Here is a 72089-nt window from a genome sequence, read left to right as displayed (position 1 = left end):
GGTGGACTGTAGCTCCTGTCCACCCCCCATGGCCAAGGCGCCTGTCCCCTCGAAACCCTAAATGTATATTGGTGTCTATGTTGCAATTAAAATTTAGTGGGGCAGGTGGTCGCCGGGGTCGATCGGAAAATACCCCTTAGGGTTCCCGGGACCACCGACTTCACCCACCCCACCGTGCCCTATATGCTGTATGTATGATGTCGGGTGGCAGAAGAGGAGGGGGGCATGGGGAGGGGCACAACCAGGGAAGGACTTCTCGCCTGGGCGACCAACTCCTCAGCTGGCCGCAGTAGGTGCCCCCACCTCACCGGGACAGCCCCAGGGCAGAAGGGCAAGTTCCGGCCCGCCAAGTGGAGCAGGAGGTAGCACCCCGGTTATCCCCCCATCCCCGGCGACCCAGCGCCAGCACTCCAGGGGCCGGAGAGTCCCCGGCTCCCACCCAGACATCCATCCAGGTCCGGGGCCCGGTGCCACCAGCAACGCCAAGACTGCCGCCGACGGGAGGAGACAGAGCCAGAGGGAGGATCCCCTCCGCCATGGACCCTATTCCTACCCCACCCATTCCCAACCATCCCCCTCCCTCCCATGCCCCCCCCTCCTCTGCTGCCACCCCCCCTCCCACGCTGCCCTCCTCCCCCCACCTCCTTCGCGCCCCCCATGTCCCCCCCCACCCCCTCCCTCTACCAGCCCGCACCAAACCCCGTCCCTCTACGGACACATCACAATCCCCAGGGAACCCGCCAGGTACCATAGCAGCGCGACCCCGAGGGCATGCCCCAGGCAACCAAGGCCCCCCAGGTCCAGGCCAGGCCCCCCATCCCGGAGGGAGGCAGCCCTGAAACCCGGGGGCCCCGGCCCCCCACGCAGCCTGCACAACAGCAACCCGGCCACCCAGCCCAGGCCAGCCCCCGACCGCCCCGAACTCCCGGCCACCCCCCGGCCCGCCCCCAAGCGACCCCAGCCTCCGGGCCACCAGAGCCCCAAGCCGGCCAGGCGAGCAGCGCCCAAAGCAATGACCTGCCCAGACCCCCGGCCCGAGAGCCGCCCTGCCCCAAGGACCCCAAGCCCCCCCAATCCACCCCCCAGGGCCGCCAAGGTCCCAGCCCCAAGTCCTACTAAGTGATGTGATTAATTAGCAGGATCCAGGGAGAGCGAGCATTGGCCGATTCATTTTTGATGGAAGCAGATGTGATCTCGAGACTTATGTGTTCCAACAGGAGATTTTTGTAGTGATTAACACTTAGACTTCTTTTGGACTTCCAGTTTAATAGGATCGTTTTTTTTTGCTATACATAGGGCCACAAGGATAGTGTGTGTGTTGTTGGGGTCCATGTTGATGTCACTAAGGTCTCCCAGTAAGCAAAGCTTGGGGCATGCAGGAATGCTGCATCTGAGCCATGTTGATAATTCCCCACAAACCATTTTGAACAGGTGGACAGAGCCATAGAGCATGTTAATAATTATCAACTGCGTTACATGTGCACTGTGTGCAGATCTCTGAGTGATTTAGACCCATCTTGAACATTCTTTGTCCTGTGTAATGTGTTCTATGAAGAATTTTGTATTGGATGAGTTGTAGATTTGAACTGTCTGTCATATTAAAAGCATTTAGACATATTTGCAGCCAAGAAGGTTGACTGAGACTGATAGATAGGTCTGCCTCCCATTTGGAAGTTGGCAAGGAATTTGAATCATCTATTTTTGACATCGACCTGTATATTTTTGAAAGTAACTTTGGGCTACAAAGTTCCATAAATTCTGCTACTGTGGGAGGAAGTTCCAAGTCTATTTGATGAAGGGGGAATTTCGTAAGTATAATGGATTTGAGTTGCTGATATTCTAGAAATCTGCTACTATTAATTCCATATTGTGATGATAGAGTGTCAAAAGATAAAATTCTTCTGTTATGGATAATATGCTCTAAATAATTAATTCCTTTATTAATCCATTGTTTAAAGTTGATCATATTTTTGTTTAAAAGAATGTCAGGGTTGTTCCAGATAGGTGTGAGTTTACATGGGATTATTGATGAATTGTTTTTTTTAAGAAATTCCCACCAAGCTGTCAGAGAGGTGCTAATGTTGACGCTTTTGAAGCACTTTAACTTTTTTACACTGAAGCTGAAGAATGGAAGATTAGAGATTTCCACATTGTCACAGAATGTTTGTTCTAAGTCTATCCATGGTTCATCTAATGGACTCGGTTTAAGCCATTTTAAGATATATTGCAGCCTATTTGCTAAGAAATAATGTTGAAAGTTAGGCAAGTCTAAGCCTCCCTGATCTTTAGGTTTTTGTAACGTTTTTAAACTAATCCGGGGTGGTTTATTCTTCCAGAGAAATTGGGAAGTGTATGATTCTAGTGATTTGAACCAGGTGGAGGGAGGTTTCATAGGAATCATGGAGAACAGGTAGTTGATTTTGGGTAGAACCATCATTTTTATCGTAGCAACTCTCCCCAAAAGTGAAATGGGGAGTGACTTCCAGCGAGTGAGATCATCTTCTATTGTCTTAAGAAGGTTAGTGTAATTACATTTTATCAGTTCTGAGAGCCTGGGGGGAATATTTATGCCTAAGTATCTAATGTTACCTGATTGTAAATTAATGTTGGATGGATTTCGAAACCTACAGTTAATTGGTAGGACTGTGCTCTTAGACCAATTAATAGAGTAGTCAGATAGTGATGAGAATTTATTAATTAGTGAGATTGTTTCAGATAATGATGTTTGTGAGTTTTGGAGGAATAGTAAAATATCATCGGCATAAAGGCTTATTTTATTAATGATATTTTTGGACTGGATGCCCTTTATAATTTGATTCTGTCGAATTGCAGCAGCTAGTGGTTCAATAAATACAGCAAAAAGTGAGGGAGAGAGTGGACTGGTGCCCCTTTGAAGATTAAAACTTGGAGAGGTTTGATCATTCGTCCTGACTCTCGCATTAGGGGAGCTGTATAAGATTTTGATCCAGTCAAGAAAGGAAGGTCCAAAGCCAAATCTGTTTAAAGTAGCTAGTAAGAATTTCCAATTCACTCTATCAAAAGCCTTCTCTGCATCCAGAGAAACTAAAGTTGTTTCCAGGTTATTGATGGTAGAGTAATCTATTATATTGATTAGCCTGTGCATGTTAACAGAGGAATATCTGCCTTTTATAAAGCCTGTTTGATCAGGGTGTATAATAAGTGGAGTTACTTTCTCTAACCTTGCAGCTAAAGCTTTGCAGATTATTTTAAGGTCTGCATTTATCAGCGATATGGGTCTGTAGCTAGATGGAAGTGTGGAGTCTTTGCCTGGTTTTAACAGTACAATGATGCTGGCAGGCTTCATGTTTCGGGGTAAGTAGCCATTTTCCTTTATTTGTGTCACCATTTTGAAAAACGTAGGGGCCAGTGTTGTCCAGAATACTTAATAGAACTCTGCTGGGAAGCCATCCGGTCCTGGGGCTTTTTTACATGGCATATGTTTGAGGGCTTCATGTAGCTCTTCTGCTGTAAGGGGGGAATCTAAGGCTGTTAACGTGTTCCTGCTGTAGTCCTGGGAGGTCTATATTATTAAGAAACTGATTTATGTCATTATCTGATGGATCTAATCGGGATGTATACAGATTTTTATAGAAGTCTCTAAAAATGCTATTTATTGTGTCAGGGTCATGAAAGATATTACCTGCTGGATCTTTAACAGATGAAATAGTTGCTCTTTCTTTGTTTGTTTTTAGTTGACTGGCTAAAAATTTTCTAGATTTGTTGCTGTGTTCAAACCTCTCCAAGCATAACCTTTGCACCAGAAACTCCGTTCTTTCATTGATTATTTTGTTTAATTCAAGTTTTGCCTTCCTTATTTGATTCAACGTTTGTTCATTCGGTAAAGCACTGTAGGCATCCTCTAAAGATTTAATTCTTAATTCTAGTTCTGATATTTTTGAGTTATCCTTCTTTTTCTTATATGATGCAAAAGAGATCATTTTTCCTCTCATTACCGCCTTACCTGCTTCCCACAGAACACATGCTGAAACTCCTGGTTTATCATTATTTTCCATCAGTTTCTTTATTAAGCATTTTAAACATTATAAACACAAATAAAACAAACAAAACAAACACCATCATACACAAACTGAGGACAAAAATATACAAGATATATAAACACCAAAGGGCTATCACAAAAAAAATAACAGAATAAAAAAAAAAAAAAAAAAAAATCGAAATTAAAATAAAAAAGGAAAAATACAAGCTGCTGGTGAAGCGGTAATAAATAATGTTATAATTAGCTTTGTTAATACAAAACTCAGTCCGAGTTTAGAGGGGAGTCCAGCTTCCGAGCATATTCAAAAAAAGGGTTCCATATATTAAAAAATTGCTGTTGTGAAGATCTTGGCATATATCGAATTTTTTCCAAATTAGCAAAGTACAGTACATCCCTAATCCAATGAGCATGAGATGGCGGAGAGGCTGATTTCCATTTTAAAAGAATCAATCGTCTAGCTAACAAACTCACAAAAGCAATAAAAGATCTTTTTCCTGAAGACATTGGCAAGACATTTAAAGTCGCACCAAACAAAGCAATAATAGGGTTTGGCACAATAACTTCTCCAGTAACCTCACTCAAAGTGTCGAAAATTTTGGACCAAAAAGTAAGTAATGTTGGGCATGTCCAGAACATATGAATAAGAGATGCATCTGCCTGATGACACCGATCGCAGGTGGGATCTACATTTGGATACATTTTTGAAATCCTGACCTTCGTCAAATGGGTTCGATGTAAAATTTTGCACTGTATAAGGCCATGTTTGGCACAAATTGAAGAGCGGTGGACTTTATCCAGAACTTCCTTCCACATATCCTCACCCAACTCAACCTCCAAATCATTTTCCCAAAGAGCCTTAATAGAGGTCAAAGATGCCATTCTTAGTGAGTGAATCTGAGCATATAAATATGAAATCATGCCTTTCAGTGCAGGGGCTGGTTCAAAGAATATATCTAGAGGCGAGTCAGGAGGAGGAGCAGGAAAGGAGGGAAATTTTTCAACTACAAAACTACGTAATTGTAAATACCTGTAAAAGTTAGATTTAGGAATTGAGAACTTCTCTAACAATTGTGCAAAAGAGGCAAATGTATTGTCGATATAAAGGTCCTTAAATGTCTTAATGCCCTTAGACCACCAGATATTAAAAGCCCTATCCATTAAAGATGGAGCAAAGACATGGTTTGATAGTATTGGGGCTAAAGTTGAATATGTTATAAGACCAAAACTGCGGCGAAACTGGTTCCAAATTTTCAGGCCTGTTTTTACAATAATATTATTAGTATATTCTTTAACGGAAAGTTTGACATGAGCATGAACGAGAGCAGAAAGAGAAGTAGCTCTACAAGAGGCACCTTCCATCTTTAACCAAACAGGAGTAGACAGTTGTGAATGCGAGTGTAACCAAAACTGTATGATTTTAATAGTAGCGGCCCAGTAATAAAATCGGAAATTTGGCAGAGCCATCCCACCCAATTTCTTTGGGTTCTGTAAGAATTGTTTACGCAATCTTGGAGTTTTCTTGTTCCAAATAAAGTCTAAAATAATAGAATCGAGTTTTTGAAAGAATGATTGTGGAAGAAAAACTGGGAGTGAGTGAAAAAGATATAGAAATCTGGGAAGTATGTTCATTTTAATGCTATTAATACGGGCAGCTAATGATAAAGTCAACACTGACCAACGATCTAAGTCTTTTTGGGTCTGAGCCAAGAGAGGAGTAAAATTTGCGCTAAAAAGCTCCTCATGCTTTTTGGTTACCTGTACTCCAAGATATTTAAATTGACTGGAAACAATCTTAAAAGACAAAGTGTGTGTCGGGTATTCACAAGCGGCCTTATTAAGAGGAAGTAATTCACTTTTATTTAAATTTAGTTTGTAACCAGATATAGCTCCAAATGAGTCAAGAAGCGAGAGCACAGCAGGAATTGACCCAGAGAAGTCTGTGACATAAAGAAGAAGGTCATCTGCATACAGTGACACTTTTTGCTCCTGACCACAACTGACAATGCCTTTGATCAAAGGATTACTACGGAGAGCAACAGACAGAGGTTCGATAGCTAAAGCGAATAACAGGGGACTGAGAGGACAGCCTTGACGTGTTGAACGATGCAAAGGGAAGTATAAAGACTGATTATTATGGGTTCTAACTGAAGCCGAAGGGGACGAATATAAAAGTTTCACCCAAGAAATAAAATTTACCCCAAACCCAAATTTTTGTAAAGTGTAAAATAAATATCCCCACTCTACCCGGTCAAAGGCCTTTTCGGCATCCATGGATATGACCGCCTGGGGAAGAGTAGATGTTGGAAGATTGTAAATAGTATTGAACAGACGCCTCTGGTTAAAAAAGGAGTGTCTATTTTTTATAAACCCTGTTTGATCAGGAGAAATTATATGAGGTAGTACTGATTCTAATCGAACTGCAAGCATCTTTGACAACAATTTAACTAATTGGCCGATAAGAAGAACAATTTAAAGGATCCTTGTCTTTTTTCAAAAGTAAAGAAATTGAGGCCTGATTAAGTGTAGGAGGTAATTTTGAAACGACGAATGATTCGTTATACATGTCTATTAGAAGTGGAGCTAGTTTCCCCAAAAAACATTTATAAAATTCCACTGGAAATCCGTCCGGGCCTGGACATTTACCAGTAGGCATTAACTTAACAGCTCTAGATAATTCTGCATTAGTAATTGGTTTCTCTAATTCTTCTGACGTATCCGAAGCCACCTGAGGGATTTCCAAAGCAGAAAAAAAGTTTTCATATTCTAAGCCATCAACATTGGTTTCTGAGGTGTATAAAGTTTCATAATAGTTTTTAAATTCCTCATTAATTTTTAGTGGGTCTACTGTGGCACCTGAGGAAGTATTAAGTTTAGCTATTTGATGTGAGGAAATGTTTTGACGTAAACGGTGAGCCAAAAGCCTACCTGCTTTGTCGCCCTGTTCAAAAAATACACTACCAGTTTTATGTAGTAATTTAACGGCATGATCTGCGACTAACGTATTAAATTCAGACTGTGCTATAAGTCGCTGTTTGTAAATATCAGAAGAGGGAGTGTTTGCATAAGTAGCATCCAATTGAGCAATTTGTTCAGTAAGACTAGCAATTTTTTCTTTCTTTTTCCTCCTCTCATGGCTCAAGTAAGAAATCACCTGCCCCCTAATATATGCTTTAAGTGTCTCCCATAAGACAGAAGCTGAAGTATCAGGTGTTTTATTAAAACTTAAGAACAGATCAATTTGTTCAGAAATGTAACTGTTAAAATTGTCATCTGACAGCAAGCTAGTATTAAAACGCCAAGGAGACCGCAATTGAGTATTGCCACTAAACCTAATACTGACGGTAACAGGAGAATGGTCAGAGATAACAATAGGTTCATATGAGCACGAGTCAGGGTCAACATTAGAGAGAAGCCGACTATCTAATAAGAAGTAATCTATCCGAGTAAACGTATGATGAACAGAGGAAAAAAACAAATATGCTTTACCGGTAGGATTAAAGAAACGCCAAGGGTCTGAAACAGAAAATTCACCCATAAAGGTTTTGATTACTTGAGCAGAGTTAGAAATTCCTGCAGATTTAGTTGAGGAACGGTCAAGATGTGGGCTTAACCAACAATTAAAGTCCCCTCCCATTATAAGAAAGTGAAAGGACATGTCAGGAATGTTTGAGAAAACATGTTTAAAAAATTGTGCATCATCCCAGTTGGGAGCATACACATTAACCAAAAGCAACTGGGTGCCATATAAAGTGCCAGACACAATTAAATATCGACCGTTTGGATCAGATACCACTGAGGAACAAGCAAACGGAATGGATTTGTTTATTAAGATCGCAACCCCTCTAGATTTTTTGTGAAATGAAGAATAAAACGTTTGGCCAATCCATCTACATCTTATTTGTGGGTGTGTTGTGGGTTTAAAGTGAGTTTCTTGCAAAAAAATTACCTGAGCCTCCAAATGACGAAGATGATTCAAGACTTTAGTGCGCTTCACTGGAGAATTAAGGCCTTTACAATTCCAGGAAACAAACTTGAGCTCACCACCACCAGGACTGAAGTTTTTTCTGGGTTGAGTAATTTATAAATGGAATAATAAGTCATATTAACATATAATGAATGGACCGACAGCACTGCAGCAGAAAGGAAACACTGAATTAAAAGAATATACAAAAAACAAAAATCACACACATTCAACAAGTACAATAAACAACAACCCACCCACCCCGGTGTCAGCATCCGCCCAAAATGGATGCACACAAACCCAAGAGAAACACAAAGAATGCTAGAACGCTCCAAAATAGCTCCAACCAAAACTGTGATGGGCTACCTGAGAAAAATCTGAACAAAGTAAGCAAATGTACTCAAAACCTTGAAATCGGTGCCTGTGGCAAAACAATTAGGAGGCAGAAATGAGGATTCATCCTCCTCCTCGCTATACAAGTATATATATAAAAATAATAATAAAAAAAAAAAAAAGTATGGTGAAAAAATATTTAAAAAAGTAAAATAAATCAAATAATAAGAGAATATATATATTTATATAAATACTTAAATAATAATGTTAATGAAAGTAATGAATGTGACCTTAATAGAAATAACAATTATAGAAGAATTATTGAAATAATTACTTACACTCCAGCTTGGAAAAGTTCAAAAAACTTACAGAAGATGTTGCAAGAACAGATATTCAGCCATCTGACAGGCTCACCACGACCTGAGCTACTTAAAGTTCTGTTCAACAAAGTTTGCAGCTGAAGACGGGTCATCAAACTGCCGCGAAGTTCCATCTGGTAGTGTTATCTTGAGAGTCGCCGGGTAGAAAAGTCCGTACTTCACATCTTTAATGGCACGTAATGACCGCTTAACAGGTCCAAAGGCTGCCCTCTTCTTTGCAATGGAGGTGGTAAAATCCGGGAAAATGGAGATCCTCTTGCCTTTGTAAAGGAGTGGTGAAGTTTCACCCGCGCGCTGTAGAATCATTTTGCGAATATGAAAGAAGTGCACACGGGCTACTATGGGTCGAGCAGGGGCCCCAGGCTTGGGCTTTTCCTTTAAACTACGGTGAGCACGATCAAGTAGTGGTTTCTCATTCAGGCCCAATAAATCCTGCAACATCCCAGCAACAAAGTCAGTAACCAGAGGCCCCTCGCTGTTCTTTGGGACTCCCACCAGACGGATGTTATTCAGTCGGGATCTGCCTTCTAAGTCCTCACATTTTGCATTCAGAGAAATCACCTGGGAGGCTAGGGTGCTAACTTTAGCCTCGAGCTCACCTATACGGCTGTCATGGTCGTTGGCACTTAGCTCAAGATCCTTTATGGTAGCCTCGTGAGAGTCAACCAGGCGCTGGAGCGGTTCAATCGAGGCTTTCAGTTCGTCATTTGCAGAGGAGATTTCCGAGTGCAAGTTAGCGGCCACGAAATCCATTTTGGCGAATATTTCTTCTTTCAAAGAGTTCATCATACTTTGTAGCATCTTAGCATCCAGGATGCTATCAGCGGTCGTAGCATCGTTAGCTTCATCCTCAGTTGCCGCTGACGGCGTAGGGGAGTCAGTAGAGCACGGGGATTTACGGCCCACCTTGCCCGCTTCTTTGTTACGTGTAAGCATCGTTCAATATCAGGACAAAAACAAAAAAAGCAGCACAAAGAGTTTACGGAGGATATTCTATGTTGTCACGAAAAGTTGTTTCCAAAAGTACATTAAGTTTAAAGAGAAAATGTCAGATTTCCTCGGAGCTGTCGGAGGACACGTCTACTCTCTACCACACGCCATTGCGCCCCCTGGTTTATCATTATTTTCTAGGTAAACAGCCAATTCTTTTGTGAAATAGCTGATAAAGTCAGGGTCTTTAAGCAGTGCTGTATTGAATCTCCAGCTTTTAGCAGGTGGTGTGATTCTCATATTTCTTACAGTGAAGGAAACTGGTGCATGATCGCTGACTGTAATGGGGTGGATCTGGGTTTCTGAAATCATACACACCAACGAGCTGCTAACCAGGAAATAATCTAGCCTAGAATATGAGTGGTGAACTGAGGAAAAAAAAGTGTATTCCTTGATATTAGGATGAAAAGACCGCCATATATCACAAAGACCAAGTTCTTCCATATATTGTTTAACAGTGTCTGCAGACTGCCAGTTTCTATTGTTTTCTGAATTATTCATCCTGTCTACGGGACCCATTACCAAATTAAAATCTCCTCCTATGATAAGTGTGCTGTCTAAGTGTTCTGAGACAGTTTTAAAAAAGGAATGAAAGAAGGAGGAATCATCCACATTTGGCCCATATATGTTAGCTAAACATAACCTCATATTATGGATAGTTAATGTCACTATAATATATCTTCCCTCTGGATCTGTGGTTCTGTTGATTTCTGTGAATGTCACTTGTCTATTTATCAAAATGGCAACCCCTCTCTGTCTGGAGTTATAGCAGGCGGAGTAAACATGAGGAAATTGTGATGTATAGAGAGCATCAACTGAAGTATTTGTCATATGAATCTCCTGTAAGAACACAATGTCTGCCTGTAGATCATTTAGCCTGTTAAAGATTTTTAGTCTCTTCTCTCTGGTCCCAGTTCTGTGAATATTCCACGTGATAAACCTAAGTACTGTCATGCTTGTGATGACAGGGTAGGTGTTAGATGCTTCCACTTGATGTGAATAAGTGTGTGCGCAGGTGTAAGTATGTATGCCTTGTGTTGTGTGACTGTATTGAATGTTACTAAATATGTTTGAAATAATAACAGTGAGTGTTGGGTTATGTATGTAAGTGTTATCAAATGAACTGTGTAGTTTTGCATTGGTGTTATTTAGTTCTGTGAGGTGGCAGCTAGAAAAGAAAGAAAGAAAAGAGTATGGAAGACGAGAGAAACAGATGAGCCAGAATTTGACCAAAAGAAAACTGGCAGTGTTGTTAACTATTGTGAGCCAACATTAAACTCTGATTAAATCCCAGTGAGACTTATTAGCCTTAATATCACCAGTGCAAAGCGTGTAGAGTGTGGATACATATCTGAGGTTAGTAGAGCCAGGGAGTGGTGTTATGGTCACGATGTAGCTGGCCATTGACATAGAGCTTGTCCACAGAGATGACCGCGCGGGCTCCTCCCTCCAGGAATTTCCTCCTGATGGGGAACAAGATCTTACGACGCTCCAGGATCTCTCTGGGGAACTGATCGCTCATGCTGATATGAGTCCCACGGAGCTGTCTCCCACAGCGCTTCACCTCTTCTTTTTCTTTGTGTAGCACGAATTTAGCAACTATTGGTCTTGGTCTGCCCTCCGATGTTTTTCTTCCCATGCGATGAACACGGTGAAAGGAGATGGCTTTTACCTTTTCCTCTGGAAGCTTAAGGTGGGATCGGATGAATTCTTTCATGGTTACCTCTGGGTCTTCCTCTGGCTGCTCAGGGAGCCCTGAAATAACTAAGTTATCTCTCATGCTACGGGCCTGGATATGTAAGACTAATTCTTTTATTTTTTATTTTCCTCCGTTAGTCGGCATACTCCATCCGTGAGAGTCTTAACAGAGTCTCCAAGCGCGTTGTTCTCCGTAGCTAAAGCTTCTACCTGCTGCTGGCTGTATTCTAGACTGTGCTTTAACGACTGGAACTCCCGGTGTAGAACTTCCAGCAGGGAAAGCCTGGCGTCTAGGCTGGATAACTTCCCGTTGATGGAGATTAGGATATCCGTTGTAACACTACCTGTTGGAGAACCTGGCGAGGTTACTTCAGGGGAATCCGCTGAGCGAACTCTTTTGGAGGTGGAACCGGTTTTGGACGCCTTCGCCGCGGTGTTGCTGGTTTTCCCCTTTATGATTCGCTGGAAGCTTTCTTCAATTACCTCTATCGGGCTGGTGAGATCTTCTTCGTTGTTATCCAGAGTGACCGGGTTGGTGTGATTGGAGTTTTTGACTGTTTTAAATTGTTCGTTTAATTTCTTACCGTTAGCCTGGTAGAAAAGGTTTTGTTTACTTCAGTAGCGCGCCATGTTGATCCTGCCAAATCTCGCCGAGTCTCGCGTTAGCCTATTCTCTCTCGCGTCTCAGCGCCTCACGTCCGTCCCAAAATCATGCGTCCGTCCCAAAATCCCGTCTCCGTCCCAAAATCCCGTCCTGTCTTAAACATGTTAATAGTGTGTGTTGCTTTTTTTTTATCCTTTTCCCTCCTCTGATTCAACCACGTCAGTTCCACATTATGTAAAATGCTTCACTTTTTCACGTCTGGTGTGTATCCCTGTTTTTTAGGCTAAAAGGCAAAAGCATGCGGTGTAGTTATTGTTATTTGTCTTAATTGGAGGAGTTGGGCAGTTGGGTTATCAATGAACGATGCGCAGGAACAAGTGTACAGAGATTCATATAGCTGAATATTTTTGGTCAAAGGGACTTTTCAAATTTCGGTTGTACGGCATCTTTCAGTATGAAATTCAGGCAAGTCTTTGTACACAAGGTCTCAGGACTGTAGTTATAATGTCATAGATTTATGTAAAAGTGTATAATTTGCGTGAAATGGTTTATTTTAAAAGCGTAAAACATAAAATATATTTATGTTTTTATTTCTGAATGAGGAAACTGTGCATACAGCATCAGGGTGAGATATGGATTCTGCAGTAACACTTTGGATGATGCAGTGATAATGTTGGACACTTCAGACATGTTGGTCATTTGATGCTTCTGTTGTTTATATAAACGGTGACACAAGACATTAAACGTGATAACATTTAAACTGACATAAGCTGCATTTCCATTACATTTTTCTGAAAAATAAAAGCGATATTTGTAAGTTTAAAACAAAACATTGTGATTTGCAGGTGTTTCCATTGAACAGTGTTCTCGTAAAATCTTGTCCGTCTTGCGAGATTTTATGAAAGTTGTGGTTGATGCAAGGTAGCCACGTAGCGTTATTTTGGGGTTTTCTGTTTGCTGCGAAGAATTTGCTACAGCTTTTCAAAGCTTTTCTCCCTTATTTTATGATGTAAAACTTTGAATTTCACTGTTGTTTGTTCCACACCACGCCATATTTACTGGAAATTAACTGGTCACGACCCTCCACATCACATCACGATGGGACGTGTAAATGTAAAAAGTGTTTCCATTATACTTATGTGATTTATTTTTATTTTAAAACATCTGAAAAACCATCCTTATGAGCAAAAAAACTTTTTAATAATATTTGAGACTTTTTCAAAATGTATGTTTCCATTAGCGATTTATTAGTACAATATTTAGTTTTTGCGCAGTTCTAGGTGTAATGGAAAGACACCTGCAGGCTACCAGCAGGTAAAACATAGTCAATGGTTGTGTAAACCATTATGACACAACAGCAGTTGGTATACAACTGTTCTGACAGAGGCTGCAACCACTCCAGATAGTTGCAACCACAGTCAGAGTGGTTACAACCACAGACACAAAAAGAGCTGGCAAGTTCACACAGAGAAAGCTGTTTGGTTTACACCAAATTCACAGCTGACGGATCATCTTTTAGGTCACAGTTAGAAAAACTTACCTTTTTAGCATACACTGGAGGGACTAATGTGGTGAAGAAAAGTGAAAATGTGGGGAAAAATTTAATGCATTAGGAAAGTGGAAAGGTAAAAATAAATGCATAAATAAATACAGGTGAAATTAAACTTAACATGAAATTTTTAAAAAATTAAAAAAAGAAAAATGTTAATGTAATAAATTACTGTGAAATCAAATATAAATTTAAAAAAATAATCTATTTGAAAATATTAAAAATTGTAAAATAAAATTATTTGTTAGAAGCACAGAAATCGGAAAAATAAACCACAAGGGTTCATCACCTATCTAAATCCAAATCAGGACCACGGAAATCAGAGCAGTGGTAAGCGGTGGAGATCTGGTTGCATCAAGCGTACCCATAATTACTGCATATTTCCCGCCACCAGCCAGACAGTAGTTGACAAGTGTTTATTAACAACATGATGTAATTTTTATTTCTGTCATTTCAAAATACTGTCATTATTTCTCTGTAGCCTGCATTGTAACGCTTTTTCAATGCAAAGTGTAGACTGCGTGTGTCAGTGTCCGCTCTTATTATATTTAATCACACTATCATTGCTAAATGTAGCATGCTAACGACAGCTGGCACTCGAAGCTAGCACATAGTAGCAGCGTAGCTTGCTACAATTTGGCTTCCTGGAGCTTTAGCCACAATTATTTTGAGTCAAAAGCCCTAGGTAGCCAGAATAACTGTGCCCTGTACTGTACGTTCACCGTTAAATTTAATGGCCACCTTTTCCTCTGGTTGCTCTGTTTCAGAGAGCGGGGGTCATCCCGGTGTTGCCCGATCACGGTGTTATAAATATAGCCTTCATTCATCAAATAAATTAGGGATTTTTAATTAGGGCTGTAAAAACTTCATGTTTTAATGCAGATTAAATCTTTAGGATTAATGCATAATTCTGTTTAATTAATAAATAAAGTAACATTCATCTGACTAAACAGTTCGGATCATCAACATCACCTTTGTGACGAAGGACTCTTCAAAACTTATCAGATTCAGTAAGGTTTATTCACACTCCAAATGATAAGTGGTGATCTCAAAAAGAGGCTAAATTGGTTGCTAAAAGGGAATATCCAGGAGACAGGCAGAGATCAGAACCAGGAAGACAGGCCAAGGAGTCCAAGAGCCAAACAAGGATATCCAGAGACAGATACGGATTAAAACCGGAGAAGGAATCCAAGAATAATGTTCAGGGCAGGTACAGGAGTCGGGGCCAGGGTACGAGGAGTGAGCGAAAGCTGCTGTTAATAAAGCTGGAGGGTGGATTGATAACAGGTGTGAATGATTAGAAATCTGGAGATTGGCTGAAGTGGGCGTGTCGGTGGCAGAGCCAAGGTGTTAATTTTGGTGGTCATTGCTGAAAAAGTGTGGGATCCACAGAGGGATGTTTTTATCATACCGCAGGTGAATACAGCGCACAACTTGACTCGCTTCCAATTGCATTATTCTGGACTGAGCTAACAGCAGGAGAGGGTTCCTTCACCGGTTGCAACCCCACTTTTCAGGTATGTATTTTTTTTATTTTAGCTCTTAAGACATTGTGTGTATTGTGAAAACATTTTAAATGCATTTTCAGTGTTTCCTAAACTTTATTTTGTGATTTAAATGTTTAATTTCTATTAGCAGCTATCTTAACTTTATCCTCCCATCTAGCAGAAGATCTTTAGAAGAGAGAAACATTTCAGGACAGAACAGGCATGTCCTCCAATTTTATTTTCACGACATATTAAATAGAGGAGGTAATACATGACAGTAATATTTATGTGTAGGATCAGTCTCTAATATGACAAATGCAAGATTCAGATCTTTTGTAGGCCTATTTTAAACACATGTAGGCCTTTTCTATATGATTTATGTCTGTATATAATTTTGAAGAACAGCTTCCTGGTCACTTGTAAAGTTGTATTTTTGCCATTAATGGAAAAAAAAATAGGAGTAATGCTGATGTATTTTTAAGATGCATTCCTGTAATACTGACCTGTTTGTTTTAAAGGTTCCAGTTAGAACTGGTCATATTTGTTAAAACAATATGACCAGTTGAATCGTAAAGGTTTCAGCTATGCTCCGTACCAAGGCAGGGACAATGGCAGGAGGAGAGGAGCATATTGTTCTGTTTTTAGAATAATCAGCTGCCCAGCAAAACAGCATTGGCAGAAGATGAGTCTGGAAAAACAGAACAACAGCAGAGAGGAAGACCCCAGGAACAACAGCAGCCTGAGAAGAGAAAAAACCACTGTGGAGATGTGCCTTTAAAAGCAAGACGACCACCACATGGCCATTTATTACCATAGAAAGCCTCAGTACACATTACTGGTGATCTGTATGTCGTGTAGAAAATGCATGTTTCTGTCAGGGAGTTACAAATGTTGTGCAACACATTAAGAGTAAAAGCCACCAGGGAAAACAGCCAACCCTACAACCCACTGCTACATTAGAAAGTTTTTCTGTATCCACTCCTTCTGTCGGATTGATTGCAGGATAAGAGCATAGGTATGCTGTGTATGTCTTTGTCACGGGTTTCTGTGCTGTTCCCAATGATGATGGCGCAGTCGTGGCTTCGTTGAGGTGATTTATTTATAACTCCTCCCAAGTGCAGCAATATATACAGTGTTCCCGTGCAATATGTGCAATATTTACAATATCTACAAGGGTTTCTCACCATTACTTCTCCGAATGCCAGATTTACAATCCACAATCCAACCTTTTCTCCACACCTTCTGGCTCAGAACGAGAATCTTATAAACATCAAGCTCCTCCCCTCACAGAAAGCTTACCAATTAGCACAGAGAATGCAGTTTTTCTTAAGTTCTATTTGTTCTCCATAACAAATATACATACAGTAATATCTGTGTGCCATTGGTCTGCAATAACCATGACACAGTCTCCCACAATGTGTTCATGGTCATAGTTTAAATAGTTTTGTGTTATGAACTATACTGACATGGTTGATAGTGAAGTTAAAATTAATGTCTCCACTTGGTTTTGTATTTGTGTTGTACTCCCCAGTCTAGTTTTCTTAGTCCTGTGTATTACGTGCTCATTTTGCTAAAATGCCCTGTTCTGGTGGTGTTTTTACTTTTTTACAGACAAGGAGGGCTAAGGTAAAAATGGCACCAACATTGGTCCACCACAATGTGCCAGTAGCTGCTGTTGTCCACTTTGGGCTTCTGCTGAAAGAGTGTTTCAAGGATTCCAAGAGAGTCCAGGAGAACAAGTGTGCCAGGACCAAGACTTCATGTATAGTCAATGAAGCACTGGCACCACACTTTATGAAAGAGTTGGTGGAAATGAAACAGTCAAGCAAACTAACATTCACTCGACTCAGTCATCATCTCATCAATAATAATTTTCCAAACGTGAAAAATATTAACATATACAAGAAAACCGTAGTTTAGTTTTATCTTTTGTAGCAAGAGCGCCGTCATCTTGCAGTACCGTAAACGGTGACATCACAGGGTTGGTTGGTTTCATGGTCCTGATGAGAGTCCCATTGTGCGCATCAAATTAAGAGAGACAACAGAGTAAACAATGGAGACTTCTGAACCAAAAGAGAAGAGGAGGCAGAAGGGGGGGGGGGGGGGGCACTACTGCATTGCTCCGGGATATAAAAATGAGTTTTACGGAGTTCGGGCTGAGGGCAAAACAGTTCATTTTCACAGACTTCCACTAAAAAGAAGAACTGTGCTTTTGCGCTGGTTGGCAGCACTGAAGAGGAAGAACCCTCCGATTGGCCCGGAGTCTTGTTTGTATTTGTTCAACAAGCTAATATAAATTTAACTTAAAGGGTTTTTTAATCTTTCAACTTTTTTGTAATTACAAAAGTACAGTTTTTATACACTAAAAATGTCTTGACTGCAGGAAACAACTTCACACATTAGACGAGCTCCTAACGTTATTGTTAGCTAACGCTAATGTTTATCTAGTAATTAGCTAGCAGCGTTAGCCAGGAGCAAAATAAATCTAGACGTTTTATTAGCTAATTGCAAATGTAAATATTGTTTGCATCTTTTCCATCATATTACTGTTTCACTGCACAGTTTTTTTTTTTTTATTTGAGATTAAACCAGCAGTGATTACTAACATTAGCTAGCTTTTCTAACAGTGTTAACTGGACGCTCCAGTGTCTCCGCTCGGACATCCTTCAGGGACAGCATGGCCACCTCCAAAACGTCCACCTCCCGGCACAGTAGATCAAACGTGCAGACTTCAGTTATGCACGATTTACCGCACGAGACGTGGTCTAAATCAGCCTCTTGGCAGCAGATTGACTCCACTATTGTGGGCATCACAGAACAGCAGCCACACCTACACAGGTGGTAGTGCCGACCCGCTCCGCCCATTAGAGAAGCACCGACTCCTCATCTTCCTCCTCCCTCCTCATCACTGCTTGACTCATCCGGCCTATTGGCTTGAAAGTGTAGGCAATGGGATTATTATATTCACTCAGTCTTTCAGTTTTGTCCTCCATTGTACCATTCTTATTGTGTTACTGCTTTAGGTAGAATGGATTCATTCAGCTTGCAGCTAAAGAACCAACCAACCCTGTGACATCACCGTTTATGGTACTGCAAGATGGCGGCGCTCTTGCTACAAAAGATAAAACTAAACTACGGTTGTCTTGTAAATGTTAATATTTGTCTCGTTTGAAATATTATTGATGAGATTATGACTGGGTCTAGTAAACAATGTTAGTTTGCTTGACTGTTTCATTTCCACTTTAAGCAAGATTGGTGCCACTTTGGAAGAATAGTGACTCCATTGCCCCCAGATCCCTGAGTGAACATTTCAGTATTATGTTCATGGTTGGCCATATTGTGTAGTCTACAACACTGCTATGTGGGCTGTGGCATGTATTTTGGATGTGACCAAACAGCTAATTATGCTAATGTGACTTAAAGTTTTGATAGTTTTTACTAGCCGTAGCTCAATGATTAAAGTCTGATTCACATGTTTTAAGTGATTTAAACTGTGATATTAACACTGATATGAACATAGGTTTTACATAATAATTTAAAAAAAATCTAAACTACTACACCACGATTTCCTTTTGGAATTGATAAACTAGTTTAATTTAACTTTTCACTTTATACTTTACGTCAGCTCTGAGAATAACAATTAACCTGTATCATGGTTTATTACTATCCTTAGTAAAAAAAAAACCCAAAAACAAACAGCAACATATAAGCCAAATTAACCACAAAAATTATTGATATAACCCATAACAATCCAGCATGACAAATATGATACATATAGTTTCTGAGACATTTGGCATCACTTTATGGTACAAACTTTGCTGAAAATCCTGTGGAACACAATATGATTCTTGTCTTTTGCCCCTTAAAGATGCATTGCGTTGCTTTTTTACCATAAAACTCAGCGTTCTGGTCTTGTTCGATGACATCTATCATGTGCATTTCTAGAGCCACTGCTACCCAGCAGTGTCCCGAGACTGAGTAGCCACATTATACAACTTTTACATCCGGGACGCAACGTGACGTTTTGCTTCACGGTATAATAAGGAACTGGCTCTCTTGAAAAGGTCGCTGGTTTAGCTAAGAAACGCAAGATTAAAACAGAGAAAAGGGTCAAAGCAAGAGTCACCGTAATATCATCTTTTGCTGTCTGGAGAGAGCCAACAGGTCAGGTAGGATGCAAGATGGATGCTGGATTAGCCGTCAATACAGGGCGCGTGATGGGGAAATGTAATGTACTGTGTCTTCAAAGGACACCAGAAAGCACAAGATTACACTGTAAAAAAAATTAACTATCACGTGGTGATAAATGGCAAGTGTCCCTAAAAAAAAATACTGGTACTTTTTTTTTTTGGACATTTTGTTAAAAGGACAAAAAAGAACTTAAATTTAAAAAATGTGACTTAAATTATTATTATTATTATTATTATTATTATTATTATCAAATATAATTTTATTTGAGCTGGGTCTTTATGGGTTAAAATGGGAAGTTCTTCATAATTGGTTTACCAGAAATATTGAATTGAAGTGCTGAAGTTAAGCAATGCAAACTAAGTATAAAACGCAGACATGTAATAATAATACTAGTATCAGTAACTCAAACAGTTTGCACACAATGTCTTTTCATGATTCAAGATGTTTCCTCTGCAAAAAGGAAAAAGTTACTTGTAGCGTCTGCAGTCTTTTTCTGTGTTTTTGTTTTATTATTAACTCAAGTATTATACTTCTGTTTATCAAAGCTGGTTAAAGTACTCAGGAAAAGTTTACTTTGTTTATTCAAAAAACGTGTTTCCAAATTTTTACCAATACTCAAATTATATTTTACGTTGCAGCTAGAGAAGTTGTGTGACCTGGACTTGAAGCTCTTACAGATGATAGCTCACCAATCGAACCAAAATTATGATGCCAGTTCAGGCCCATTTCAGCTCTTCAGCTAAGAGGTGACTACAAGACTGAAGTTAATGTATTAGCTTGCAGGAGCGGTGCGATGCCTCAACCATGCCTCTAATCACCTGGCAAGCCTTCTTATACTCTTAACTTCCTCCACTGCTTGTCTTGTCTTTTCAACTTTGACGTTTCCTATCTCCATTCCCGTCATCTTCCATCCTGCTTTCCCTATCACTCCCATTGCTGTCCCTCACCCTGTTCATCTTCCTTTCTTTCTCTCTTTCTTTTTCTCTCTGTTTCTTCCTGTCCTCTGCTGTCTCCGTACCATTTCCACTCCTCTCATTTTCCTTCTTTCTCATTAAATCACTTAAAGCTTTACACCATAGTGGTCCTTGCTTGTGAATATTGATGCAGTCTAATAGAATTATTGATTGAAGGCGAGGTTGCATTTTTTCTCTGTCCAGATCATAGACTTATATAAAAAGCTGGACGGAGTCTCCGTGATGTCACCCATTGGTTTCTGAAGAGTTGAATTGAAGCTCGGTGGGCGGTTCATACCATCGCCAGGGGCATGCATGTCGTCTCTCCCAGAAAATAAAAATATGGGCAAAGAGGTGAAGCTTAGAGGCAGGCTGTGAGCATCATGGTGGATGATTGACATCGAGCAAACTCCGAGCTCTCTATAGCTAAGAGCTAACCAAGCTAACCCAGAGATAACAGGAGCTAACCAGCTAACAGAGGTAAGCGGGCTAAAGCTAAGTCACGTTGTTAACCGGCTAAAAACCGCGGTTGTTCTACGTTCTTCTGACTTGAAGCAGGAGATCGGGTACCTGTCAATCAAAAGGACACACCCCTAAAGATGTTGAACTTTGAGATTAAATTACTTTTAAATGGGCGAGTTAGAAAAAAATTCACTCCCCCCACAGTTTTCCATGAAGGTAAACCTGACCTATTAAACCAAAAATGGATTTTTCTACCAGGCTGTAAATATGTTTATTTGTGCTGTGAAGTTGGTCTTTTTAACATGGGAGTCTATGGGGATTTGCTCTGTTTTGGAGCCTGTAGTGGATGAAGGGGGAACTGCAGTGTTATGCACTTCCGCATCGGCTTCACATTTAACTACCGGAGGTTGCCGCTTGGTCCAGATAGAACATATACATACAATTTTGTTGGCTAGTCATATTATCTTATGTTCTTTGTTAGGTCTACATGCACAGACATTAATTTTGCCACCTTCCTTAGTTTGGGAGATAAATACTTAATCATGGACATGTATGACATTTGGTTTTTAAAATATTTAATTTGAAAACTTAATAAGAATACAGCAAATAAAATAGTAATGAGTGCCAGTGCTGAAAGGATTACACACACTTATTACTATCACTTTTTCATGAATTTTGGCATCAAATTTCTCCCACCGCTTTGACTTCATCCCGACTAAAGTCGGATCAAAACGTCTGTGCTGATCAGAATACACATTATGATCTATTTACAAATAAGCTTTACCTGCCGCCATTACTGACTATACTGCTGATTTTACCACTGAAAAGACTGATTAGAATAGAAAAATAAACCATTTCTTAATGGAAAAAAGATCAAACGGGGGACAGATGTTAAAGCGGGAACGTTTACTTTTCTAAAATGCAACTGTAACTGTAAACCTCTTTGTGACCAGGTTAAGTTTGTGCATACTAAACAGTTTATTTGTATGGTTAATGATTGAGATTTCTTTACCAATATGGCAATAAAATATTTTATGATCTCTTATGATTTTATGATGAATGTTTTATGACCCTGTGGTGACTGGCAAACTGTGTACCCACATCTTATCGATTGCTGAAATAGACTCCAGCTTCTCCACAATCCTGAATTGGACTAAGCGGTGTGGAACATAAATTAGTCAATGTTTGAAGAAATGCAACTCTAATTAGTTCCTATAGAGTTCCACTTCTTTAAACCTCCTGAATCCTAGCTTCCTCATTTCAGGACATCACACATTTGGTCACCTGCGCCATTATACAGACGATCCTTGGTTTACGAGCGAGTTCTGTTCCTGCCGCTGCAACGTAACCCGAAATTCAGCATAAGTCGGATTCTTATCCCCATATTGCCTCCTTTAGCAAGGGACACTAAATAAATATCAAAATACATCTATTATACATCATATTAATAGAAAAAAGGTAAAGGCAATTAAAATACGCACTAAAGCGTTGTCTTAGCCTCTGTGTCACGTGTCATAAGAGCTTATATGGTTCTTCGTAACTTCCAAACTTGCTCTATTTTTTTTTATTTTATTTTCATTCTTTTAATGAGTGTTGTAAAGTCAAAACGGCGCAAGTCGAGAACCGCATAACCCGAAGGCCGCCTGTACACCTTTTTATGTGACTGGAACCTACTGAACATTTACACCTTGCTGGTGTCAGAAGAATTGTTCTTCAGATGAAAACTAAATTTATATCTACATGTATAGTAAAGTCATAATATTTATAATCATAAAACTTTTATTTATTGGCTCTTTCTATCACCTAATGGCTAAAAGACATGTCTAACACAGGTCAAACTTAAGCTCAGGTCTCAGGAAGTTTATTGCAGCCTAAAAAGTAGAGTTGGACAATAAAATTGTATTTTATCTGAAGAATAAGCAGTGGAGAAACTAAATGTAGCTTTTCTTCAGACTGCTTATTAATTTTGTGAGACAAACGTACAGTGTAGATTGTACTTCTTTCCATGGTGTTGTTCAAGGGGTCAACAAATAATTTTAAAAATTACATAGCTATACATTTATGAAATGTGGGATTATTTTTTGCCAGGGTCAAAATTAAACCATAAACCAGAGATAAATCTGAGAGGGGGAAAAAAAACGATAAAAAGTGTCAATTACTGAATGAATAAAATGGCAGATGAAAATAAAGTATAGAAATAAATTACTTTGGCAATAAGAAAATAAAAAAGGGTATTTAAAAGTACCAAATACAGTAAATAAAATTACACGGAAAGCTGATTAAATGTCAATGTCGGAGAGTACACAGAAGGAGGATGCATGTGCGAGTCGTGACAGTTTATTCACAAAACAGAAAACTTCGCTGGCAGTAAGATAAAGCTAACAAGTCACTGCTGGAGGAGAGATGAGGGCCGGTACAGCTGGCTGGTGAGCAGTGAAGACTGCGACCTGAGCAGCGAAACCACACTGAACGAAGGATGACTGGGACTTGTACAGGGCCGTGAACAGGTGAGGGTGATGAGCTGATGCACAGGTGTTTGTCATCAGGTTGCAGACCAGTGAGCAGTAAGCCGGCGCCGCTGGGAAGGAGGAGAGGTGCGTTACAATAAATAGAAGTTTTACTACAAAGTTCAATTAAAACAGTTGAAAAAAAATAAATACATTTGTCACATTTTATAGGTTAATGATTTTTCATTGTTTCTTTATAATTTATTTGTATATCAGTTTATCGAATTATTTTTACGTTTCCATATTCATTTTTTATTTTGGCAGTTTCAGGCTGCCATAGTTCGCTGTGTGTGTGTGTGTGTGTGTGTGTGTGTGTGTGTGTGTGTGTTACAGCTTAAATTGCTCCGTGAAACTCTGAAGCTTTTATCATAACAGCTGCGAGCCACAGACGTACATTTGGAAGCAGGAGCTATTCAAACTGACCATAATGGTTTCTCCACGCTGATAGGATTCGCGGCTTCATTCACCAGGATAACAATCTATTGTTGTTGCTGACAAAGGTTGTATTGATTCTCCATTATTGATTCTTAATCAACAGCTGCATTGGAGGCTCTTTATTATTCCATAGCATTAAAAGTGAAGTCTACTTTTTATATTTATATATATATACTTACATCCTTATTCATTTGTAACGTCAACTCAAATAGAATCCTATAAGTTATGTGAATTTGCTTCATAGCCTCCATCATCTTAAAGGAAAATATTATATTCGCCCTAATCAATATCTGCTGCTACCATGTAAAAACAAACAGAAACCTTGAATGTTTATTTTTTGTATTATTTCTGACTCATGAGTCACAAACAGTTTTGGCTTTTCTAACGTGTGTGGGCCCATCCAGCCAAGCTGCATCTCTATGTTAGGTTGTGTTTACTGTATTCCCAGTGACACACTGAGCCCTCACAGTAACTGGCTGGACTTCAGCTCACTACAGTGTGTTTGTGCACCACTGGATTCCAGTCTGGAAAAGAAATAAAAAGCAACAAACATTTCCCCAAAGAAAGAAAGAAAGTTATTGTTGTGAAACTATAAAACTCCACATAAGAATATCAAGGACATGACCCATAGGGAGAGAGGTCTTTAGTGGTAAAAGAGAGAAGACATTACTCCCAGCTGAAAGGAAGGAACCGCTTAAACATCAAGAATTAGACCGAGTTAATGGCTTTAATGCATGACATAAATCCATCAACGCCCTCTGTCTACTGATGGAATCAAATTACATAGCAATTTGAATGAATCATATACTCACTCAAACACCAGGATAGACACAGAAGCAGTGTTAAGGTCCATTTCTGTCCAAATGAGGATATCAGAACCAGAAAGGCTTTATTTCCAAGTACTGTAACATTTACTGTACCAGGAACTTTTAGTGGTACAGTAAATGTTTTCCACAAAATCATTTTCCTTCATAAGCTTTCTTTATGAACTAAGTTTTTCCAAACATCTTCATTTAGTGGATGTGAATTTGAATTATGTGTCTTTAAAATAAAGTAAAACGTTAGTTTTCCAATTGCTTTGACTCAGGTGTCTCAGTGGTTTGGTGGTTCCATCTGTCTACACTGTGTGGTGGAAAATACTCTGGTCTTGAGAAGTTGTAATACATCTAAGAGTCAACTGTCTTCTTACAATGAACATTTTATTATAAACTAATACAAGCACACGCTGGAGCTTGGAGAGAGAACTCTCTCTGCAGATGCTGAAGTAACACCCGATTATGAACCATGCTTAACTCCTCCTAGTTGCTGGGCAGACCACAGAAAACAATCATTCTCTCCTCCAAAGCTAAACTGAGCTCACTAAGCATCAATCACTCACTATATTACTTTATTACCTTTAACCTAACCTTTAGACAACTGGTCAACCAAGCAGTTGACAAAAACAGATGCCCTGCAGGAAACTCTTCCTGTCTCAGACTTTGTCTGCACATTCCAGACAAGGATCATATGACTTAAAGAAAGCTTTGTGCATAGACACAAAACACAGCAGGATCACAGCAAATCAATGCATATATGTCTAATACTTAATAAAAACCAAACTCATAATAATTTCTCCAACAACTGTTTTTGCACCTGATGCCACTAAAAGTTCCTGGTACAGTAAATGTTACAGTACTTGGAAATAAAGCCTTTCTGGTTCTGATATCCTCATTTGGACAGAAATGGACCTTAACACTGCTTCTGTGTCTATCCTGGTGTTTGAGTGAGTATATGATTCATTCAGTTATTTGCTATGCCGCTCATTCCAGTTCAGAGTTGTGGGCAGCTGGAGCCTATCCCAGCATTTAACAGGCGAGAGGGAGTGTACATCCTGGAACAGTGGCCAGTTTGTCGCAGGGACAACAGAGATGCAACCATCCAATCAGACTCGCTGAAAGTCTTTTTGTCCTTCTTCAGCCTGGGAACAAGGTGAAACGGGAGTCTGTTTACTTTAAGTTTGCATGCCATCTGCGTATGGCAGGGCGTAGCTGATGCTGGTGAAATATGTTTTCACACTCGCAAATAAGGTGCAGCATTGTGTTACAGTTTTTGTTCCGAATCCAAGGGTGGCAGTAGAGTTCGTATCGGCTTATGAACTCCACAGGTGGGTGGGGTTTAATGATTCACTTTGGTTCCAGCAGGCATTGCCTGTTTTAAAAACAAAGTGTTGGGTGATGTGGTGCAGGGTCATGATGAGCTTGTGAGAGTAAATAAATAATTCTTGTGTTAAAGTGGCTCTACTTTGCACATTTCACTCTGATTTATTTTAATATTCAAGTCCAGAATGGCCAGAATAGTCAAGCATTTTTTACAAACTCCTTTATTTATTTGATATTGACCTTCTCAGATCTGTCTCTGCCAGAAATGAGCACAAAGAAACTCCACCTCAAGACCCGTCTGCAGTCTGCGTCTGATTGGTCAACTACTAGGACTATTTGTACCTGTTTTTCTGGTACAAAAACTGGCAGAAATGGTAAACAAACCAAAGTAGTTATTCTTGAAACAATTTCAATACCAAACATAGAGCCGTGCATGTTCTAGCCAAAATCGGACCCTAAAAAACGAGAGCGAACAACTCAGCAACCCGCAGCAACAAATGCAGCAGCACGTATCTGTTTGGCAAATGCTCGCTTTCCAGCTATAGTCCGAAATAACCTTGTTTACCATTTTTCACTCGCCTTTGATAATCATAAATATCCCTTTTAATAAGTGTACATTTGGTAAATGTACCACAATGCTATCTACATTATTTAATGTAGCTTATGACTGAGATGCTTTTAGCATAGATGTTAGCATCTCCCCATCTACATCTGTTGTTTCACGTAGCTTATCACCGAGATGTTTTTAGCATAGATGTTAGCATCTCCCCATCTACATCTATTGTTTCACGTAGCTTATCACCGAGATGTTTTTAGCATAGACGTTAGAATCTCCCCATCTACATCTATTGTTTCACGTAGCTTATCACCAGGATGTTTTTAGCATAGACGATAGCATCTCCCCATCTACATTTATTGTTTAACGTAGCTTATCACCGAGATGTTTTTAGCATAGACGTTAGCATCTCCTCATCCACATCTATTGTTTCATGTAGCTTATTGCTGAAATGTTTTAGCATAGACGTTAGCATCTCCCTATCCACATATACTGTTTCACGTAGCTTATCACCGGGATGTTTTTAGCATAGACGTTAGCATCTCCCCATCTACATCTATTGTTTAACTTAGCTTATCACCGGGATGTTTTTAGCATAGAAATTAGCATCTCCTCATCCACATCTATTGTTTCATGTAGCTTATTGCTGAAATGTTTTTAGCATAGACGTTAGCATCTCCCCATCCACATATACTGTTTCACGTAGCTTATTACTGAGATGTTTTTTAGCATAGATGTGAGCATGTCCCATCTACATCTACTGTTTAACATAGCTTATCACAGAGATGTTTTTAGCATAGACGTTAGGATCTCCCCATCTACATCTATTGTTTAATGTAGCTTATTACTGAAATGTTTTTAGCATAGATGTTAGCATCTCCCTATCCACATATATTGTTTCACCGGGAGGGTTTTAGCCTGATCTAAACAAAACCAACAATGTTTTGGGTGCTTCGGTTTTAATTACAGCAGCTTTGTCTCAGGATGGGAAACGTGGTCCTTGATCGTAGGAAGAGACCCTCCTTTTCGCAAAAAACTGGTAGCGAGGTTAGTGAAGTCACAGTCACAAAGAAAAATGTTGTTGCAACTCTGTGGCTCCATCCATTGCTGTCTAGTCATTGTTTCATTATGAAATTTGAACAAATGTAGCTTTCCCTCATAGTCGAAGAAGCAATTCTTGTGCAACATGTTAGCGGGCATCCCCCCAAAGTTTTAGCCTCTTCTGTCGTACACTGAGCAGTAAGGGTGGATGTGGCTTTCTTCTTGTAAACAAGCACAAAGTAGAGAAGATGAACAATCAGAGTTAGGTAACAGACTTGAGCAGAACTTGATATCAAACTCTGCACAAGTCTGGAAAGTAAGATGCAAGATGGAAAATGAAGCACTAAGTAACCGAGCTCAGGTGAACAACTGCACAGTTTATGTAGGAATATTACTGAGTGGCAGAACATAAACCCCAATAAGGGCTTAAAATTCATTCTCCAAAGGAGAAGTGATTCATTTATTGATGCTTCATTTTCTAAGGCGTTCTTTATAAAATCAGATGAGATAATGTGACTGAGTGTAGTTTCATAACCTCATATTTATGGAAATTCATGCTACTTTCTAGCAGTACATAGTCTCAACATTCATTTACCTCCTTTTGTTTTAAATGACCAACCTTAGTAATAAAGTATTAATATCCATGTTGTTCATGTTAATTTGAGAAACAAGTCTTTGTTTCACTTCTGTTTATTGTCACTTTCTTATTATTACTTCAGCATTTAAAGGCAAAATAGTGATCTCTGTTTCATTAGTGCTCAATACAAAGTCATCTGTTGCACAAATTATCCTTAATATAAAAGATTAAAGACACTGACAGATTATAAACTCTGTTGGTTAAAATGTATCAGCAGCAAAGGTGTGACGATGTCCTGGATTTGTTCTTTAAGAGCAGCAAGTCAAGATAAAAAAGCCATTCCTGTACATTCATCTCCTTCCCCGGTGCAAACCTGAGGAACTGAACTGTTGCACAGCCTAAAGTCATGGACCAGAAGCTCTGAGCTCTCTTACCCGATGGGAGGTGCACAAAAAATTGGTGAAATGGATGGCAGGGGTCATTCATGATATTTTCTAGCAAATCAAACATTCAAGCTACATATGGTTCTGAACCTCATCACCTGACGGGACACTCCAACTTGTGCAAGATGTTGAAATTTTCACTTTTATGACTCTCTGCAGCTCGGGTAGTGGTAAGTGCTTTAACCGCAAGGCGCCAGAGAGCAGTACTCAGTTGTTTGCATTCAATTAGTGCACTACTAGACGTGAGTATTTCTCACACTCGGGATTTAAAGAAGCCTTTTCCTGTCATGCATTTCACAATCACAATTGTGAATTCATTTATCTGTGTCCCATTCTTCCCAAACTAGTGATTCTTTTCAATGGCATCAAAAGAAACTGACAGAAGATTGTTCTGTCTTTCATCCCAACCTCTGGGTTGCCCTAGATGTGGCTAAATTAGAAATCATTTGGAGCCTATTGACTATCAAGACACTTAGTAATCCTCAACTCTTTTAGAGTTTCTAACAAAAACTGTATTTGGCACAATTCAACTTTGTTTTGCTGTAACCATTTTTTAGAAGTTCCCTGAAACCTCGCTTAACACCCACGAGGTTCAAACATGTTAGGAATGCGTGTATACATGGTCATATATATCTGCTTATTCGATCATAAAAAAGGTTTAAATGACTGAGAAATTCCATCCCATCAAGGCCAATCTGATTAGCCAACATGTTTACACTGTGCATTTTTATTCTGATTTGTGTTCTGTTGGATTAAAATTGCTACATGTAAACATGTGTTCAGTGTCAAAATACACCAGGACACACAAAGCTTCTTAAATAGCTGCATGGTATTCCACAAGGCTCTATATTTGGCCCCATTTTTTTCAGTCTTTTATCAATAATTTGCCAATAAATCATGCAGCTGCAACATGCCAACTCTATGCAGATAATGCAGGTATATAGACAGCAGCTGAGACACCACAGCGGGCTGCAAGCTCCGTGTGGACATGCAGATTGACGTTCAAGAATGGCTTTTTCAAAATTTTCTGAATTACTGAGCTACCTATCTATTGCCAATTTGGTTTTACTGCTGTCACATAGTCAAATTGCATAATTAACAAAGTTTTGAACGCTTCATTGAACTATGTTTTCTGAACCTAATGTTCAAATGCTTTAATACGTCTTTGCTGGAGCCCCTTTGTAGATACTTCCAAAGACAGGAAAGCAGTAGAGTTACCAGGCATTTTGTTAGTAATAATTGTAAATCCCCTTTTGCAGAACCACCTTTGGACAGGCGTCCTCCATAAAAGGCAGTCTCATCTGGAACATTATGCGAAATGAAATGATTGGTATGACAGATTTTAAAACATTTACATCCAACATAAAGAACTGACTGAAACTAAACAAGGCTCAGGACCCCTCAGTGGTTCACCCTGGAGTGCCAGCAGAGGAGAAGCACTGTTCGTCCTTGAGTAAGCGTATATTTTATACATCATTCTGCTATAACACTACCTCTACACAAATTTCTTACAGTTATGTTTGTGATTCACCTACTTCTGCCGTCATATTTGTATCATGCAGTGTTCCAGCATGAGTCTAGAAACAGTTGTACAGAATCTTCTTTTCAAGTTAGCCTCAAATACAAACACAGTCAGCAGTGAATTAGCATGCCTAAGTAAGGCATCCACCCTGAAATTAGTCACCATAACACAAACACAAATGACTGTGACTGCCTTTAAGAGCTTTGACTGAGGAGCAGTGTCTTCTTCTCTGACTACTTCCTTTGGTATGTTGTGGCTGTTATACAATGTGATGAGCTGATGGGTGTTTATTTGAACCAGCGACTCAGCCAAATGTTTACTCCCCTGATGCTGAGCAGATCTGAAAGCTGGACCTCCTTTGTGTTAGAGTTCTTTTAATGGCTGTTTTTTGTATTTTCTATATGACAGTGACAGTCAATCAATCACTGATCCACCAAACTCATCAAACACTCTTTCACGTCACAGCGGCTGCAAAACAAATCCCCATGTCAGCTACATAGGAAAATCTGGTATATTTGTGACGGGGGCCAAAATGCAGGGCTTTTATATTGAAGGGTTTTTATTGCATGCCATTGTTTTAAGTTTGTGATGCTGTGATACTAACTTCCTGGAGGCCCATTAACCAAGTTAAAGCTGGGGTAGGTAATGTTGGGGAGCTAGCAAGATTTGAAAGTGGCACCCTGTCTTGGCTCCTCCCCCTCTGACTTTGCTCCGCCTCCTTGCGTGATCCAAGTCTTTTTTATTCGCAGCTTTTTCCACCAACGATTTTCCCTTTCTCGGCTGTTTACCAGGAGGAGGCAAATAAACCGAGCCGGATCGGGAAATCCTTCCTGCATTTTCTCAGCCATGTTTGCCTTACGAGTTTCTTCTTCACGACTTTGTATTTTCATCCTAACACGCTGTTTATATGCAGGGCGTGGCTATCAGGTATGCGCTGCTGGAGGGGGAGGAGGGGAGCCGGGAGAAGAAGCTTACGAAATATAAGAAATGAACAACTTCAATTCGGTCTGAACGTTTTGATTGGTCAGAGTTTTTATAGATTTACAGTAAACTGAGGGGTCTAACTATATTTCTTATTGTCCATGGTTACAGAATGTATAGACTACTATCAGGAGGAGGAACCACTTAATCCAGAGTAAAAAAAATAAGTCGTTGAGCAAGATTACCTACCCCAGGTTTAAACTCACTATAGTTGATTTAAAAAAAAAACAAAAAAAAACTTCCTTTTGAACAACTTTTACTTGTTAGATTTTACAGTGTAGTTGATATAATCATTTACTTTTTCTAATGTACCTCTTTCCTGAATTGTATCCCTGTAGATCCACTCCTGCTGGTTCCTGACTTATTGTGACAAAATCTCTGCAAACATCTATTGAATCAGAGACATACAAATTGTGATTTTCACTGATAAACAGTGACTAAAATGGAAAAATTAACCTCTCATTTGTCTTGTACTGCTGTAGGTCTATTAAATGTAGTATATGATACATAAACATAATCAGTCACATCTATACTATGTAGTAAAATGAAATTACATAACTTCACAATATGTTAGGATCAAACAACAAGAAGCCGTTCATTACACAGTTTTAATGTACAATGCAGAGTCTAAAACGCCGCGACGTGCAACGGCAAACTATCTAATTTTGACTTCACCACACATACAAACATACACCCCACAGCAAGTTTCTCTCATTCACCCGTCAACAGCCAGCTGATCTGAACCAGTTGATAACGTGTAAAAAAAACTTTTCTGCTTATTTTTAACTTTGTTGTTTACTGTTTACTGTATCTCTTGGTGTTAAGTTATGGCGGAAGTTTCTGTTCTGTAACAGCTTCTACGCTACTGATAATTTCATTCCCTGCATTAATGATATTGCCTGTCATATTTACTCCATTATCATGGGATGGACTGTGAAATCAAACCTGAAAGACAAAATAACTTTAATGCATATGTCTAATGGACATCCACATCCTGATAATAAATATTTTATAAGCTCAATGTGAATCAGTCAACAGGGAAAATTGATCTATAATCAGAAGTTCAGAGTAGTTTCATGTTAAATAACCTCAAAGTTATTTAGAGAAAGAGGCCACAGTTGTTCTCTGTGACAAAATAGGTGGCCCCACATGCTTCACTAAAGATAGAAATCCTGCACCTGTCAGCTGTGGTGACATAGGAGTGTTTGTTTTTTACAGATTACAGTACCATCAGTGGGTCACAGTTATTTTAAATGCATCACGTGACATCACACATCACACACACAGAAAAAAATCCTTATGCCCTTAACACTTGTAGGACTACGGAAGGATCATTTGATCCCCCTGTTTGGAATGTGGTCTGACCAGTATGCTGATAATGTGGCAGATTCTTGCTGCGAGTTGAATGCAGATTGTCAGAGCAGCATAAAGGAAATGAAGAAACAAAAGGAAGAACTCGGTTTTACAGCAACTGAAACTAACTTCATTGCTTCTGACTCCAATCTTCCGCTTGACAGCTTGAATGTACCTACTTTTTGAAAATATTTTGCATTGCTTAGAATGGATCACAACATATTTATCTTTATTGTTGAATTCAGTTTAGTAAGAGACATGAAAGTAAAGAAATTTAAAACATACAAAATAGAAACTGTGCTTATTTCGAATGGTTTATTGATATTTTTGAGACAGCATTGCAGAAAACAAACAATATTCACACATGTTTACAGTGTGTGTGTGTGTGTGTTTGACATTACACAACTTATTGAAAACTGTCCTTGGTCTGAGCAGACCTGGCACTCCCATAGCACTTCTTTTTTGCACTTGCCACATTTAAACTTGTAGCAATGAACACATCGTTCGGTAGCAGGGTTCTTTTTGCACCGGTGCTGGACTTGGCACTTCTTCCTTTTACCGAGTTCATCTGGTGCGGCGGCCTGTTTGTGAAGACAGCTTTCCTTTTCAATCTTCTTCGCCGTCGCATGAGACTCAGCCAACTCACTGGCAAGCCCATAGACTGTATATAAAAGGATGGGCGGAGCCTCCATGACGTCACCCATAGGTTCCTACCGTCGCCATCTTGGCAGGGTCATACGCGTCGTCTCACCTGGAAAATACAAATATGGGCAAAGAGGTGGAGCTGAGAGGGGAGCCGTGAGCATCATGGTGAATGATTGACATCAAGCAAACGCTGAGCTTTCTGTAGCTAAAAGCTAACCGAGCTAACTCGGAGATAACAGGAGCTAACCAGCTAACGGAGGTAAGCGGGCTAAAGCTAAGTCACGTTGTTAACCGGCTAAAAACCGCGGTTGTTCTACGTTCTTCTTACTTGAAGTCAGAGATTGGTACCTGTCAATCAAAAGGGCACGTCCCTAAATTTGCCGAACTTTGACATTAAATTACTTTAAAACGGGCGAGTTAGAAAAAAATTCACTCCTCCCACAGTTGTCATGAATGTGAACCTGATCTATAAACCGAAAATGGATTTTTGAACCAGGCTGTAAACATGTTTATTTCTGTTGTGAAGTTGGCCTTTTTAACATGGGAGTCGCTGTGGATTTGCTCTGTTTTGGAGCCCCTAGTGGATGAAGGGGGCCGCATAGGCTTCATTTTTAACCACCGGAGGTTGCCGCTTGGTCAGGAGTCTTGAATTTTTCACAGTAATTCAGTTCAGCTTTATTTGTTAAGCACCACTTCACAACATCACCTCAAGACACTTTAGAGACACATTCTAGTTAATGAAAACCAACACATCAAATCGAGATGATTCATAAATAGCCGAGCTTATAGAAATCAACAGATTGGACTTGGATCCAATCCCTCACCCTGAGCTACACGAGGCGACAGTGGCAACTTGTGTCCTTGGCAAGACACTGAACTCCACAGGACTGTGTGTGTGTGTGTGTGTGAATGGGGGACTTTGCCATGTAGTGTAAAGCACTCTGAGTGGTCAACGTGACTGGAAAAGTATAACCAGCTAATGTGGCTGGGGAGAGAGAAGTCTGGTCGTCCCTGCTTATATCGGACCCCAGATCAGCAGTTCTGACCACTGTGCTGAGAAATGCACTGAGGACAGTTCCAGTACGGGCTCCGCTGTCAGGCCAACTCCACCGTGGTGGCAGGAAGAAACAAAGACTTTCCAAAATAAGTTTCACTCTGAACTGCATATTATTTAGAAGACAAGTGTCTTCTAAATAAAATGCTCCAACAAATCAGCCAGTGGTGTGTTATGACCACCATGTTGCTGCCTGGATTACATTTAGGGCAAATTCACATCAGCCGCTTTGATCCGAATCTGCTTAATTTGGGGAAATGTGAATGCGCAAAATACATTCTGATTCTGACCAAATAAGCGGACTCGGTCCGCCTACAAATTCAGGATTCGGCTCAATTCAAGCGGACCCAATAGAGGAAGCGGACTACAAAAAAAGTCACTTCCTGCATTTGGCGTAGCGTTGCATTGTGGGTAAATACATAGCGATGGCGTTAAGAGTCCTCTGCCTCGTCTGTTCATACTGCGTCCATTGTTGCAGTGTATTTCTGCAGTATATTTGCATAAGACAGAATAGTTTCAGCTCCATGTTTAACTCGCAGTGGAGTTTTCTTCTTCACGCGTGTCTTGTCCTCTCTTCTGCTAAATACTAGTGCAGCGCTACCTCTGGCGGGAATGGGGATATATTATTCTGATAGTTTGGCTTGTTTGATCAAAGTGCAGCATAAACAAGATCTTGGTCCGCATGGATACACCCCGCTACAACTGACCCGAGTCCCCAATCGGACCGAGTCTCGCGGACTATCCTGATGTGAATCCACCCTTAATATCATTAAGCACAGTGATAAAATAAGCACTCGTTTCCTGTCCTCAAACAAACTACATGTTTTTTCATCAATAAAACCTTTGCATGTTTTTGGCACAATCTGCTGATTTTAATACGGAAAACACTGATAAGTGCACCTGATGCATATGTGTACATAAATAGTAAGACTGAATAACTTTATCTGAATGTTATGTGTTTACTAATGGCAACATGAAAACACACCAGTTAGATGTATTTTACTTTTGTTTCAGTTGCCATAGTGACATTATGCTCATTGCAGTTTAGCTTTTATTATACTCCGTGTCAAATGTTTGTCTTTGTTTTCCTCTGTTTCTTCTCAAGTTCAAGTTTATATAGCACATTTCTACAGCGGCAGCTGCCCAAAGTGCTGAACAATAAAACAACAAACAGCACTCCACAATTTAAAATGAAACACTGCACATTAAAAAATAACTAAATAAATAAACAAATATTCTCTCTTCTTCTGCTTGTGTTTTATTGGCGGTTGGCAAACCTTCCTCTTCATCCAATGACTTCCCAAGTGGCAGACGGTGGGGGTGGGTGGGGGTGCGGGAAAGTTTGTCTTTCTGCCCCATGATAAAGGCGGTGTGAGTGGAGCCTGTGCTGGAGCCGTCACCACAGTGGAGCATTGAAGCCAGACCCCTCTCAACCCCCTCCCCCTGCTAAGGTGGTGCAGGAAACAGAGGTGTGAGTCCCTTCTCTTCCCCCATTCATGAATAGTTGTGAAATGTTGGTTGTTTGCTATTAAAAGGGAGAGGCAGTGACTTCACCATGCTGGGAGGGAGGCTACAGGGGCAGCAGCCCCCCCCCCGCCCCGCCCCCAGAAGTTGTTTGTTTTAAGTGTTTCCTGTGTTTTCGTGTAATTAAAACTGGGAGCTGTACTGGGTGTAGCCAGCAGGGAATGGGAGGGGTCAGTGGTGCAGCAACCACATACCAAAGATCAGTTAGTAACTACTGACATTTCTACAATATTTCTGAAATATAAAGTCAGCATTTGGTTTTAAAACTGCAAAACCAGAAGAAGCACAGGCTGCATTTAACAAAAGATATTTGCTTAACCCTTTAAAGTCCAACCTTAAAACCGATGGACAGAAAAGTCCAATTTTTAAAATCTTAAGTATTTTTTTTAACTCTTTAGCAAAATCAGACACTAAATTCAACCATTTATGTTTTGGTATTTTCACCATTTATCACAATGTGAAAGGTCAAATTTATTACAGTGTACCGCTGTCTGGTGTCCACCAGGGGGCAGAAGACCAGTATTGCATGGTGTACAACGTGTTTTCAATAAAGGTTCTACCACAAAGTGATGCAAAATGTCTCAGAAACTGTATGTATCAAATATGGTATGTTTAGCTTCATGGTGTTAAAATAAACCATCATATTTGCATTTTTTTCTATATAAATTACCTAGAAGTAAAATAATCACTAGTCTGGCTTTATGTATAGCGAATGTGTTGTGTTGGTTATGGTGATGCAGTTTATTGTGTAGTGTTGTGGCTTATTGTGGCCATGTTTACATGAGACTTTTAATTCCTCATTAACTCTATAAAAACCATATAAAAACCTAATTCTGAATTAATTCCAGAGCAAGTGGTTGTTTTATTCCCATTTTAAATCCAAACTGATTAATTCCCCTATCATGTAAATGTTTATTGTATCATGTCCATTAGTCCGCTCTGCGCGTTACGTTACCTTGTCTCATCCTGATGATGCACATATTCCATGTGTCGTCTGCCTCCCGTCTCCTGTCTCTCTTCCTTCTCATCCACAGCTGCTGGAAAAAGCAAAGTCGTGTTGTTCAGCAGCTGCTTCAAAATTATATTCAAAATTAAAGCAAAGATTGTTCTTATTATGTGGTTTTTCATGATGTATTGAGCTGAGTTCCCCTCAATGTTCAGACTCTGGTTGTGTTTCCTCATATGGGAAAATGTTTCACCTAAAGAACTTTAAAATCTCCTTGTACAGTAAAGGTCAATGCTGTGATTTATTATTTGATTTTGGGTCAAGTTGTTATTGGTACAGCTAACGTCTTTATTAAAACGAAGACAATCTAAAGGAAAACAGACAAGTCTGCACACACACCGACACATGTGCCCACATTCTTTACACACATGGAGAGAAACAAGATGGAATCAGATGTGGGCACCACAAGGCAGGATGCAGTGTGTGTTCTCGCAGGGTGAAGACTTGTGATTGGAGGAAGCCTGATGACTAAAAGAGGTTTGGATAAGCTCAATGGCCCAGCCAGGGAGGGGTCAAGTTCAAACACGTCTACTCCCCAACTTTCAGCCAATCAGCTGTGTTCAGTGTCAAATGTCTACAATTTAAAGTTTGTATTTATTGTCTGAGAAGCCATCCTTTCTCTAGTGGTGGGTGTGTTCTGTTCTGTCGTCATGCAGTAGACGCTGCCTCCAAAGCGACTTACATCTGAGAGTGAGAACAAGTTGCTTTAGAGAAACAACTGAAGTTGACTCAGTGATTTTACAAACAAAAGAGTAAAAATTAAAAGTGGTTTTATGTTTTGTTTTGGAAAGGACATATCTATCTATCCATCTATCTATCTATCTATCTATCTATCTGTCTGTCTACATGTGGTCTGTCATTGAAATTATCTTCTCCACTGCAAAATAAATACAAAATAAATCCAGAAGAGAACATCCAGACGACCCAGCTTGAGACTCAGAACCCCCCACCATGCAAGCTGAACTGTGTGTGACTTCAGCCTTGCATCATGCCATCATGTGCCCATCATGCCATTCATGCGCACATATTTAATTATTTGTATCCACACGTGCACATGAGTTAAAATCAGTGAGTAAGATATAAGTGTTTATGAAGATTGTAAAGTTATTTTACGCCTTGAAATTGTTTAATAAATTAAATAGTTGAATATTTCTATGTGGATTTGCAGATCATTTCAGACACATTTGTGGTGTTATTGGGCTGCTTCTCTCTCCTGTTGGACCCTTCATATTCTGATAAAGTTCAGATCAAACTATGTGTGATCAGAACTGTTGGAGTTTAACCTTTCTGTGCTGCTCTGCGCTTTTCAGGAAACGTTTGTAATGAAATATTTCTAATGCATTATTTAAACATGGACTTTATTTTATACACAAGCCCATAAACAGTTTTTTTTTTTCTTTAGCCTTCATGAATCGGAATCTAAAAGCTGTATTCAGACATCCTGCTCACAGTGATCTCATTAAACTAACCTTTGAAGTCTTTACTGAGTCCGTTTTAAACTGATTTCAAGCATTTCAGCGGGATAAAAACCTCATTCAGCCTCTTTGGAGACTTTCTGGTGAAGCGTAAAAACGCATGAAGGACGACTCATCTGGTTGTCCTGATCCAGATCCGTCCATGTGACTGCAAACCATCTTCCTCTCCTGCTCTCTCCCTCTTCCTCTCTCTCATTTTAATGTCAGTTAATTTCTGTTGGGGCCGTGCGCGGCCCCGCGGCGGGCGCGCAGACCTCAGCAAGCAGGCGGGACTCCGCGTTGGCACTCAGAAGCTGCTGAGGAAGAAGAAGAAGAAGATGATGATGAATGTGGAGACGTCAGGGGCAGTGAAGAAAGGACTAAGTGTTAAAAACGAGTCCAGAAAATGTGCCGAGCGCTTCTGGAGGATCTTTCCTCATCTCATCCTGTGCGGCAGCCTGGTCGCGTACGCGGCGCTGGGCGCGCTCCTTTTCAGGCACGTCGAAGGAGGGGTGAGCAGCTCCTGGACCGAGCAGGAGTACCACACGTTTCTGACTGAGGTTGTACACATGGTCCAGAACGACACCAGTAAGTCCATACAGCCCACTTTGCTGTGGGCATCTCCATCCTGCACCAGAACTTTTCCCTGATGTGGAGATTTAATTCAGACAAACTGGTTTTAAAGCATCTGGTTTGCTCCAGTTCATCACCTGATTAATGGCTGATTTGAACGTTTCAGATAACAGCTCCTGCGCAGATGAATGTGTCCTGAGAGGCGTGAAGGACAAGATGAAGGAGTTTAAGTCCATTTGGTTCCAAAGACCCAGCAGGTGGACTTTCTTTAACTCCATGTTCTTCTGCTGCACCGTCTTCACAACAGTCGGTGAGTCTGTCGACCCAGCAAACATCATCAATGTGTCGTCCTTCACATGTTTACTGAAAACTGCAACCTGGCTTAAATATAAATCCAGTTTCTGATCCAGAGCCAGATGGTCCAGTTCTCGGTCTGAGCAGCTTTATCCGGACTATCCAAAGTTCTTCTCTGGAAGTTTCTGCCTTTTGTTCTGAGCTCTGCCAAAGGATCCCACGCTGCTCCGGTGATGTTAAGATCCAGGTTCTGGGGAGGATCCATCCCTCCTCAGACCTGTTGGGGTCCAGGTTCTGGGGAGGATCCATCCCTCCTCAGACCTGTTGGGGTCCAGGTTCTGGGTAGGATCCATCCCTCCTCAGACCTGTTGGGGTCCGGGTTCTGGGGAGGATCCATCCCTCCTCTGACCTGTTGGGGTCCAGGTTCTGGGGAGGATCCATCCCTCCTCAGACCTGTTGGGGTCCAGGTTCTGGGGAGGATCCATCCCTCCTCAGACCTGATGGGGTCCAGGTTCTGGGGAGGATCCATCCCTCTACAGACCTGTTGGGGTCCAGGTTCTGGGGAGGATCCATCCCTCCGTCAGACTTGTTGGGGTCCAGGTTCTGGGGAGGATCCATCCCTCCGTCAGACCTGTTGGGGTCCAGGTTCTGGGGAGGATCCATCCCTCTACAGACCTGTTGGGGTCCAGGTTCTGGGGAGGATCCATCCCTCCTCAGACCTGTTGGGGTCCAGGTTCTGGGGAGGATCCATCCCTCTACAGACCTGTTGGGGTCCAGGTTCTGGGGAGGATCCATCCCTCCGTCAGACTTGTTGGGGTCCAGGTTCTGGGGAGGATCCATCCCTCCTCAGACCTGTTGGGGTCCAGGTTCTGGGGAGGATCCATCCCTCCTCAGACCTGTTGGGCACCAGGTTCTGGGGAGGATCCATCCCTCCTCAGACCTGTTGGGGTCCAGGTTCTGGGGAGGATCCATCCCTCCTCAGACCTGATGGGGTCCAGGTTCTGGGGAGGATCCATCCCTCCTCAGACCTGTTGGGGTCCAGGTTCTGGGTAGGATCCATCCCTCCTCAGACCTTTTGGGGTCCAGGTTCTGGGGAGGATCCATCCCTCCGTCAGACCTGTTGGGGTCCAGGTTCTGGGTAGGATCCATCCCACCGTCAGACCTGTTGGGGTCCAGGTTCTGGGGAGGATCCATCCCTCTACAGACCTGTTGGGGTCCAGGTTCTGGGTAGGATCCATCCCTCCTCAGACCTGTTGGGGTCCAGGTTCTGGGGAGGATCCATCCCTCCTCAGACCTGTTGGGGTCCAGGTTCTGGGGAGGATCCATCCCTCCTCAGACCTGTTGGGGTCCAGGTTCTGGAGAGGATCCATCCCTCCTCAGACCTGTTGGGGTCCAGGTTCTGGGGAGGATCCATCCCTCCTCAGACCTGTTGGGGTCCAGGTTCTGGGGAGGATCTATCCCTCCGTCAGACCTGTTGGGGTCCAGGTTCTGGGGAGGATCCATCCCTCCTCAGACCTGTTGGGATCCAGGTTCTGGGGAGGATCCATCCCTCCTCAGACCTGTTGGGGTCCAGGTTCTGGGGAGGATCCATCCCTCCTCAGACCTGTTGGGGTCCAGGTTCTGGGGAGGATCTATCCCTCCGTCAGACCTTTTGGGGTCCAGGTTCTGGGGAGGATCCATCCCTCCGTCAGACCTGTTGGGGTCCAGGTTCTGGGTAGGATCCATCCCTCCGTCAGACCTGTTGGGATCCAGGTTCTGGGGAGGATCCATCCCTCCTCAGACCTGTTGGGGTCCAGGTTCTGGAGAGGATCCATCCCTCCTCAGACCTGTTGGGGTCCAGGTTCTGGGGAGGATCCATCCCTCTACAGACCTGTTGGGGTCCAGGTTCTGGGGAGGATCCATCCCTCCTCAGACCTGTTGGGGTCCAGGTTCTGGGGAGGATCCATCCCTCCGTCAGACTTGTTGGGGTCCAGGTTCTGGGGAGGATCCATCCCTCCGTCAGACCTGTTGGGGTCCAGGTTCTGGGGAGGATCCATCCCTCTACAGACCTGTTGGGGTCCAGGTTCTGGGGAGGATCCATCCCTCCTCAGACCTGTTGGGGTCCAGGTTCTGGGGAGGATCCATCCCTCTACAGACCTGTTGGGGTCCAGGTTCTGGGGAGGATCCATCCCTCCGTCAGACTTGTTGGGGTCCAGGTTCTGGGGAGGATCCATCCCTCCGTCAGACCTGTTGGGGTCCAGGTTCTGGGTAGGATCCATCCCTCCTCAGACCTGTTGGGATCCAGGTTCTGGGGAGGATCCATCCCTCCTCAGACCTGTTGGGGTCCAGGTTCTGGGGAGGATCCATCCCTCCTCAGACCTGTTGGGGTCCAGGTTCTGGGGAGGATCTATCCCTCCGTCAGACCTGTTGGGGTCCAGGTTCTGGGGAGGATCCATCCCTCCGTCAGACCTGTTGGGGTCCAGGTTCTGGGGAGGATCCATCCCTCTACAGACCTGTTGGGGTCCAGGTTCTGGGGAGGATCCATCCCTCCTCAGACCTGTTGGGGTCCAGGTTCTGGGGAGGATCCATCCCTCCTCAGACCTGTTGGGGTCCAGGTTCTGAGGAGGATCCATCCCTCCGTCAGACCTGTTGGGGTCCAGGTTCTGGGTAGGATCCATCCCTCCTCAGACCTGTTGGGGTCCAGGTTCTGGGGAGGATCCATCCCTCCGTCAGACCTGTTGGGGTCCAGGTTCTGGGGAGGATCTATCCCTCCGTCAGACCTGTTGGGGTCCAGGTTCTGGGGAGGATCCATCCCTCTACAGACCTGTTGGGGTCCAGGTTCTGGGGAGGATCCATCCCTCCTCAGACCCTTTGGGGTCCAGGTTCTGGAGAGGATCCATCCCTCCTCAGACCTGTTGGGGTCCAGGTTCTGGGGAGGATCCATCCCTCCTCAGACCTGTTGGGGTCCAGGTTCTGGGGAGGATCCATCCCTCCTCAGACCTGTTGGGGTCCAGGTTCTGGGTAGGATCCATCCCTCCTCAGACCTTTTGGGGTCCAGGTTCTGGGGAGGATCCATCCCTCCGTCAGACCTGTTGGGGTCCAGGTTCTGGGTAGGATCCATCCCTCCGTCAGACCTGTTGGGATCCAGGTTCTGGGGAGGATCCATCCCTCCTCAGACCTGTTGGGGTCCAGGTTCTGGGTCGGATCCATCCCTCCTCAGACCTGTTGGGGTCCAGGTTCTGGGGAGGATCCATCCCTCCGTCAGACCTGTTGGGGTCCAGGTTCTGGGGAGGATCCATCCCTCTACAGACCTGTTGGGGTCCAGGTTCTGGGTAGGATCCATCCCTCCTCAGACCTGTTGGGGTCCAGGTTCTGGGGAGGATCCATCCCTCCTCAGACCTGTTGGGGTCCAGGTTCTGGGGAGGATCCATCCCTCCGTCAGACCTGTTGGGGTCCAGGTTCTGGGTAGGATCCATCCCTCCTCAGACCTGTTGGGGTCCAGGTTCTGGGGAGGATCCATCCCTCCTCAGACCTGTTGGGGTCCAGGTTCTGGGGAGGATCTATCCCTCCGTCAGACCTGTTGGGGTCCAGGTTCTGGGGAGGATCCATCCCTCTACAGACCTGTTGGGGTCCAGGTTCTGGGGAGGATCCATCCCTCCTCAGACCTGTTGGGGTCCAGGTTCTGGGGAGGATCCATCCCTCCGTCAGACCTGTTGGGGTCCAGGTTCTGGGTAGGATCCATCCCTCCTCAGACCTGTTGGGCTCCAGGTTCTGGGGAGGATCCATCCCTCCTCAGACCTGTTGGGATCCAGGTTCTGGGGAGGATCCATCCGTCCTCAGACCTGTTGGGGTCCAGGTTCTGGGGAGGATCCATCCCTCCTCAGACCTGTTGGGGTCCAGGTTCTGGGGAGGATCCATCCCTCCGTCAGACCTGTTGGGGTCCAGGTTCTGGGTAGGATCCATCCCTCCTCAGACCTGTTGGGGTCCAGGTTCTGGGGAGGATCCATCCCTCCTCAGACCTGTTGGGGTCCAGGTTCTGGGGAGGATCTATCCCTCCGTCAGACCTGTTGGGGTCCAGGTTCTGGGGAGGATCCATCCCTCCTCAGACCTGTTGGGGTCCAGGTTCTGGGGAGGATCCATCCCTCCGTCAGACCTGTTGGGGTCCAGGTTCTGGGGAGGATCCATCCCTCCGTCAGACCTGTTGGGGTCCAGGTTCTGGGTAGGATCCATCCCTCCTCAGACCTGTTGGGGTCCAGGTTCTGGGTAGGATCCATCCCTCCTCAGACCTGTTGGGGTCCAGGTTCTGGGGAGGATCCATCCCTCCGTCAGACCTGTTGGGGTCCAGGTTCTGGGTAGGATCCATCCCTCCTCAGACCTGTTGGGGTCCAGGTTCTGGGGAGGATCCATCCCTCCTCAGACCTGTTGGGGTCCAGGTTCTGGGGAGGATCTATCCCTCCGTCAGACCTGTTGGGGTCCAGGTTCTGGGGAGGATCCATCCCTCTACAGACCTGTTGGGGTCCAGGTTCTGGGGAGGATCCATCCCTCCTCAGACCTGTTGGGGTCCAGGTTCTGGGGAGGATCCATCCCTCCGTCAGACCTGTTGGGGTCCAGGTTCTGGGTAGGATCCATCCCTCCTCAGACCTGTTGGGCTCCAGGTTCTGGGGAGGATCCATCCCTCCTCAGACCTGTTGGGATCCAGGTTCTGGGGAGGATCCATCCCTCCTCAGACCTGTTGGGGTCCAGGTTCTGGGGAGGATCCATCCCTCCTCAGACCTGTTGGGGTCCAGGTTCTGGGGAGGATCTATCCCTCCGTCAGACCTGTTGGGGTCCAGGTTCTGGGGAGGATCCATCCCTCCGTCAGACCTGTTGGGGTCCAGGTTCTGGGGAGGATCCATCCCTCTACAGACCTGTTGGGGTCCAGGTTCTGGGGAGGATCCATCCCTCCTCAGACCTGTTGGGGTCCAGGTTCTGGGGAGGATCCATCCCTCCTCAGACCTGTTGGGGTCCAGGTTCTGAGGAGGATCCATCCCTCCGTCAGACCTGTTGGGGTCCAGGTTCTGGGTAGGATCCATCCCTCCTCAGACCTGTTGGGGTCCAGGTTCTGGGAAGGATCCATCCCTCCGTCAGACCTGTTGGGGTCCAGGTTCTGGGGAGGATCTATCCCTCCGTCAGACCTGTTGGGGTCCAGGTTCTGGGGAGGATCCATCCCTCTACAGACCTGTTGGGGTCCAGGTTCTGGGGAGGATCCATCCCTCCGTCAGACCTGTTGGGATCCAGGTTCTGGGGAGGATCCATCCCTCCTCAGACCTGTTGGGGTCCAGGTTCTGGGTCGGATCCATCCCTCCTCAGACCTGTTGGGGTCCAGGTTCTGGGTCGGATCCATCCCTCCGTCAGACCTGTTGGGGTCCAGGTTCTGGGTCGGATCCATCCCTCCGTCAGACCTGTTGGGGTCCAGGTTCTGGGTCGGATCCATCCCTCTACAGACCTGTTGGGGTCCAGGTTCTGGGTAGGATCCATCCCTCCTCAGACCTGTTGGGGTCCAGGTTCTGGGGAGGATCCATCCCTCCTCAGACCTGTTGGGGTCCAGGTTCTGGGGAGGATCCATCCCTCCTCAGACCTGTTGGGGTCCAGGTTCTGGAGAGGATCCATCCCTCCTCAGACCTGTTGGGGTCCAGGTTCTGGGGAGGATCCATCCCTCCTCAGACCTGTTGGGGTCCAGGTTCTGGGGAGGATCTATCCCTCCGTCAGACCTGTTGGGGTCCAGGTTCTGGGGAGGATCCATCCCTCCTCAGACCTGTTGGGGTCCAGGTTCTGGGGAGGATCCATCCCTCCGTCAGACCTGTTGGGGTCCAGGTTCTGGGGAGGATCCATCCCTCTACAGACCTGTTGGGGTCCAGGTTCTGGGGAGGATCCATCCCTCCTCAGACCTGTTGGGGTCCAGGTTCTGGGGAGGATCCATCCCTCCTCAGACCTGTTGGGGTCCAGGTTCTGGGGAGGATCCATCCCTCCGTCAGACCTGTTGGGGTCCAGGTTCTGGGGAGGATCCATCCCTCCGTCAGACCTGTTGGGGTCCAGGTTCTGGGTAGGATCCATCCCTCCTCATACCTGTTGGGCTCCAGGTTCTGGGGAGGATCCATCCCTCCTCAGACCTGTTGGGGTCCAGGTTCTGGGGAGGATCTATCCCTCCGTCAGACCTGTTGGGGTCCAGGTTCTGGGGAGGATCCATCCCTCCTCAGACCTGTTGGGGTCCAGGTTCTGGGGAGGATCTATCCCTCCGTCAGACCTTTTGGGGTCCAGGTTCTGGGGAGGATCCATCCCTCCTCAGACCTGTTGGGGTCCAGGTTCTGGGGAGGATCCATCCCTCCGTCAGACCTGTTGGGGTCCAGGTTCTGGGGAGGATCCATCCCTCTACAGACCTGTTGGGGTCCAGGTTCTGGGGAGGATCCATCCCTCCTCAGACCTGTTGGGGTCCAGGTTCTGGGGAGGATCCATCCCTCCTCAGACCTGTTGGGGTCCAGGTTCTGGGGAGGATCCATCCCTCCTCAGACCTGTTGGGGTCGCGGTTCTGGGTAGGATCCATCCCTCCTCAGACCTGTTGGGGTCCAGGTTCTGGGGAGGATCTATCCCTCCGTCAGACCTGTTGGGGTCCAGGTTCTGGGGAGGATCCATCCCTCCGTCAGACCTGTTGGGGTCCAGGTTCTGGGGAGGATCCATCCCTCCGTCAGACCTGTTGGGGTCCAGGTTCTGGGGAGGATCCATCCCTCTACAGACCTGTTGGGGTCCAGGTTCTGGGGAGGATCCATCCCTCCTCAGACCTGTTGGGGTCCAGGTTCTGGGGAGGATCCATCCCTCCTCAGACCTGTTGGGGTCCAGGTTCTGGGGAGGATCTATCCCTCCGTCAGACCTGTTGGGGTCCAGGTTCTGGGGAGGATCCATCCCTCCTCAGACCTGTTGGGGTCCAGGTTCTGGGGAGGATCCATCCCTCCGTCAGACCTGTTGGGGTCCAGGTTCTGGGGAGGATCCATCCCTCTACAGACCTGTTGGGGTCCAGGTTCTGGGGAGGATCCATCCCTCCTCAGACCTGTTGGGGTCCAGGTTCTGGGGAGGATCCATCCCTCCTCAGACCTGTTGGGGTCCAGGTTCTGGGGAGGATCCATCCCTCCGTCAGACCTGTTGGGGTCCAGGTTCTGGGGAGGATCCATCCCTCCGTCAGACCTGTTGGGGTCCAGGTTCTGGGTAGGATCCATCCCTCCTCATACCTGTTGGGCTCCAGGTTCTGGGGAGGATCCATCCCTCCTCAGACCTGTTGGGGTCCAGGTTCTGGGGAGGATCTATCCCTCCGTCAGACCTGTTGGGGTCCAGGTTCTGGGGAGGATCCATCCCTCCTCAGACCTGTTGGGGTCCAGGTTCTGGGGAGGATCTATCCCTCCGTCAGACCTTTTGGGGTCCAGGTTCTGGGGAGGATCCATCCCTCCTCAGACCTGTTGGGGTCCAGGTTCTGGGGAGGATCCATCCCTCCGTCAGACCTGTTGGGGTCCAGGTTCTGGGGAGGATCCATCCCTCTACAGACCTTTTGTGGTCCAGGTTCTGGGGAGGATCCATCCCTCCTCAGACCTGTTGGGGTCCAGGTTCTGGGGAGGATCCATCCCTCCTCAGACCTGTTGGGGTCCAGGTTCTGGGGAGGATCCATCCCTCCTCAGACCTTTTGGGGTCGCGGTTCTGGGTAGGATCCATCCCTCCTCAGACCTGTTGGGGTCCAGGTTCTGGGGAGGATCTATCCCTCCGTCAGACCTGTTGGGGTCCAGGTTCTGGGGAGGATCCATCCCTCCGTCAGACCTGTTGGGGTCCAGGTTCTGGGGAGGATCCATCCCTCTACAGACCTGTTGGGGTCCAGGTTCTGGTGAGGATCCATCCCTCCTCAGACCTGTTGGGGTCCAGGTTCCAGGGAGGATCCATCCCTCCTCAGACCTGTTGGGGTCCAGGTTCTGAGGAGGATCCATCCCTCCTCAGACCTGTTGGGGTCCAGGTTCTGGGTAGGATCCATCCCTCCTCAGACCTGTTGGGGTCCAGGTTCTGGGGAGGATCCATCCCTCCGTCAGACCTGTTGGGGTCCAGGTTCTGGGGAGGATCTATCCCTCCGTCAGACCTGTTGGGGTCCAGGTTCTGGGGAGGATCCATCCCTCTACAGACCTGTTGGGGTCCAGGTTCTGGGGAGGATCCATCCCTCCTCAGACCCTTTGGGGTCCAGGTTCTGGAGAGGATCCATCCCTCCTCAGACCTGTTGGGGTCCAGGTTCTGGGGAGGATCCATCCCTCCTCAGACCTGTTGGGGTCCAGGTTCTGGGGAGGATCCATCCCTCCTCAGACCTGTTGGGGTCCAGGTTCTGGGTAGGATCCATCCCTCCTCAGACCTTTTGGGGTCCAGGTTCTGGGGAGGATCCATCCCTCCGTCAGACCTGTTGGGGTCCAGGTTCTGGGTAGGATCCATCCCTCCGTCAGACCTGTTGGGATCCAGGTTCTGGGGAGGATCCATCCCTCCTCAGACCTGTTGGGGTCCAGGTTCTGGGTCGGATCCATCCCTCCTCAGACCTGTTGGGGTCCAGGTTCTGGGGAGGATCCATCCCTCCTCAGACCTGTTGGGGTCCAGGTTCTGGGTCGGATCCATCCCTCCGTCAGACCTGTTGGGGTCCAGGTTCTGGGGAGGATCCATCCCTCCTCAGACCTGTTGGGGTCCAGGTTCTGGGGAGGATCCATCCCTCCGTCAGACCTGTTGGGGTCCAGGTTCTGGGGAGGATCCATCCCTCTACAGACCTGTTGGGGTCCAGGTTCTGGGGAGGATCCATCCCTCCGTCAGACCTGTTGGGGTCCAGGTTCTGGGGAGGATCCATCCCTCCGTCAGACCTGTTGGGGTCCAGGTTCTGGGTAGGATCCATCCCTCCTCAGACCTGTTGGGCTCCAGGTTCTGGGGAGGATCCATCCCTCCTCAGACCTGTTGGGGTCCAGGTTCTGGGGAGGATCCATCCCTCCGTCAGACCTGTTGGGGTCCAGGTTCTGGGGAGGATCCATCCCTCTACAGACCTGTTGGGGTCCAGGTTCTGGGTCGGATCCATCCCTCCGTCAGACCTGTTGGGGTCCAGGTTCTGGGGAGGATCCATCCCTCTACAGACCTGTTGGGGTCCAGGTTCTGGGGAGGATCCATCCCTCCGTCAGACCTGTTGGGGTCCAGGTTCTGGGTCGGATCCATCCCTCCGTCAGACCTGTTGGGGTCCAGGTTCTGGGGAGGATCCATCCCTCTACAGACCTGTTGGGGTCCAGGTTCTGGGGAGGATCCATCCCTCTACAGACCTGTTGGGGTCCAGGTTCTGGGGAGGATCCATCCCTCCTCAGACCTGTTGGGGTCCAGGTTCTGGGGAGGATCCATCCCTCCGTCAGACCTGTTGGGGTCCAGGTTCTGGGGAGGATCCATCCCTCTACAGACCTGTTGGGGTCCAGGTTCTGGGGAGGATCCATCCCTCCTCAGACCTGTTGGGGTCCAGGTTCTGGGGAGGATCCATCCCTCCTCAGACCTGTTGGGGTCCAGGTTCTGGGGAGGATCCATCCCTCCGTCAGACCTGTTGGGGTCCAGGTTCTGGGTAGGATCCATCCCTCCTCAGACCTGTTGGGGTCCAGGTTCTGGGGAGGATCCATCCCTCCTCAGACCTGTTGGGGTCCAGGTTCTGGGGAGGATCTATCCCTCCGTCAGACCTGTTGGGGTCCAGGTTCTGGGGAGGATCCATCCCTCTACAGACCTGTTGGGGTCCAGGTTCTGGGGAGGATCCATCCCTCCTCAGACCTGTTGGGGTCCAGGTTCTGGGGAGGATCCATCCCTCCTCAGACCTGTTGGGGTCCAGGTTCTGGGGAGGATCCATCCCTCTACAGACCTGTTGGGGTCCAGGTTCTGGGTAGGATCCATCCCTCCTCAGACCTGTTGGGGTCCAGGTTCTGGGGAGGATCCATCCCTCCTCAGACCTGTTGGGGTCCAGGTTCTGGGGAGGATCCATCCCTCCGTCAGACCTGTTGGGGTCCAGGTTCTGGGTAGGATCCATCCCTCCTCAGACCTGTTGGGGTCCAGGTTCTGGGGAGGATCCATCCCTCCTCAGACCTGTTGGGGTCCAGGTTCTGGGGAGGATCTATCCCTCCGTCAGACCTGTTGGGGTCCAGGTTCTGGGGAGGATCCATCCCTCTACAGACCTGTTGGGGTCCAGGTTCTGGGGAGGATCCATCCCTCCGTCAGACCTGTTGGGGTCCAGGTTCTGGGTCGGATCCATCCCTCCGTCAGACCTGTTGGGGTCCAGGTTCTGGGGAGGATCCATCCCTCCTCAGACCTGTTGGGGTCCAGGTTCTGGGGAGGATCCATCCCTCCTCAGACCTGTTGGGGTCCAGGTTCTGGGGAGGATCCATCCCTCCTCAGACCTGTTGGGGTCCAGGTTCTGGGGAGGATCCATCCCTCCTCAGACCTGTTGGGGTCCAGGTTCTGGGGAGGATCCATCCCTCCTCAGACCTGTTGGGGTCCAGGTTCTGGGGAGGATCCATCCCTCCGTCAGACCTGTTGGGGTCCAGGTTCTGGGGAGGATCCATCCCTCTACAGACCTGTTGGGGTCCAGGTTCTGGGGAGGATCCATCCCTCCGTCAGACCTGTTGGGGTCCAGGTTCTGGGTAGGATCCATCCCTCCTCAGACCTGTTGGGCTCCAGGTTCTGGGGAGGATCCATCCCTCCTCAGACCTGTTGGGGTCCAGGTTCTGGGGAGGATCTATCCCTCCGTCAGACCTGTTGGGGTCCAGGTTCTGGGGAGGATCCATCCCTCTACAGACCTGTTGGGGTCCAGGTTCTGGGGAGGATCCATCCCTCCGTCAGACCTGTTGGGGTCCAGGTTCTGGGGAGGATCCATCCCTCTACAGACCTGTTGGGGTCCAGGTTCTGGGGAGGATCCATCCCTCCTCAGACCTGTTGGGGTCCAGGTTCTGGGGAGGATCCATCCCTCCGTCAGACCTGTTGGGGTCCAGGTTCTGGGGAGGATCCATCCCTCTACAGACCTGTTGGGGTCCAGGTTCTGGGGAGGATCCATCCCTCCTCAGACCTGTTGGGGTCCAGGTTCTGGGGAGGATCCATCCCTCCTCAGACCTGTTGGGGTCCAGGTTCTGGGGAGGATCCATCCCTCCGTCAGACCTGTTGGGGTCCAGGTTCTGGGGAGGATCCATCCCTCTACAGACCTGTTGGGGTCCAGGTTCTGGGTAGGATCCATCCCTCCTCAGACCTGTTGGGGTCCAGGTTCTGGGGAGGATCCATCCCTCCTCAGACCTGTTGGGGTCCAGGTTCTGGGGAGGATCCATCCCTCCGTCAGACCTGTTGGGGTCCAGGTTCTGGGTAGGATCCATCCCTCCTCAGACCTGTTGGGGTCCAGGTTCTGGGGAGGATCCATCCCTCCTCAGACCTGTTGGGGTCCAGGTTCTGGGGAGGATCTATCCCTCCGTCAGACCTGTTGGGGTCCAGGTTCTGGGGAGGATCCATCCCTCTACAGACCTGTTGGGGTCCAGGTTCTGGGGAGGATCCATCCCTCCTCAGACCTGTTGGGGTCCAGGTTCTGGGGAGGATCCATCCCTCCTCAGACCTGTTGGGGTCCAGGTTCTGGGGAGGATCCATCCCTCCGTCAGACCTGTTGGGGTCCAGGTTCTGGGGAGGATCCATCCCTCTACAGACCTGTTGGGGTCCAGGTTCTGGGGAGGATCCATCCCTCCTCAGACCTGTTGGGGTCCAGGTTCTGGGGAGGATCTATCCCTCCGTCAGACCTGTTGGGGTCCAGGTTCTGGGGAGGATCCATCCCTCTACAGACCTGTTGGGGTCCAGGTTCTGGGGAGGATCCATCCCTCCTCAGACCTGTTGGGGTCCAGGTTCTGGGGAGGATCCATCCCTCCGTCAGACCTGTTGGGGTCCAGGTTCTGGGTAGGATCCATCCCTCCTCAGACCTGTTGGGCTCCAGGTTCTGGGGAGGATCCATCCCTCCTCAGACCTGTTGGGATCCAGGTTCTGGGGAGGATCCATCCCTCCTCAGACCTGTTGGGGTCCAGGTTCTGGGGAGGATCCATCCCTCCTCAGACCTGTTGGGGTCCAGGTTCTGGGGAGGATCTATCCCTCCGTCAGACCTGTTGGGGTCCAGGTTCTGGGGAGGATCCATCCCTCCGTCAGACCTGTTGGGGTCCAGGTTCTGGGGAGGATCCATCCCTCTACAGACCTGTTGGGGTCCAGGTTCTGGGGAGGATCCATCCCTCCTCAGACCTGTTGGGGTCCAGGTTCTGGGGAGGATCCATCCCTCCTCAGACCTGTTGGGGTCCAGGTTCTGGGGAGGATCCATCCCTCCGTCAGACCTGTTGGGGTCCAGGTTCTGGGTAGGATCCATCCCTCCTCAGACCTGTTGGGGTCCAGGTTCTGGGGAGGATCCATCCCTCCTCAGACCTGTTGGGGTCCAGGTTCTGGGGAGGATCTATCCCTCCGTCAGACCTGTTGGGGTCCAGGTTCTGGGGAGGATCCATCCCTCTACAGACCTGTTGGGGTCCAGGTTCTGGGGAGGATCCATCCCTCCTCAGACCTGTTGGGGTCCAGGTTCTGGGGAGGATCCATCCCTCCGTCAGACCTGTTGGGGTCCAGGTTCTGGGTAGGATCCATCCCTCCTCAGACCTGTTGGGCTCCAGGTTCTGGGGAGGATCCATCCCTCCTCAGACCTGTTGGGGTCCAGGTTCTGGGGAGGATCCATCCCTCCTCAGACTTGTTGGGGTCCAGGTTCTGGGGAGGATCCATCCCTCTACAGACCTGTTGGGGTCCAGGTTCTGGGGAGGATCCATCCCTCCTCAGACTTGTTGGGGTCCAGGTTCTGGGGAGGATCCATCCCTCCTCAGACTTGTTGGGGTCCAGGTTCTGGGTAGGATCCATCCCTCCTCAGACCTGTTGGGGTCCAGGTTCTGGGGAGGATCCATCCCTCCTCAGACTTGTTGGGGTCCAGGTTCTGGGGAGGATCCATCCCTCTACAGACCTGTTGGGGTCCAGGTTCTGGGGAGGATCCATCCCTCCTCAGACTTGTTGGGGTCCAGGTTCTGGGGAGGATCCATCCCTCCTCAGACTTGTTGGGGTCCAGGTTCTGGGGAGGATCCATCCCTCCTCAGACCTGTTGGGGTCCAGGTTCTGGGGAGGATCCATCCAGTCCAGGATTCACAGAGCTGAAGTAAAACGGATCCAGAGGTTTTGGTCCAGATGCAGCGCGGTGGTTTTTAGTGAGGTCCTGGTCCTCTGGTGAGGATGTGGGACACACCACGCTGTCTTGCTGCCTCCAGCGAGCGGTTCTTTGGGACGTTGTTTCTGCATTCAGCCGATAACTGTGGAGGAAAACGGCGTAAACATGGAAACAGGAACATTTCTGACATCTTTCTCTTCAATCAATCAATAAACTTTATTGTCATTGCACAAGTGTGCCGAAAGTCACACAGACAGCTCTTCAGTTAAAAAGATTAAATAAACATTTAAAACCACATAAATAAACAAAACACAGAAACAATACTATAAAAAACAAGCACCAATGATAAGATAAGATAATGTTAAAAATATATGAAAAAGCTACATTGTTTCACTGGCAGCTGCTGGGATAGGCTCCAGCTTCCTCGCGACCCTGATCGGACTAAGCGGGCTGGAGAATGAATGAATGTTTCTCAGGCTCTGAAACTGCAGCTAAAATTTTTTGCTCAAATGCAACAACTCTGGGATAAAAACAGTTTTTCAGCCTGTTTGTTCTTGCTTTAACCATCCGGAAGCGTCGACCTGAGGGCAACAGTTCCAAAAGTTGACCAGGGTGAGAGGGGTCTCTGAGGATACTCTGGGCTCTGTCTGTCTGTCTATATGCGGAAGAGCGCAGCCGATCAGCTTTTGGGCGGTGGTAACGACCCTCTGCAGTGCCTTCCTCTCTGCAGCTGGAAAACCACAGCGAGATGCCGTGTCTCAGCACCGCCTCAATGCTGCAGCGGTAAAAGGACGCCAGCAGTTTTTCTGAGGAATCTGAGAAAGTAAAGTTGCTGCTGGGCTTTTTTCAGCAGTGATGTGGTGTTGGTTTTCCAGGACAGGTCCTCCTTGATCTGTGTGCCCAGGAACCTGAAAGCAGAGACCCTTTCCACCTCCACCCAGTTTTGGTTTCGGTTTCTCTCACCTGAAATCAATCACCAGCTCTTTTGTCTTAGAGATGTGAAAGATGGGGTTGTTTGTGGAGCACCATGTTGACAGCCTGTCCACCTCCTCCCTGTACGGTTCCTAAGAGGGGATTTTTTCCTTACTGGTGTCATGAGAGGGGTCAAATGGTCAGATGGGCCAAGGTGAAGTAGCTGTATAGCCTAGTAACCTTGCTTAACATTTGTGTAGACTTTATCCAGTGCTTTTCCTCCTCTGGTGGCACATTTTACATGTTGGTAGAACTTCTGGAGCACTGTCTTTAAGTCTGGATGGTTCAAATCTCCTGCTATAACAAGAACAGCCTCCGGGTAGGTGTCCTGTTTAACGCTGATGGCATTATACAGGTGGCTAACAGCTAGGTTAGCATTTGCATTGGCGGGGTACACAGCTGTCACAATAACAACAGTAAACTCTCTTGGAAGGTACTTTGGTCTACATTTGATGGTCATTTCCTGCGGGTCTGGGAAGCAATTTCCATCAATGGTCCGAGTATTAGTGCACCAGCTGTTATTAACAAAGGTACACAAACCCCCTCCTTTGCTCTTACAAGAGTCATGGTCTCTGTCATGCCGGTAAGCTGTGCGACCCTCCAGCTGAATCACCGTGTCTGGAACGGATGAGTGAAGCCATGTTTCCGTAAGCAGCAGAAGGCAACAGTCCTGGACGAGCCTGTTTGATGCAATCTGCAACTTCAACTCATCCATTTTGTTGACAATAGATCTAGCTATTGAGACACTAAAACCAGAAAGTGGCAATTTATGAGGTTGATTTTTCATCCGTACTACGATGCCTGCCCTGCAGCCGCGTTTCTGTTTGCTCTCCTTCCGCTTCCTTTTCCTGCCAGCTGGAATGACGATCCATGGAGAGCCTGGTGTTTTCACTATATCCAGAGGTATGTTGTGAGGTCAGACAAAAGCACCGTTTACAGGATGTTTCCTCCATAACCCAATTTTTAGGAGGTTTGTGCGACTGTAGATAGGATTTGCGTAACAAAACAAACATATAACAACCAGTAACAGAGAGGAGCTGCGATTATGCGCGCCACCATAATTTCATCCTTTCTCTTTAACTTTTGCAGCTGCAGGTATCGTCCAGTTCTGGTGAGTCTGTGAATTGTAGCCTCAGTTTCCTGTTCTTACTGACAGGAGGGAACCCGCTGTGGTCTTCTGCTGCTGGAGACCATCTGCTTCCAGGCTGGATGTGTTGTGTGTTCAGAGATGATCGAAGCAGTGCTTGTTTTACTTCCTGTTGTCTTTTCTGTCCTTCTAATTGTTTATTTATATTGTTCTTATTGTTGTTTTGTTCATTTTTATCTTGGTTTTACTCCAGTGTTCTCCTCATGGGGATCCTTCGCATCGGGAGCTATGCCTATTCAGTCAGTAAGGTTGTTGCCATGGCGATCATCCCACTCAGGGTCCTGCACTGCAGCCCTGGTTGTGGGGTGGATTCCTGCCAGCCCTCATCAGGGTGGTTCCCATGGTAACCTCTGCACTGTATATAGCTTAGATATATAAGCTATATAGCTTATATATATATTTATATCTAGATAGCTATGCATATCTATCTATATTAAAGATACAGTATACATATAACCATATATATATATATATATATATATATATATATATATATATACATATACATATATATACATATATATATATACATATATATATACATATACATATATATATACACATATATATACATACATATACATACATATACATATATATATATATATATATATATACATATATATATATATATATACACATATATATATATATATATATATATATATATATATGTGTGTGTGTGTGTGTGTGTATATATATGTATGTATGTGTGTGTGTGTATATATATGTCTTATGTATGTGTGTGTATTAAAGATAACATTTAGACAACAATATCACAGTTCTCCCAGCTGGTTCGAGCCTTGGCTGTTGATGGTAGAAAGGAAGTCTTTCTGTGTTGAGTTTGCATGTTCTCCTCGTGTATGCGTGGGTTCTCTCCGGGTACTCTGGCTCCTCCCACCATCCAAATACATGTGTGTTAGGTTAACTGGTTACTCTAAATTGCCCGTAGGCGCGAGTGTGAATGGTTGATTGTCTCTTTGTGTTAGCACTGTGATGGACTGGCGAGCTGTCCAGAGTTTACCTGCCTCTTGCCCAGTGGTCGCTAGGATAGACTCCAGCTTCAATGCGGCTCTTAACTGGAACCGACAGTCAAAAAAATGAATGCTTGGATGGATAGTTTCATAATGAAATTGGGTATTTTCCCCACCACCTCTGGTTAATAACATCACTGACATGGTGGTTATTAACAGAGCTATATTCATCAGATCCACTCTCTCCATCATCAGTGCATCCTAAAATATGCTGTATGTGTGTGGAAGTAAAGATAATGTCCTGCTGCCGCAATCTTTACAAGGTTCAGTACATTAAGAGAAGTGAACGTTTATTCCACGATGAAACTTTCTTACCACAAAACCACTAGGATGTTGGTCTTGATAGGTTTATGGGACCAGACTGCAGACTGCTGTTCAGCTTTTATTTGATCTGAATCTCACCATGGGATCTTTTATAACCCAGATATCACTTTGAAAATGAGGAAATCAGGTGTAAGTGTTCAAATTTATTATAATTTTTTACTCTTTTATTCATTTTTTGTCATTATGTTTGATTTCCTCGTTTATCTCACCTTTGTGGTCCTTCACGCTCATGACCTTTTATGGGGATTTACCTGCAAATTAGTGTCAGTTGCACCTTCTGAAGATATTCTTCAGTTTATCAGTCTAAGAGGAAATCTAAGAACTTTCCAGTCTACAAACATATTTATGAGTCTGATAAAAACTTTTCTTTAAACACTTCTTAACCTTTTAAAATTGGAACGGCAAGGAGCAGCCACCAGAAGTTCCCAATTAGCATATCACGTTTAAACTCTAAAATAAAATCTATTAACACCTGGAACTGTATTTTTATTAGCTGAAAGCTAAAAATCCTGGCTTTCAAACTGTGTCATTGCTACGTGCTGACGACATAATAAAGTTATGCTACATGTGGTGTATAAACATGGTGATGCCATGAAGTCGTGGGAGAGTACAAACATTCAGCAGAGTAGCTGCAGTGATTATCAGAGACTGACAGATAGAATATTTAGACTGTTGTTTTTTTTGTATTTTAGACGGTTTTACCATTGGTTTTTTTTTTTTTGTCGTTCTTATCGTTAGTAGTTTCAGTCATGGACCGTATATGAAAGATGGACGGAGCCTTCGGCAGTAAAAAGTGAAGCCTATGTGGAAGTGCATAAACTGCAGTTCCCCCTTCATCCACTAGGGGCTGCAAAACAGAGCAAATCCCCATAGACTCCCATGTTAAAAAGGCAGAAATAAACATGTTTACAGCCTGGTTCAAAATTCCATTTTCGGTTTAAGAGGTCAGGTTTACCTTCATGACAACTGTGGGGGGAGTAAATTTTTTTTTCTAACTCGCCCATTTAAAAGTAATTTAATCTCAGCATATTTAGAGGCGTGTCCCTTTGATTGACAGGTACCAATCTCTGGCTTCAAGTAAGAGGAACGTAGAACCGCAGTTTTTATCCGGTTACCAACATGACTTAGCTTTAGGCCGTACCTCCGTTAGCTGGTTAGTTCCTGTTATCGCCAGGTTAGCTCGGTTAGCTCTTAGCTACAGAAAGCTCGGAGTTCGCTTGATGTCAATCATCCACCATGACGCTCACAGCTGCCCTCTCAGCTCCACCTCTTTGCCCATATTTGTATTTTCCGGGTGAGACGACACGCATGCCCCTGCGATGGTGACGGTAGGAACCGCCCACCGAGCTTCAATTCAGCTCTTCAGAAACCTACGGGTGACGTCATGGAGGCTCCCCCCATCTTTCAATATACAGTCTATGGTCTCAATGTAGCTCACCGCTCGTTCTTCAGCAGGCTTGTTTTCTGTAGCACATTAGTAGTTTTTAGCTTAGTTTATATTATTGTAGGTTAGATAAGTTTTGATAGCTATTTTATAAACACATGTGGCCCCGGATAAGCGGCACGAAGATGAAGATGAAGATACACATGTGGAATCAGTGGTTCAAGTTCAAGGTCTTTATTTGCCTTTTGTGGATAAAGCAACCATCCAGACACATTGGCGTTCTTTAAGGCTGCCACAATCCGTCAACGTTGTTGACAAAAATCGACTTTGGGGATAGTCAACAATGAATTCCATTGTCGACTATTTTTGCCAGATGTGTTTTTCTCACTTCATCATAATCTCTGCCGAGTCGCACGCACAGTACCGTCTCTGCTGGGCGGTAACGTACACAAAAATGGTGGCGTCCACAACAACAACGCGTACCCAAACATCTCAAGTTTGGGAACATTGAAGCCTGGACAAGGGAAACAAAAAGATCTCCTGCAAGTTTGCAAAGCAGAACTTGCTCATCATGGCAGCACATCAGTGAAGCATGAGCATTTAAAGAAGAAGCACGTCGGGCATTAAAATGAAACGGAGTCTGACTCGCCTCGGTAAGATTACCTTCTACGCTAACTAGCAGACTGAGGCATCAAAAATAAAATGTATGTCTGACTGAAGTATTTTAAATTAAAAGCATGCAGTCTGAAGAAGAGATCCACCATGGACCCTTTCTGCAGAGGAAGCAGACCCTGCAACAGGCGACCGCCCTCACAGAGTCAGTCTTGGAGATGCTGATCTGCGATATGAGGCCGCTCATTTCATTTAGTTTGTTTGGAGAACCCTGAATGCTTTATTTTCAGATATATATGTCATTAAAACCATCAGATTTCAGACTGTTGTAATTGTAAAGTTCTCTTGCAAAACTGTGAAGTTGACCACTGAATGTACTTCACTAAAATGCTCTTTGTTTTATTTACTGTTTTACTGCTCCTAATGTGCCTGACCTCAGTTTAAAGTAAAGTAATATATATTGATATTGTTATTTATTTTTTATCTAAAAAAACATTTCCGTGTTCTTAAGAGAATGGACAGAGATTTATATATTTATGGGTTTATGTCTATACTGACTGAGCACTGCTCCTGTCAGATGGGTTTATATTACAGGACATTCTTGTTTACTTTTTATAAACCCGCCTTTCACCAGCAAAGTTGATAAAAAGAGACTTTTTGTTAATGGAAGTACCCATCTTTCTTGTGTTTATTATCATTCGCCACATAATCAAAGCAACCTCATGCTAAATTAACTAACTAAAAACTATATTATATGATTAGTCAACACTAGTCAACACATGAGGCATGTACTTTATTTTATTTTTGAGAGACTGGACGTTTGCACACAGTATGATTGGGAAGGTTAGCATTTAATTGCTAAACTCCTCGCTTACATTTCAGCTTGCTGTTCTCAGAGCTCCTTGTCAGGGGCCAGTGTAAAGTTAAATCCCCATAGCGGGGTAGCATCGGGCGACATTCCAACATGGTTGGGAAAAGTCCAAGATAATGACCCTCTCTCAGCTGTAATAAGTTGCCTGATAAGACAGCTTGGCTTTCATTCTACATGTTTCTTCATTTATGAGTGTTTTGCATCAATGTCTATTCATTTAGTTCAGTTTCATGAAAAAGACTGAATTTGTATTAATTCAGACTTTCAATGTTCCATAATCTTTTTATTTATATTATACACATTCTAGGGAGAAATATAAAAATACTCCCATCAAATGACACCACAGTAAAAAATACACATGTATTGTATATTTCAGTGGCTTCGTATAGCAGTTAAATCAATAAATCAAAACGCCTTTCTGCTTTGCTTCTAAAAAGGATTGCATCTCAAAAACTGGAATAGATTGTTGCAATAGCTTGTGTAAAGGAATGATTTTTTTTTTTTTTTATCCTATTGACTGTTTTGATCACCATGTTTTGTGTGCTTATTTAGTAAAATGGGAAAAATGTGTGTGTTTAAGATTCAGATATTTGTGTACTTTATATTTATGGCATAATTTCAACATTTTTGAAAGCTATTCTTGCCCAAATACTTTAATAATTTTGTATCTTAAGCTCTACGAATGATGAAATGTTAAATACTTCAGGATACTCAGAAATTACACCACTATATGCAAAGATAAGAGTGTGAGCACAAGCAGACCACTTCTGTTGCCGTTTTTAAAAGATTAAAAATATCCTCAGAACAAATTTAAGGAGATTCATAAATAGATTTTGGGGAAATGAAACCTGGTATTTGGCTGGACAAAGAAAACAGCTGGAATTTTTATGAAAACAAACATAAACCTAGAAAGCTTCTGATGTTTAGAGAAAGAGAATTGGTCCATTTTCTCAGTGTAATGTGAGAATCTCTGTTCTAAATTTTGAGTGTGAATTCTGCATTTTGTCCTTACACACCGACGCCCTATTCAGGGTGTTATTTTTCCGTGAACGGGGCGTTGACCCTGTTCACAGCCTTGTTGGTTTTGAAGTGCTCAGATGAACGCGGTGGATCTGCATTTAAGCATCTTTTGCCATGTTAGCGCTGCTCAAAGGGAAGGAGTGGCTCATCCTGGTAGGGAAGCTACAAACTGTTCAACCCCACATCTGTGTAAAAGAATGACATGAGGAGATGGTGAAGGTGGAAGCTTAGTAGCTTTTCATTGCGGTTTGTGTATAAAACATCAAGCATCATCACGCTGATTAAACAACTTGCATTTCTCTTTTCTCAGTTTTCTCACCAGTTGATGTGTGAGATTCTTGTGAAGACACATTACTGAGTTTCTTACGCTCCAGTTACGATAAGTGGTTAAAAGTATGTCAGGTAATGGCTAATGGATTAGCAGCAACAGGAAGCTCACAACTCTTACAAGACGAGGCAGACTGAGAGGAGAACGCTGTTAGGGGTTTAGCCTCTCCCAGCCCAAGGGTCTTTTGAAGGTTTTGGCTTTAGAAATGACATACGCAAATACTATTGCATATTTCTCTGTGATTATACACAAACCCTCTTGGTATCAAATTAAAACTAACACTTGTGGGATTTTAGCTGGAGTGAAATCATGACCACAGATGATGCTCCTATTTTAAAGTAATTGATGATGGAACATGAGAAAATTTTCATATTTTTTTCCTCGCCTAAATATTTTTTTGCATTTCAAAGTATATAAAAGCTTTAAAATGTGCTACTTTAATAAAAAAAAAAAAAAAAAAACAGAACACCATGCCTCAACATGTGGACAGTGCCTGTGCAAAGTTTCATGCAGCTGAAGCAAAGCACAACAAAGTTACAGGGATTTTAGTAAAAAGGTGGCCGGGCGTTTTTCAGTTCGGTTTAGCATCATGTGTGAAAATTGGGATTTATTTAGGTATTGAAAGGCAGAAATGATCCAACTTCATTTGCGGGCCTGAAAACGTTGGTTTCTGAATATTTTTTTAAGGAATAGCTTAATTATTTATAGCCCTATTTAAATAAAACCATAAAGAACAATGATGTTTGACTTATGGTGAGAAACATGTTTACTATAAAACACTATTTACAGAAGAACAAAATAAAGTTTGTAGTAAACATTTTGTGTGATGACTAACAGAACATATTTATTCAGCCATATTCCGTTCATATTCAGCATCCCAGTTTCCCTTGCAGGAGGCCTCGGTGTGGAATCGTGCACACACAACTCGATCCACGTGTCTTATAAATCATTTCCAGGACTGTTTCTAACGTGCAGCATGTTTTCTGGAGTCCCATTGTGTTGTTTTTGTTTAGCTTTTTTTAGTTAAATAAAGTAAAAAAAAAAAAAAAAAAAAGCAGACGCCGCGACACTGACAACCACAATACCGTGTGCAGTGGGTGTGTGCGTAATGTGCTCTGCATGTGCATGCACAGGTTGTATAGTTCTGTGTTAGTTTTACGCCAGGATATAACTTTGGCTGTTATTGGCCGATCGGTATGACCAATCCCTCATTCTAATTGTGTGATAGGGTAGCATCACAGTGATGTCATGAATTTTACTTCAATATGACCAATCAGCAACTGCAAAGTCGGAAATGTTTGTGATGCAGAATGACTGGCACCTGTCGTCGTCGTCCAATAAAACTGATCTTACCGGCCAGAAAATGGTAACTACATCCAAAGCTAAATGGGAAACGTAGTTGCTTTACTAAATACAGTTTTACGTTGAATTAACGTTTTGGACAAAAACAGCAAAGGTAAGACGGAATACGCAATGATCTTTTTCAAACGTGAAGCATAAATTTATTCTTCGTTTGACTCTGGTTGAGTGAATCTTGGTCATAGCGAGATGAAACTGGTATGGTGGAATCTGTGGGATGTGTGCTTTCAGTCGATGTGGTTTTTGTTTGTTTCCATAACGCTGGGTGGACACAAGTCACAAGTCCATTATGTTTGTTTACGTATTTCTGGGGACTTTGGAGTTTTAATTGCTTATTGTCCAGACTGTTTGGTGGTTATAATTAGGGCTGAACAATTAATCGGATTTTGATCATGATCACGATTTTGGTGGCCACAATTAAATAAACCTGATCGTCAACGATATTTACATTCAAAATGCGAGCTCTGCTGCATGCGTCTCTGATCACTCAGGTTCTCAACCAGTAGTCTGCCAATCACCAAGGGGCGAACACGTGGTTAAGGCTTCATTAAGCTGCCTAAATACCGAGTGCACACCTTTTACCAGCAGCCAGTTACGTATCCTTGGATTGGTTGGACATTTGAGGTGGGCGTGGTTATAATCAAATCAAATCAAATCAAACTTTATTTGTATAGCACTTTTCGTGCTTAAAAACAATACAAAGTGCTTTACATTATAAAACAATTTACATCAAAATAGATAAAACACTAACACACATACACATCCCCTTTCACCCACCCACAACCACCCTCACCCATGCCCTATTTGCCCTGTAACAGTTAAAAGAAGATGAATGAATGGCCAGGTGCATTTGCACCAGATGTGCACCAGATAAGGAAACGGTATTCTCAGGGAGCCTCTACACAAAGGGCTACCCCCAACCAAGACCACCCAGGCCATCACCATGGCCTGGGTGGTCTTGGGAGAGCATGAAGCTGTAAGACACTGCTTCCACATTTTTCCTGTTGAAGGTAAAACGGATTGTTTTGATTAAACAGCTGATCAAGGTGGTAAAAAATACCAACATTTTTACAACATGTGGCATTAAAATACACAAACCCTGCCGCGTACACAACCCATCCTGCCGCGGACGAAGTTGCTCTTTAAATATGAAATAAGCAGCTTCATTGCACAAAAAGCAGACATCGACGCCCGCATTGATCCCTCCCGGCTTCAGACGAAGCTTCTCGTGGAGGATGTAACAAGTTTTAGACTGATGAGAGCAAGTCATGTCGAGAATGGAAAATACAGCAGCAACAAAACACTGGATAAGACATATGAGATCCCTTCATGTAATTATTTTTCCAAAAGTAGTGTTGCCTGCGCTGGATGAAAAATGTTGCCAGGTAGGTTGTTTACAAGTGGTGCATTAAAAATACATGTTTTTCCGGACACAATAAATGATCATGATTAATAATCGTGATTACAATATTCATCAAAATAATCATGATTATTATTTTCGTCACAATCTATTATTGCCCTAGTTATAATAATGAGTTTCATGACCTTTTAGCTAAGAGTCTGGACTTTCTGTGGATACCACATATGTCTATTTTTGTATTACTTACACGTTACACCTGTCATAACGTGACGATTATTCTTACAGACCTCAGTACCGGAGACTGGGGGTGGATGAGGTTCGAAGCACATCCTCACTGGTGCTGTCTAAGATGTTCACATAGCCACTGTTCTCCACCAGATTTCTAACTCTAAAGTTGATTTTGACTTTTTAAAAAAAAACAAAAAAGAAAGAAAAGGGGTTTAAAGTTGGGGTAGGTAATGTTGGGGAGCTAGCAAGATGTGAATGTAGCACCTTGTCTTGGCTCCTCCCCCTTTGGTTTTGCTCCTTGCGTGATCCAAGGCTTTTTTCTTACTTACACCAAGAATGTTATGTTTTTACTGGCGTTTATCTGTTTATGCTCAAGATAACTCAAGTTATGGACGTATTTTGTTGAAACTTGCAGGGGTTATTGGAAATGTGAAAAAGAAGAACTGATTTCATTTTGGTGGTGATCAGGATCACCATTTGGATACAGGATTTATTTTTTAACACCTTGGCGGAGGTTTGCGCTCTCAGAGTGCTTTTCTAGTTCGCAGCTTTTCCATCAACTATTTTCTCTTTCTCGGCTTTTCAGCAGGAGGAGCAAATAAACCGAGCCGGGTCGGGAAATCCTTCCTGCATTTTCTCAGCCATGTTTGCCTTTAGAGTTTCTATTTCACTACTGTATTTTCATCCTAACACACTATTTATCTGGGCAGAGCACTTCAATAAGCCAAGCAAGACAGGACTAGTTGATGGATTTAAACATTTATTGCCTCCTGTGCATGAAAAAGCATGAGGTACCCAGCTACCACCTGTAATGATTCCATAATGTTACATGGCTACCTTGCATAAGCCGCACTTCTCGTAAAATCTCGTCAGCCGGACAAGAATTTACAAAAACTGAGGCTTATGCACTGAACACTGTTCAATGCAAATCGCAATTGTTTGATGAAACTTACAAATATCGCTTTTATATAGCAAAAAAAAAAATGTAATGGGAACGCTGCTACAGTCTCAACCATTTATATACACACAGAAGAAGTTTGGTTTCTTTGTCGTTCTTGTTTTGTGGATTAACCATACTAGTGAAACTAGACAAACCTTTTAGCTTTAACCTGTAAATGCATCATTTCATAAAATAAAACAACGTGAATGAAGAATTGCTCCACAATAATAATACAATACAATACAATACAACTTTATTTAATACAACTTTAAAGACAACAATGTTGACCAAAGTGCCACATTGTGTGGGTTTAAAAAAAAAAAAAAACTGAAAACAGAATAACTAACGTACACGAGGACAATTAAAAAGATTACAGTCAATAAAGTTGATCTTCACCTTCATGGTGTCGTCCAGAGCTTAGAGAATGGATTCCTATTGTCCTGAATATTGTGTCTGTTACTATGTCTGAATAAATTACAATAAAACAAAGTAAAGCTTATTTTTCCCGCATATAATAGGAGATAACACCCTGAACATGTTCACTATTTATCACCTCACAATTAAATCTTTTGTACATATTAACTGGTACTAAAATATGTATTCATTCTTGTTTTGTCATTAGGATCTAAACTATGAGAATGTATTGAAACTAAACATTATTCACCTGTTTTTGTTGTTGTTTCTGCTTATTGGTTATCTGAAGTTGGACAAGCAAGATATTCTAAACAATTCAGATTATTTGTATTTGCTTGTACGTTTTTAATCCAGTGGATACCGAACAACTCCTCAATTAGAAATCTGGGGAACTTTATGCTCAAAATTGAATAAATTTAAGAATTTCTTTATTTCTGTATTGAAATAGAATTTTTCCTTCCCTTTGTGCCGTTTAGATTTTCATTTATTTTCATTTTCATCTGTGTTGATTGAATATAACTAAAGATTCCCAAATGATTTTCTTCTTTAAAAATTTCAGAATTTTAATGTGAGTTCTTTGAATTTGGCAGAAAATTCAAAACTTCACAAAAACTAAGAGATTTTATGCAAAGGACATGTATTTTTTTTCTATTTAAAGAATGCAAAGCCATTTATGAGATTTATTTTTGTTCTTGCTACCATCAAAATGCAGTTTTGCAAACAAACTGGCCCCAAATTAAAGTAGGTGGATTTTTGTTTCCTCCATGAATTTGGATTTTATTTATGAACAATGTGATGTTGTTTGTGGAGACATGAATGAGATGACTTGAAAAACACTTTTATGGCTTTGTATGGGTGCGAGTGGAAGCACCAGCTTCCCATCAGTGCACTGAACACCAGGATGATATGGAGTCAATTTGAGTTTCTATTATTAATGTGTCCATCATGAGCCAGAATGATCAAGTAGCACTTGTCTGTACAAGTTGTTCTTGTTTACAACTGAGAATAAATTAAAATATCCATCTATCTCAAACATTTAAAAATGACTTCTTTCTCCAGGTACTTTGCATTTGTCTTCCAGTGCAATTCCATGTTACATTGCCTTAATAACGAGGTTTTTCCGTTTTATTAAGATTTTTTACTTTCTTTTAAAAGATTATCAGTTTATCCATTTGTCAGACAAGATGAGTCAATTTATCATTAATATGTTGATAATCAATTATAATAATTATAATAATTTGAAAATGTCTTCTTCTCTTATTTATTTGTATTTATTTACCTTTTTATGTATTTATTTGTTTACTTATATATCATCGTCTTATCTAATATCATGACATACCATACATACTTTTTATGACTGTGTTACCGTGCCAACAACATGCACACTTCGGCGAGAAAATGTCCTGATTAAAGCAGTGTTGTTGGTGACTGACATCAGACCCCAATAATGAAATTAAATTCAAGTTTACTCAAACTCAAGCAACTGAACCTGGATTACAAGCTGCGTTTTCATTTCATTTTTTTTTGCAAAATAAAAGTGATATTTCTAAGTTTTGACAAACAACAACTGCGATTTACAGGTGTTTTCATTGAACAGTGTTAAGCGCATAAGCCTAAATTCTCGTAAAATCTCGGCCGGTTGACGATATTGTACAAAAATTGCGGCTTATGCAAGGTAGTCATGTAGTGTTTTTTTTTTTTTTTAGATTTTTCTACTCGCTGCAGAGAATTTAATATGATTTTTCTAAGCTTTTCTCCCCCATTTTCTTTTCTAAAACTCTGAAATTTGCTGTTTGATCCACACCGTGTCATCTTTACTGGAAATGACCTGTTTATGACTCCCCACATCACATTCCATTACACTTTTGCAATATGTTTCTATGTTGAAACGTATGAAAAACCATCTCATGAGGCCGTACAAAGTTTTTAGCGATATTTGAGATTTAAATGTAGGTGTTTCCATTAGCTTTATTTTATTGCAATATTTAGTTTTTGCGCAATTAGATGTAATGGAAATGCACTTACTTCCACAATGATCTGTGATGGACCGGCGACCTGTCCAGGGTGTGCCCTGCCTTTCGCCCAAAGACTGCTGGGATAGACTCCAGCTTCCCCGCAACCCTCAACCAGACTAAGCAGTTAGGATAATGAATGATTGAATGACTAATTAAAACTTAGTGGCTCTTATTAACTGTATCTTTTTATTATTATTCTCTCTTTTTTAATCTCTTTTCTGTGTTTTCCCTTTTTGTCTCCTTCCAGTTTTGTTCTTTTTCAAAACTTTTCCAAACTTCAAAGCTTAATGATCTGTCTTGTGGCTTTATGCATTGCTGGGACTGGGAGAGTTTTTCCGTAGGTCTGGTTAGGACCTGGTTTATGTACTTCTGATTCTTTCTGAACTGTTTTGTTCTGAACTGAACATTTTGGGTAAGGCAAGGGATTGCTGACAGTGACAGCACTTAGGTCATCGTTGTGATGTGGAACTATTATAGAGGAAGATGTTTCCAAAGAGACAAGCTGAGATGTAGAAGTCAGATTGTGTTGATGTGAGTGCACTTGTAGGTTAGCAGTGCAAGACACAGCATTGACTTCCTGTTGTTCAACACATTAAGAGCCACAAAAACAGCTTTGAAAAAAATTAGATCATTGGTGAAGTGGTAACTTTACCATGCAATACTGAAGTCACCGTCTCTGGAAGGATCCACAGCATCAAACTTTACTCTCCAGGCCCTTATGAAAAATATATCATCACAGATTTCAGCGTAAAATTGGACCTGAATCGAAAACTTTGTAACCACGTCAAGGTATCCTGTTCTTTTTAGTTGAAGCCGTTAACTTAAAGTTGAGCCAGCTTTGTGCAAACGTAACCTTCTGAAGGTCATTGATCTAATTGTAACCTCTCAACTTGCCCCCCTTCCTATCATTCAGCCAGGCCATCACCCGTCTGCTGCTGATACAAAATTGTGTTGCCCCACTTTTAACCACCTGTACAGGAAGATGAAAGCAAATTACCCCAATTTCTGCTTCCCTTTTAAAAATACTTTTATGTGTTTTGCAGTTTCTTACTGGTTCTGGCCCATTTGCAGCACTCAAATGTACCATCCAACATGACAGCTGGTTATTTGTTATATGCAGTATCATATACAGAAAGTGGAGAGGACATCTGAACAACCAAAAGGTTATGAATAAAACATTCTACTCAGCTAACGACAGTACAATATTATTTAGTTAAGTTATTTTCTTGCTAAACTGAATCCAGGATTATTTTACTTATTGATTTCTATGATCTATTAAATCTATAATTAAATTACATTTATCATAGACTCAGATGTATGATATTGTGTCATTTATCATTTAGAGACCTATCTTAGATTAAACTATAAGCCATCATGAATATATATATATATATATATATATATATATATATATATATATATATATATACATACATACATACATACATACACACACACGTAGTTGTTAACTGAGCAATGCAAGAAAGCTGTATTTCTGACATAATTACTGAACAGATGTCATAATGCTCAGGCCAAATTTGCTAACAACAAGGTAACAACTCATCCAATAAGTTTGCCAAATTCTTCACAGACAAAATTCATAATATGTCATGATGTGAAGATGTTTGACCCACATGCAAGATCAAGCAATATGGAGAATAAGAATTAGTTTTATTGGAGAATGAAGGGGATGGTTCCGGAAGACCTGAAGGCGGGGTTCTCTGCAATGATAGGTATGAGTAACGGAATGATGGAATAAATATCCGGGGAAGTGAAGATTGTCCTACTTGTTAGGAGTTGCAGTGAATTAGGGTGGTGTCAGGGGATCCAAGAGGATTGGTGTTGGCAGTGGGAGCCAGTGAAGGTCTTTTCAATGGAGGGCGGACAGGCAGCACCAAGATGATCAGATACGGAGGATAGCCAGTGAAGAAAATGCCAGGTTGTTGGTTATGGAAGAAATTATTGCTGGAGATGATTGACCGCTGGGAGGAAATCACAGGGAGCTCAGGAGATGTAGTTTCTCTGGGAAAATACAAGAATTCTTAAGGTTTCTCACTAAAGCTAAAGGCCAGAGGAATTCACAGGAGGGCTTAGGTTTTACCACAAAGCTAAAGGACTGCAGCTCCAGATATACTGCTGGGTAGTTGATCACTAATTCTCCACAGGTGTGCTGGCCTGCACACCTGTGGTGAAAAACATCACCCTCCAGAAAAGGTTCCTCTTGCACCCTCTGGTGGAACCTGAAAAAATACTTTAGAGAACCCAGACCCCTGACAGAATATTAGTCAAGCAGTTGGTTCATAAACAGCAAGTTCAGGAAATATACTGTGTCCACTCCATGGCACAGATTTATCCCAATAACAGCACAGATCCAGGGAGTCAGACATGTTACAGATTTTGAACTTGTCTATATTTTGGGCATCGTCCCAGAACCGCTGCAAACAGCTGTAATTAAAGCTGGGGTAGGTAATGTTGGAGATTTGAAGAGATTTGAAAGTGGCACCCTGTCTTGGCTCCTCCCCTCTGGTTTTCTTTCTTGCGTGATCCAAGGCAGTTTTATGAGAAATGAACAACTCCATTTTGGTACGAACATTTGGACTGGTCATAGGTTTTACAGATTTACTGTAAACTGAGGGGTCAAACTATAGTCATGATTACAAAATGTATAGACTATCAGACCGAGGAACCACTTCACCCAGTAAAACAAAATGTGTCCCTGATCAAGATAACCTACCCCAGTTTTAATCCTGTGCTGAAAAGTAAATATCTAGACAAGACCCAACAACTACAACAACTACAGGCGGTTCTCAAATCTTCTACTTTTTTTTCATCAGCTAAATGACTTTTTAACACAAAACAACAGCTATGATCTCTGCCAGTCAGGTTTTAGACAACGACACAGCACTGCGACCACTCTGATCAAAGTTATTACAAACATATGTTTAAATACAGACGATGGAATAATGTATGGGTTAGTTTTACTGGACCTGAGTGCTGCATTTGATAGTTGACCGCAATATATTACTCCAATGACTGGAGAACTGGGTGGGCCTCTCTAACACTGTCCTAAACTGGTTCAAAACACACTTTGAGAACAGGAAGTACCCTGTGTCAATTGGTAGCTTTACATCTGAGCAGACAAGAATTACATGTGGAGTTCTCCAAGGTTTCATCCTGGTGCTTCTTCTGTTAACATCTACATGCTCTCACTGGCACAGGTCATACAGAACAACATCAGTTACCATAGCTACACAGGCGACACAGATTTATATTACAATGTCACTAGGAGACTGAGGACCTGTTCAGGCTCTTGGTAAATGTATTGAGTAAAATAATAACTGGATGTGCCTATATTTCAGTGAAACAAAACCAAAGCTGAATCATCTTTGGAGTAAAAGAGAAATGTTTAAAGGTTACGACAGAACTTCATTCTATTCACCTACAAACCACCAACTAGGCCAGAATAGTAACAGACTTGCACATTAAATCACAAAGTCAGCCTGCTATCACCTAAATATACATCAAGGGTAAAAGATCTGATGACTGATACAAGATCTCGTTCTATCGGTCACGACCCACAGCTCATGACCATAGGTGAGGGTAGGAATTTAGATTAACTGGTAAATCGAGAGCTTTGCTTTCTGGCTCAGCTCCTTCTTCACCACAATAGACCGGCGCAGAGTCCTCATTACTGCAGACGCCGCACAGATCCGTCTGTCAATCTCACACTCCATCCTTCCCTCACTGCTGAACAAGACTCTGAGATATTTAAACCCCTATATCTTGAGGCAGGACTTGGCTCCCGACCTGGAGAGGCCAAACTACCCTATTCCGGCTGAGAACCATGGTCTCAGATTGGAGGTGCTGATTCTCTGGAGTGTCTTGTGTCTTGGACTGGTCTACGTAAAAGACCAACAAGACAACTGCAGCCCATGGACTTCATGTATAACTTGTAAAATTAACAATGAACAAGTCATACCAACCTAACAATCAGAGTACTTTACTAGCAAAACGAAAAGTGGTTGAACTTTATTCACTGTGTTAAAATGTCTTTTTTTTTCTCTGCTGTTGCAGGATATGGCGAGATCTATCCAGTTACCTTGCCTGGTAAGGTGGTGTGTGTCCTATACGCTATGGTGGGCATCCCTCTCATGCTCCTGGTAATTCTTGATGTGGGGGACTTCCTGGCTTTTTTCATGTCCAGAGCCTACATTCGCATCTACAAGCTTTTCCAAGATTTTTGCTCTCGCAAATGGTCACCATGGAAAGCTCCAGAGAAGGCCATGTCCGAATCCAGCCATCGAACTCTTGAGGATGGGACCTTTGTTTTTAGCCAAGACATAGTGATCCGTGAACCGCTGGACATCCGGCAGGTGATCAGCAGCCAGGCGGATGTTCGACACAAGTCCATGCAGCTGGAAAACAACAAAGAGATTTTTGAAAAGCTTCTTGAAAAGGAGAATTTACTCAGGAAGAGCCCGCTACTCAGAACCCTTTCCTGTCCAGAGCTGGACCGCCTGCCACCACCACCGAGAGGATATGCCATATGGGACTTTACCGGCTTAGGGGATGAAATGGAAACACTGAACGTGCCTTTTTTACTTATTCTCTTCATTGTATTTGCATACATCTGCTTTGGTGGGTTGATTTTGCCTCTGTGGGAAACTGAATTTACAGACTTTGACTCGTACTACTTCTGCTTCATCACACTCACCACCATTGGTTTTGGTGACATCATACCAAAGCACCCAAAGTATTTCATGCTTATCTCACTTTTCATCATTGTTGGCATGGCGATCATGTCCATGGCTTTCAAGCTGAGCCAAACGCGAATTGTAAGCTGTTACCGTAATTGCATCAAGTTCATCAGCAGGGGTAATGTGGAGACTGTCAGATATGAAGAGCCGAACTAAACCATCAGTTTTTCAGTATTATCTGTACGGCTTGTACGAACTCAGAATCCTGGTTTTGAACGAAGACCTCAGCAGAGGCCTGTTCAGCTCAGCCGGTGATGTCTCAGTGCTCTCATTTTATTATAAGCATGGGCAAAATGAAAAAGTGTGCATGTGCCAAACACTTGTAGCCATAAATGAAGCTATTACTCAAAATAAATTCGACAAACAAATAAATCTTAATTCTGAAGGAGTGAAACTGGTTCAGGAAGCTTCCAGTGATCACTGGTGAGCAACCTGTCTTTTTCTGCAATGAGCTGAGGTTCTAGAGTAAAAAGATAAACAACCTAAAGACAGCGGTGGGGTTCGAGGGTGCCCAGGGTAGCATTGCCTGCTTCTGAAGTCTGATTGGACACTCCAGGTGGCACCTAAGGTTATTGACATGTTACTGGAAAAGGACAGAAATATCTTCCAAGACTTGCATGGGTCAGCAGTATCACCAGTTTGAAGCAAATTTTAAAGTAGCTGAGATTAGCATGAAGCTACGTAGCAGTGCTAATTTAGTTATATGCTAGCACTAGATTAGTTTTAAGATGATGTGGGGTAGCCATGTTTATTTTTCAGTTATGAAAATTTTCATATTGAAAACAGTCTATAAGATGCTCAGTAGCCATGTTAGTGCTGACTAAGCTAGCACTACATAATCCAGATTAGTTTAAACAGGAAGTTAGCAAGGCTGCTAGTTTTAAAGTAGCTACAGCATGAAAATATGTCGAAATATATCTTGCCACCAGTATGATTTTGTCGAGGAAGATATATGAATGAAGTGCGAGGGAGATATTGCTGACTTGTGTGGCTGAGCTAGCCACACAAGGATCCAGAATACCGCTAGCAGAGTGGAAACCAGAACTGGTCTTCCTACTATATTTCCACTTGGTGATACAGATTATAAATGTTAAAATGATTTATTACGTTTGTCGTTCTAATGTGACCACAGTTACCACAGCAGTGTTAGAGAGGAACTTAATCATTTCTTTTATTACTTTATGACCCTCTAAAGTTGTCTCCCCCCCCCCCCCCCCTCTCTAAAGGTCTCACTCCGCCACTGCCTTGAACTGCCAGTCAGCCTGATTGGCTGGATGATAAATAAAGTCTGTACAGACCAGAAAACTCTGTGTGTTGTTGAAGTGACCTACTGCTGAGTTTCTCCAGGAAGGCTG

The 72089-nt window shown here is 43.5% G+C and overlaps 1 protein-coding gene across 1 annotated transcript; it reads left to right on the top strand.

Annotated features, from left to right (window-relative positions):
• Window positions 1-38083: 38083 nt before the first annotated feature.
• Window positions 38084-70890, top strand: kcnk18 (potassium channel, subfamily K, member 18; the record flags this gene model as incomplete). Its single annotated transcript, XM_079248700.1, has 3 exons — window positions 38084-38450; window positions 38602-38745; window positions 70052-70890. The coding sequence occupies 3 exons, from the start codon at window positions 38084-38086 to the stop codon at window positions 70888-70890; spliced, it is 1350 nt and encodes a 449-aa protein (XP_079104826.1).
• Window positions 70891-72089: the final 1199 nt, after the last annotated feature.

This window comes from Telmatherina bonti (assembly GCF_933228915.1).
Source record: "Telmatherina bonti genome assembly, chromosome: 11".
Taxonomy (NCBI): Eukaryota; Metazoa; Chordata; class Actinopteri; order Atheriniformes; family Telmatherinidae; genus Telmatherina; species Telmatherina bonti.
The sequence above is the reverse complement of the archived record's forward strand: the minus strand, read 5'-3'. Positions and strand labels throughout refer to the sequence as shown.